Here is a 61388-nt window from a genome sequence, read left to right on the forward strand (position 1 = left end):
AACCCTGTTCCTGCAGTAGAGCCTGCAGTTTGGCGTACTAGCTTTGAAGTGAATGGTCATCCAGTTACAATTGAGGATACTGTAATGGACAATGAAGATATTGTTGTAGCCGTGGCTAGAGACATGATCCTTCCTCGTGATGAAATAATGCTAGCTGCCAGGACCGATATTGAAGCAGTGAATCAGTCACTTGCTCTCAGTATCAGGGCTACTTCATCTTTGGTGAACGTTGCAGAGCGTCTTCATGCCAGAAGACTTGAGTTGAATACTCAGGTTCCCGATCTCCAACATCAGATCGAGAATTTAAGGAATAGACTCCGTGATGAGAGACGTCACAGAAACAGCTTGGAGAGGAGAAACCAAGAGTTAAATACACGTGTTGACTTTTGGAGGGACTATGTTAACACACGACACCTCGAGTTCGAGGAAGAGATGGAGCGCATGCATAAACAATTTGAGGAATTCCGAGGCATGATTAACCATCAAGATGAAAATATCCCTGATCGTCCTCGCACTGTTTAGCATTTGTACTTGTAAACCCCTTTTCCATGAATAAAAATCCGTCTTTCTTGTCTTCATTTATGAATTTTGCTTTTGTGGAAGTGCCATATTTGATGTGATTTACAAGAACTTCAATTGATGTGAGTCTCGTTGGATCCTAGTGGGAATATTGTTTCGTGAAATATCTGCAAAACAATTATGCAATGCATGTGAAGTTAGATGATATGCAATGCATTTTACCTGTTTTTGAAATATAGGTTCCCCCCTCTTTGATGCTTCATCGTCATAGGGTGGCTTTGTTTGCATTCCAAAGCCTTCTTTGTTCTTTCGATGCATTGGCTCATTCATGTGCTAGCCATCCACTCAGCTGTAAATGCAATGTCCATCTTGGGCTGTCTGTGATGATTACTGCTCTCGCTATTTATCAAGCTTGTCAATGCCCCCAAGTGTGGTGTTGCTTGATTTATCATTAAGAAGCTTAACAAATCGTTCATCTCCTGGATTCTTTCAAGAATTGTTCTCTGATTGATTGTGCGCATCGTGCCAACACCCATCAAGATTGTCAATCAGTTATGAACTCACTTCCAGTTGAAACATAATAAGTTCTTCTCAACTGATCTAACCAGATTGTGAAAAGAAGTGTCTCAGCATCATCAATGATGTTGCTTTTATCACTCATACTCATGTGGTGCAATGCGCATTTGATCTTCAAATCAGATGGTCCCACGGTCAGTCTAGGTGGGCGCGATGCATTCTCCCAACATGCATTCAAAGGCAATCATGTGATAATATCTTTCAATAATCATAGCCATATTAGAGACGATAAACCAAGATGAAGATATGAAGATGTCCTTCAGGTACATCTTTGCTCTCAATTGTTGTCGGGGTTTACTGGATCATAAACTGTTCTTGAACATCATTGCCCTTAATTGATCTGCATGTGCTCATTCACTGATTATCTTTCTTTGAACCATATTGTCCTCAGTTCATTGATTCATCATTTGATCATCTCTACCCCCAGCTGATTTAAAAACTGTTTGTTTTCCTTCTTGAAGGTCATTGTATTGCCCCCAGCAGTGTCGAGGAGAATTGATGTCATTTCTGTCAGGAATCTAAGAACTCGGTCGATGTTTCTCCTGTTTGAAAATCTTTCTTATTTTGGAATCAAATCTCACATTTCAAAGATCATGTCAATTCAAGTCTGATTGTTGAAATGAAATCAGAGAGATGTCAATTTTTGAAAGTATTTTTGGAAATCAAGCTTTGTTGGTCAAAGATCCAACACACGCTATTCAATGCAGTCCTTTGATTGTCTTGTATTTTGAGAGAGAGCAAAAAAATTGACTCGTTGTAAGATTAAAATGGCTTTTTCCATGGTTCTTTGTATCCATTTTAAACTCTAATTTTGGGTATACCTTTTGATTATTTGTGATGAGGTGACCTTTTATGAATTTCAAGAAAAACAAGGTACCCGAGTCAAAACTTGAGGCTTTATCAAGAAAGATTGTATCTTTTCTTAGCACTAATTTTATCAGCATGCATAATAATCAGTAGCTTAATTCATGAAGTCACGACCTGTATGAAACAACTCTTCAAGTTTTGAGATCGCCATTTATCGGTTCAGATTGCTTACTTGATTAAAAAGGACTTTCTAAAGCACGTAATGTAGGCTATGGTTCTTGGCTATGAAAGAAAGGAATTTCACAAGCTCAAAAGGTGTTTGAGGGTTTCAAGAACCTAGGATCACCATCAATTACTCATCAATCTCTTTTCCTCACGTTGTCTTTGTAAAGACAGTGACATATAACCTTGTTAATAGGTCATAACGCAAATCCAACTTTTCTTTGATGAATAGCCAATCTAAACTTTTGAGGATTATATAGGCTTTACCATAGACACACCGAAAGACATAACGCTTGATTTTTCGTGTTAACTTTTGGTATTTGTCGTGTCTTTATCAATCTTTGGCTTTCTTCTTCTAGCTCTTTCTCAATCATTGAACTTTTGTTCTAAGCCTTCCATTTATCCATCGACGTTAACATTGTCTTCGTCTTTTCTAGGAAAAGATTCTCATTGCCCCCAGTGTGGGGTGTGATCCTAGTCAGGGTTTTTTATGAAAAAAAATATTCTATCAGCTCAAAATGGGACTGCAAGGGATATATATTTCAAGAATTGTGAAAGGATGAAACAAAAATGGCCTTTTCTCATTTCAAGCAAGGTCGGTTAGAACCGATAAATTTTGACCTCATCCAATGTAATGATTTAGACTTGTAAGAATCATAATTCACGAGTCCATAACTACTGAATCCACTACGTGTCATTATGCATACTGCTAAAACTTAGCTACATGGTGTATGGTTCAATTTCTTGTGTGAGCTCAAAAGTTTCTTGGTCATCTCATGTCATTTCAACAAGCATCGAGTCATTCAAGCAAAATAATTTTAATCTTCAGGATTGACTAATCTTAAACGCATGTTGGAGCTTGATGAAAATATTTTGTCAAAATAACCTTTGAAAGAAACATCTCATGCTTTCAGAACAACAAAGGGACAAAGAAAAGACATGTTTTGTTAAAAGATGAGATGTGATCCCAAAATAAAATGCAGAATGACAAAACTCATAACAAAAAGGATCGACAGTTTAACATTCTTCTTGGACCAGCTTTTCTGGCAATATCTGTGTTTTGCCAAGCATTTCGATCACTTGTCATTCTGAGGATGTTGAGGTGACAATATGGCCGATGATGTCATTTTTCACAAACTCAACTCAATTCTTTAAATTCTTGCAACTGTTCAACTGAATGACACAAAATCCCCCAATGATATTCATGTATCTTTTACTAAGGGATGAGGGCTCAAAGGCGCACTCAAAAGGAGTTGAGGGCTCACAGACGCACTCAAAAGGAGGTAGGGTTAGAAGACGCACTACCAAAGGGATGAGGGCTCAAAGGCGCACTCAAAAGGAGTTGAGGGCTCAAAGGCGCACTTAAAATGGAGGTAGGGTTAGAAAACGCACTACCAAAGGGATGAGGGCTTAAAGGCGCACCCAAAATGGAGGTGAGGGCTCAGAGGTGCACTCAAAAGGAGGTAGGGTTAGAAAACGCACTACCTAAGGGATGAGGGCTCAAAGGCGCACTCAAAAGGAGTTGAGGGCTCAAAGGCGCACTCAAAAGGAGTTGAGGGCTCACAGACGCACTCAAAAGGAGGTAAATTGGCAGAGTCAAGGCAATAAGTCCAGAGTCTAACAGATGCTGGTAGACAAACTCGAGTGGTCGAGATATGTCAATCTTAGCAAAGACATTTGAGCAATTGATGCTACTGTGAGACCTGGTTGAACCATATAATTAAGGCTTCCCATCGTCAGGGTTATCCTTTGATTCATCTCTCATTATTGTTCTAGAATTCTTGGTAGAATCTTCAATCATTCCCCTCTTCATAGCTTGTTCAATTCTTTCGACAATCCTCACAACATCATGTCAATCTTCCCATGTTATTGTGGTTATTTGTGGATTGGTAGAAACTTTCCAACAGCCAGTGATCTTAGTAACGCATAGAAACATGCAGCACCACCACTACTGACGTGTGGAATCACGCGTTGTCTCAACTAGAAGAGAAACTGATGAATCTGAAAACCCTTTTGTCTCCTCTTTGATTCCTTACTGGCAGTGCAACAAACAAACACCTATAGTGGGAATTCTGCTTTGTTAAAGTTGCAATGCCTGCTCTTGTTTTTCTCAGAGCAGCATCCGATACTGCTGGACCGGAATGGTGTTCACAATAGAGATGTCTGGAAAGAAGGCCAATGCACCAGGAACAGAAAGCTAGCAGCTATTATGTGCTCTTGGAATATGTGAAAGCTTTGCACGACTATCAGTGCAGTTGAACGAGAACAAGGGTTGTTGTCATTAATTGATGACTGAAAGCATTGTTTTCATTGTTCATGACAAAAAAGGAGAGGTGCAACTTCAATGGAACGTGGGCAAGTAGTGTTCCCAGCAAGAGACTGTGCAAACGTTCCTTTTCCATTCTTGAAGCTCAACACTTATTCACACAGATTTATGAGTTGAGCTACTTCACCTTTACTGCTCTCAACTTCCTTTTGATAACGAGCCTCTAGCTAAACCCTGTCTGGATTTTCCATCTTCATCAGTCCATTAGACCTCAGGTAGGAGAACGTATGTTTCAACCGTGTGCATGCTTGATAAATGAATGAAATGCACAAATGGATGTAAAATGCCATATGTTTTATGCATGCTTGTTATTTGTTTCAAGGTTTCCTTATGACGAGGAATAGACCAGATCAGATTCTCTTAAGAAAGTTCTCACTGAGGACTCCAAACCTACAGGAACTTGAACCGATTTGGGGGAGAAATTTGATGCCATAAATCAGAATCAAAATAAACATTTCTCATAACAAAAAGATGATGAAATTGCCTTTTATTAATTGATAATATTAAAAGTACAACAAGTCAATCTTTCCAAAGCCTTGGACCGTCATATGCTGAGATCTCATTAATTCCATCTCTGATTAACCCAAAAAACTGATGGAATTCATTTCTGGTCATTGGCTCACCATCTGCTACTTGTTGGGCTAGGCCTCGTAATCCTAAAGCATAATTCTTGGCATCATCTGCTTGTATATGATAGCGCATAACTTCAGAAGCCCAACGTTCTGCTTCTCTTTCTGCATTTTCTTTTTCTGATGATAAGGTTTGCTCAACAGAAAGCAAATGGTCGACATGCTCATCTAAATTGGCAATGACTAAATCTTGATTTTGATGTTGCTCTTGAAGTGATTCATTTTTCACTTCCAATTTTAATACCATTTTCTCAGCTTTTGATGCTCTTCTAACCCATCTCTTCATGTTGACATCTTGCTTCCTCTTATCTTCTGACAAAAGTCCATATTTTCCTTGTAATTGCTGAAACTGACGTTGTTGATGTTGTAGCTGAGCTGACAAGTCATCCTTTTCTTATTTTATGAAAGCCAAAGTTGTCTCTCGAGTGGCTAGATTAGATTCTAACTTTCTTTTTTAGCCCATAACTCTTCTACTTCAGCATTCAAACTTAGGTTATAAGATTCTTGTTGGGCGCAGACTTCTTCGTGTATGTCCTCAGCAGACTGAATCAAAGACCTGGGTGGCCCTTCAAAAGTAGGAACTTTGTACCCTTTCCCTCTCTTCTTTTGCCATATTGGATATCCTTCAGTTGTTTTTCCTTCTACTCTCTTAGCAGAAGTAACCCTACCAGGATGTTTCCATGCCTTCTTCACTGATTCCAATAATTTCTTTGAGGTCTTGAAATCTTCATAAAATGTTCCCAGTTTGGTAGTCCTTGGAATAAACTGCTCAAATCCAAACTGTCGTAAGACCATGTTGGGACAGTAACTAATACAGCAGCGGGCTCCTATCAACGGGACCCATAGGTACTCACCACAGTATGCCAGATAAGATTTGAAATAAGAGTATCGACTTCTCCAATGAAATGGAGATTTACTTAGACTCAAGAATATTGATTCCCATGTGGTTCTTCCTACTTCATGCAAGTGTTTTCAGCAAAATTCTCCAGCTGAGAATAAAGATGCCATGGGGTACCAACCAAACCTGAAATCTTCCCCTCAATCATATGACTCACAGTCCAGACAAACAACAACTGCAAGCAACATCTTAAACGACCCCTTCCGACTTTTCTACAATAATTCAAGGATGAGAAAGTTTCTGCCAATATTGCTGTAGCCGGGTTAATTTTAAGGGTCGCCACATTTTTGAATACATTAACAGCCTCAAAATCGATCATTCCTTCGGCAGATGGGAAAAGAACCAAACCATATATGCCTAAGGCCAAAATTCTCAATCGGATTTCATTGTTTTCATCATGTAATCTCCTCTTGAATATGACTTCTAGTTCATTCCAAAACCAACCCTGGCTATTTCCTCGTTTAGTTGCATGTGAATTTGCTAGTTGACAGTCTGTCTGGGTAATCCAAGCAAAGTTAGAAAGTGCATGCTCTATAGGTGTGTAAAAGTACACCTTTTCTGACTTGGGACAATTTAGCAGGGATTCATACTCCTCGATAGTAGGAGTCATATCCACAGTATCAAATGTGAAGCACCGATATTCTGGATCCCAAAATCCTATCATGGCCTCAAAACAAGCATGTTGGACCCTAATTTTCAGTAATTGTGACAGATCCCCATATTGTTTCTGGAAAGTGATTTGATCATGAGAGGATAACTTTTCCCAGCAGTCTAGCAGCTGTCCTGTACCAAGTGGTTTGTCATCTAATTTAACATGTGCTGGTAATTGAGACTCAAATTCTGATGGCAAACAATCCCCTTCATCATGTTGGCTCAATTCTGATCTGGTCAAAAATTCCTCAATAGTAAAGGGTTTTTCCATCTCACACTTCCTGTAAGGATCGGTGGAGACTTAATGAGCATATGAAATGTATATGAACATGTATGTTCATGCATTGACATTTGTTCGTGTCCTAATGGGTATATCCTACTTGATAGGATCTAGCTCATAAGGTTTGGCTCAGTTTAGTCTATCCTTAAAGATATTTTTTGGTTCTTAGATTGCCCGAATTACTCGTGAAGTAATCGGCCTCTTAACCTTATACAACATGAGTAGGGGAGAAATACTCCACAATACTAGTTACATAGGGTGAGTTACAATCCAAGCGAAAGTCCAAATGAGCATCAGTGGACATAAGTCACACTTGCCACTTGAATCTCTCTTTTCTAACCTTAAACAGGACGAGCTCGGGTCCAGAGCTTTTATGACTTCACCGTGAAGTGTGTGAATACACAAATAAATAACATGTATGCATGTGACAATATGGAAAACTAAAAAGAATCACAGTAGATATTGCATAAAATAAATAATGCAAATAAAATAAATGCCCAAAAATAAATAGCAATAAGAAAAAAGCAAATGAAAAGCAAACACAAGCAGTTGGCTCAACTCTAGGTCCCCAGTGGAGTCGCCATTCTGTCGATACACGACGTCGGGCGACGGCTCCCGCTTTTTTTGTTTATTTTAACAAAAAGGGTTTTTTTTCTCGATTGGGGGAAACAAAGATTTTATTGGAGTCGCCATCTAGTAATTTGAGGGAACTAGAAATCCCAAATTAGACACTGGTCCCAGAGATTCGGGTACGGGGTTAGTTATGATTAAGGGAAGGTAGACACCACCCTTAAAACATCCTTTCAATAGAAAGGTTACCCTTACTTGTGTGTTTTCTATTTGATTCAAATGCGATTATATTTTGGGCTTATTGGTAATTATTTTAAAATGATTAATGTCGGTCCCTAAAAATAGGAGACACATTAAAAATGACATCAGTCCCTAAAAATTAGGAGACTCGTCTAAAATATTGACGCTTGTCCCTAAAAAGGAGAATTACGTCTGGATTACCAAAAGAAATAATGGATATAATCCATTATATTTTGGGTTTATTGGTAACTTGTTTTTTTTTAAATGGTTAACGTCGGTCCCTAAAAATAGGAGACGCGTTAAAAATGACATCAGTCCCTAAAAATTAGGAGACTTGTCAACTTTGGTTTTTGTATTTTTTTACAACATGCAAGAAAATTTACAAGCATTTATATATCAAAAATATCAAAAATACCAGTTGAAACCCACAAAATTACCTGAGTGTCAATGTATAGGTAAAAGACTGAAATACCCTCGGATTTCTCGAAAAATTACGAAAATGCCACTGGCGGCGCGTGTGGCACACGCGCGGTTACTGTGGGCGGCGGCGAGATTTCCCGGCGAGATTTCTGTCCAACCGACGGTCGATCCTGGTAGATATGAGAACGAGGATTCTGATGGAGGTGGTATCGTCCGCCGTTGATGGCTGACGAAGGAGAATCAACGACTTGAAGCTTCGGTGGCCGCCGACAATCGCGGCCCTTTTACGGCCAAATGAGGCGGCTAAATCAATGAAAACCACCGGGGTTTTTCTTTACATCAGGGGAGAAACCTTTCTGTGGTGTTGCGGAGGCTGGAGACGGCCGGAGATGGGAGATCGGGGGAGAGAGAGAAAGTCGCCGGCGAGAGGAGAGAGAGACTCTGAGCTGTGCTATGGTGTGAACGCGCGCATGGTTCACCGGTGCATCTGAAGGCTGCGAACCGTTGGATCGTCGTTGAACTGATCCTGCGGCTGCGATTGGATGGATCTACAAGTTGATCGGACGGTCCGGATGAGAGGAGCCTTGATCTGGTGTGGCGCGGTGCACCGAAAGCTCGGTACACCGTGTGACGTGGCGCCACCGGATCTAAAGGAGAATTGTTTTAAGGGCTGAGATTGATTTGGGTTTTAATTTGGTGTGGTAAGCTCTATTGTACCCTATTAAATCAACGGTTCAGATCTAAACACTATAGATCTAACGGTTAGGATATATTTGGTATTTTCAAATTGTTTTTTTTTAAAATCAATATCCTACTCGCATGAAGAAATAGTAAAAAAAACGTGAATAGTAAAGATTTTTTCTTTGTTCTTTTTCCTCTTTTTCTTTTTTTTTTCCTCTTCCTCTCTTCCCCTCTGCTGGCGAACTCTCACTGGCTATTTATAGCCAATGACAGGGGACAAGAAGCATCTGCTTTAAATAAAAATTGTATTCATCCAACTGCTCCGCCTACAATAAATATAACTGCCCCGCCTAATATAACAATTCTGAATTATTAATTTTGTTTTATTATATATAATAATATATATATTTATATAGGTAAAATTAAAACTCAAATCAGTATTAGAAAAAGCTGATTCAACCGCTAAAAATCCATTTTAATGATCGAAAATTATGTTGAAACACTGGGAAAAAAAAACTTTTGATGGGTATCAACCCAGTGAACCGGGTTTTTGGTCGAAAATGATAGTTTTGACCCGAAACAGCTCGAAACTCATTTTTTACCCTGGTCGACATGGTTTGACCCGTATTGACCAGGTGGACTCGGTTTTGGTCAAAAATGACGGTTTTGACCCGAAACAGCCCGAAACTCATTTTTTACCCTGGTCGACATGGTTTGACCCGTATTAACCCCGTGGACTCGGTTTTGACCAAAAATGACGGTTTTGACCCGAAACGGCCCGAAACTCATTTTTTACCTTGGTCGACATGGTTTGACCCGTATTGACCCGGTGGACTCGGTTTTGATGGAAAGATGCGGTTAACTCGAGAAAAGTATATTTTTGAATTTTTAAACTTTTTTCTTAATTTTTTTGGATTTTTATAAATAATAATAGAAATAAAATAACATTCGAGAAAATCTTGGTGGATCCAAAATTGGGTTACAACAAGTGCAGTTTGATTCTAGCTAGAAAATATTGCTAAAAACATCAAAATCATATTTAACATAAAACATTAAAAAAAAAAACAAATGTAAAAAAAACCTTCTTTCACAAGATTTTTTTTCTAGTGAGAACAAAATGAAATATAATTAATTATAAGGTTAGTTTTGATTATATGTAATTATTAAAGCAAAGGATAATAATACAACTATTTAACGTGAATCCCATGTTCATAATCTATACAGACAAGAAGAAAAGTAATATGAAATTAGCGGTGGGGGAAAATAATTTATGAAATGGTGGTGGAAAATAGTAATTTAAAAATCAACGTACCACCTATTCTATAAAATATTAAAAGTATTCAATAAACTATATTTGTGTTTCTTTATTTCTCCTTCAAACTCTTTGTAATTGAAGCCGTTTAATAATTTAAACAAAAGATCCATTGTTATTATTGGTTAATTCTTTTTTATCAATTAGATTATAATGTGTATTAGGTTATAATAGTCATCTCTAATTCCCTAGTCACTCCTTTCATAATTTAAACTAAAAAACTTATTATAAGAAAGCTTATATGTTTACTATGGAGGTATCTATTTAAATATAATAAATTTCATAATTTTGATGTGTGGTGTAACGCTTTCTCATCATATGGTTCAATTCAATTTTTGAATCACTTTTTTTTTTATTATGTATAGCTCAAGAGAGTAGTTTCTAGCTAGTATCAACCATTTAATTTGAATTGGTTGTTTAAAATCAGTTTTTTTTTATTGTTTGTTATGTTGTGTTTTCTAGAAATATAAAATGAAAGTAAGATTTCCAAAAACATGTTTGATAAATGAATATTATAATTTTCAAAATTATATTTTTGCTTAAAAATTACGCATCCCACAATCAACTACTTTGCTTATAGTTCAAAGTATGAGGTAAGCTTTTATCAATAGCAACATCTACTTATTATACTTAAGGAAAATATCCATCCTTCTTTGCATTATATATGAACCATGTCAATACTCCAGTATGACTTGCACAAAGATAGATTTTGTGGTACTTAAAGAATAACTAGTGTTATTCTATTAATTATTTTTTTTATTTTACTTTAAAAAAAAGATAAACATAAATGAGAGAGAGAGAGAGAATATCATAAAATTACTCTAACCTGCATGTAAATTAAAGTCAGTAACATGATTGCTTATAAATTTTTGCACATCATAATACTAAATTTGTTAATTAATTAAGATATTATTTAATCAATAAATTATTAATTTATACATTAATTAATAAAAAGTTAATTTATTATTTATTTATTTTTTCCAAAACATTAAAGTTAACTCATATATCATGTATTGTTATATATGAACATATATCATGAATTGTTATATATGAACACTATCTAATTTCAAACTTACAAGTTATTTATTGTACCGAAGGTAAGTGATTAGTCCTTGTCTGTATTAATATTGTGTCATATCAATACTCCTAGCTATTAATATTTTGTCATATCTATACTCCTAGCATGGCTATCATGCAAATTAAAGTGAGTGACTTGATTGCTTATATAGTCTTCCATATCATAATTTCTTATAATATGTGGTGCAGATAACATGTTCGTTACTTTCCATGTAAATGTTAGTACTATACAACAAGTCTTGAAAGCTACTTCAAGAATTTCAACTTAGAATTTAATTTAATTATCTTACATAAAAATAGACAGATGTTATTTGATGATGTTCAATTGTCCCATCATGTGGTCCATTAGATTTTAAAAGATAAGATTACATGACTTAGCTACATTATGTGAAATATCAGCATCATTCATTCTTATATGCAATGTTTTTGTGGTAATTTGTTCATAAAAATATATAAAACACTCCATTTAGATCCTTCATAATCTTTCTAGAATTGATTTGAATCAATTAATTACCATCAATCTCAAACTAATTGGTGCAAATTTCATATATTTTATTCTTCTTTTTCAATGGACTTTGTATCGTATTTTACAATAGCCTCTTCAAAACCAAAAAATAAAACTATGTTGTTTTAGAAGCAACTAAAACTAATCAAATCTTTTATTTTTGAATCAATTTTTCCTTACAATGTATACATAAGGAGGAGGGGGTAGTTTATAGTAACAACCAGTTGATATGAACATGGTTGTTTGAAATGGTTTTTTTCTCATTGTATCTCATGTTGTGTTGGGTCTGATATGCTATATTGTGTTGACTTGAAATATAAAATGAAAGCACAACTAAACTTCTATAAATTAATATTTTTAGGACCATGAAAATTTGTTAGTTAATTAAGATATTATCTAATCGATAAATTAATAATTTATTAATTTATACATTAATTAATAAAAATTTGATTTATTAAGGTTTTATTTTTTTAATTGTTTTCTAAAACATTGAAGTTAATGCATATATCATGTATTGTTATGCATGAACACTATTTAATTTTCAAATTACAACCTTATATGTAATAATATTGTATCATATCAATACTACTAGCATAGCAAGCATGAAAATTAAAGTTAGTGACTTAATTACTTATATAGTCTTGCATATCATAAATTTAATATATGGTGTAAATAACATTTTTGGTACTTGTCATATAAATGTTATTGCTATATATACAAGAAGTCTTTAAAGAATTTTGAACCTGTATGCGAAGACCTTTCGTTACACTTTTACATAAATAAGAAGTTTAATTGGTTTTGAGTTTACGAATAAGACCTTTCAATGAAAATTGTTTTCCTTAGAAATTCTAATGATCAGTTTAATTGCATCCCTCACATAAATGATGCGAGAAAAAAATAGTACCAAGAAAACAAATTACAGTACTAATAATATATCAAGCAATTTAATTAACAGTCTAAATTTTAAAGCAAGAAATAAGCTTGCATTGATTAAGTGTACCTCGTACTGAAGTAACACTTACAATGATTCATTTATATATAAAATCATAACACAAGAGGGAAGAAAACGAAAAAAAAAAAAACAGAATAAATAAAACCACAAACTAACACTATAAACAAGGCAAAGAAAACATGCACATGGCAATGTTTCCATTCCTTCGCATCTATGTGGGGGAGGTCTTTTAGATTCAGCCAGGTTAAGTGATTAAATATGAGTTCTTTAATAACATCATCATTAATGTTGATTAGTTTACAAGCATTATAGTGGTAATTAGGGCCACGGAGGAGGTAATGGATGATCCCGCATGTTTATACAGCAAATGATTGTTTTTAAAAAAGTTTTTTTATTTAAAAATATATTAAAATATTATTTTTTTATTTTTAAAAAAATATTTTTGTAACCGGGGTTAGTAATTTGCTTCCAAGCTTTCCTTTCTTTGCAGATTAAGAAAAGCTCACATTTCAATAAATAAACAACATGGTCCACGCCCAGGGTGGTCTCGTGCTATTGCTAATTGTTAGGTTTGGTTTTTCCTTTTTCACTACAAGATTTCACAGTTTTACCGATGGAAAAATTCCGTCGGTGTGTGATTAGAAGTTCGTCGGTGATTTTTTTACTGACGTACTCACCGACAGATTACTTCCGTCGGCTTTCCCTTCATCGGTGATTCCCCATTCCGTCGCTATATCGGTCGGAAAAACAAAAAAAACATTTGCCGATGGTTTTACAGACGGAATTTGCGCGCCAAAAAAAAAAGATTCCCGCTTGAAATATACCAACGGATTTTTAGTCCGTCGGTATATTGTGATTAACCAACGAAAACTATCCGTCGGTAAATCTGTCGGTGAATGTATGAAATACCGACAAAATATGTCCATCTGTAACTTCGTCGGTGATTGTGGAAGCTACTGTTAAATGCCGACGGTTTAATTCCGTCGGTAATTCTGTCGGTGAGTGTTTAAAATACCAACCGAATTAATCCGTCGGTAAAATCCTTGGTAATAGTTTTTTTCTTAATTTGTTTTTAAAAAATTATTTAGGATATATAATATAAAACTATATAAATTAATTGTAATACAAACCAATTATGCAAATAAAATTTATATTAAACATAAAAAAAAAACGAAGTTAAATAATATTCATTACAAACTGAATATGTTTCAAGAAAAATAATAAATGAAGTTTTAAAGGTAAATAATGTTGATTACAAATTAATATAAAGATGATGGAGCTTGAGGAGGAGGAGGAGATCCTGGCGGAGGCTGATGGTTATACGGCCAAAAAGGATTAGGCGCACATGTTCCGCTATTTGATAATTTCATAATCATTTCGTAAAGCTGGTCATAAGCCGCTTTTTGCTGTTCATGAGCCGCTTCATACTCCGCTTTTTGTTGTGCTTGAGACGCTTTGAAGTGCTCAGACTCCGCTCTTTGTTCCGCTCTTTGTTGTGCATGAGACGCTTTGAGTTGTGCGTACTCTGCTTGTAGGTTATCGTATTTCTCGGTGAGTTACTGCAAAGCCACGAACTCCTTAGATTGGGAGCTCGATATTGATTGGGAGCTCCCAACGGTTGAAACACTACGGGTCGACTGCAAGTTGTCGGCCGTAGTGTTGGAGAGCCCGTAAACCCGATTTTTATCGGGTCCACCTGACGAGCCAACCTCCATCCACAAATCCGGATCGAATTCCGGATGGGTCAAAGTATCGTCCCCGTATCTCTCCCTCAACCGATTATTATAGGTCTCCTGAAAATAAAAATAAAAAAAGTAATCATCATATTCAATACAATAAACATAATAACTTACAAAATAAAATGGTTGAACAAACATACCATGAAATGCTGAGCACGGTTATCAACGAACTGTTGCGCCCCCTTCTGGCGGTCTTGACTCCGCACGTGCGTCTCCACAAACAGCTCCATCGGGCTCGGCTCACGTCCAAGAGACGCAGCCTATAATGAAAAAAGATATATTAACAACAACTGAATTTAACGATATATTTCATTTAAATTAATTTTACCATCCATTTCGCATGTGCAGCAAACGGAACGGAGCCGCCAGTGTGAGTTTTCACCCCGCCATGAATTGGCCGATTCCGGTTGCCAGCACCGAACTGTGAGCGTCGTGTGAACTGCTCAGACGTCACGTGCTCAAGATAGTGCGGCCATATATCTTCCGGGATGTATATCGGTTTGAAATCCCTCCAAACCGCAACATCGTTCCAGCCTTGGAAACCCCTATCCCTCGCGATTTTTTTTTCCTTTTTCTGTGCTTCATACCAAAAATCACGCAACCTGCTTCACGCAACCAAAAATTACATTTCGAAACATAAATTTTTGTCTAAAAAAAATCTTGTATTGTTTTCGATCTTACCTAGTTGCCGCGTGATTTTCCCACACCCTCCTCACAACAGTGTTATGCTCAATGTCCCAGCAGAATTTGTGCTTTGTATAAATAAACAAGTTTAAATAAAAATAATAATTTATTTACAATTATATTAATAAGCTGAAAATTATAAATTAATATCAACCTCAAACCTGTTAAATCATGCATTGATTTGAGGCATCCATTCAGGATGCTTGGATATCTGACTCCATTGAAACAATGGAATCTCCATCGACGATTTAAACGCCGATGATATTACTCGGGCGGCTTCAATGTTTGTGAACCTGAAAATAAATGAAATAAATTCAATAGTGATTACTTCATACATTATGTTGTAATTTTAAAAAAAAAAAAACTAAAACCTTAACAAACTTACATTGAAAGGTCGTCCTTCCACTGTGTCTCGTACTTGCGGGTAAATTGATTCCGCTGTGAAGGCACGCCGCCTCTGCGCTGTGAAGTACCGCTGGAAGAGGCGGCATCGATTGACGGCGCAGGTGGTGTAGGTGCCTCTTCTTGAGAGGCACCTAAGGAAATATCATCATCGCTGCTAGACGAACTAGCTGCGACCGTACGTGAGCGACCAGCTCTGCTTTTCATTCTACGCATCTACACAATTTTATACAAATAATTATATAATTAAATTCAAATGTTAAAAAAAATTCGACAGCACCTCCCCTATACCGGATACTACCCAAATCCACAAACCTGCACATATTAACAATAGCCACAACTAATTTACCCAATCTATACTAATTATTCCAACATATTCAATTACTAATCCTAAGGTAAATTCAACATTAAGAATTACAATTCAAGTAATTATTCAATAAATATGCCAATACAACAAAACAATAAATTAAAAAAAAAACTCTAGAATAACAATCAAAATAAATGGAAAAAATTAAACACAAATCATGCAATAATAAAGTAAAATTAATAATTATTCCAACATATTCAATTACTAATTCTATGGTAAATTCAACATTAACAATAAATATTCAACAAATTAACTAATAATAATTATGCCAAAAAAACAATAAAAAATATTCAATAAATTCAAAAAAAAAACTATAGACTTTAGCAATGAATTATGCAAAAAAAAACTATAGACTTTATCTACATTACAAAAAAATACACCAAAACAAAAAAAAAACCAAAAAAATAGCAAAAAAAAACCATGAAAGTAAAATGAAATAGAGGAAACACTAACCTTTTAATCTGATGGAGATTCACGATAAAAAAAGCTTGAGATCGGAGTGAAGAACGGAGTGAAGAACGGAGAGGAAAAAAATGGTGAAAAACTAAGGAGAAGAGAAAATGAACTGAAGAGGCGGTCGGGGTAGGTTAGAAGCCAGTTTTACCGATGGATTCACCGACGGATATAAAATTAATTATTATTTTAATTTATTCCGTCGGTGATGTGTTATAACTCCATCGGTACATTTTGAATTTCGCACCAAAATTTTTAATGCCCCTCCGTGGTCCGTCGGTAATTCCGTCGGCAAGATTACGCAGTCAGAGGCGCATTTAATGCGCACCCTTTGAAATTCGTGCGGTCCGTCGGTAATTTTGTCGGTAAAATTGACCCGCTGACAACGTACCGACGGATTTAAATACGTCGGTATTTACGCCGACGGACTTAAGGCCGTCGGTGTGGCCGTCGGTGATTGGGTGGCATTTCAAGTAATTATTTCCGAACTCTCTGTGAAAGGCCGACGGACTTAAGGCCGTCGGTGTCGCCGTCGATGATCTGGTGGCATTTCAAGTAATTATTTCCAAACTCTCTGTGAAATGCCGACGGACTTAAGGCCGTCGGTATCGCCGTCGGTGATCTGGTGGCATTTCAAGTAATTATTTCCGAACTCTCTGTGAAAGGCCGACGGACTTAAGGCCGTCGGTGTCGCCGTCGGTGATCTGGTGGCATTTCAAGTAATTATTTCCAAACTCTCTGTGAAAGGCCGACGGACTTAAGGCCGTCGGTGTCGCCGTCGGTGATCTGGTGGCATTTCAAGTAATTATTTCCGAACTCTCTGTGAAAGGCCGTCGGTGTCGCCGTCGGTGATCTGGTGGCATTTCAAGTAATTATTTCATGTCACAAAATATATCATCCATGATCAATAATTATTTCAAGTAATTATCTCATAATTGTGGCATTTGAACTAATTATTTCAAGTAATAAATATTTTGTGTTTCAAAATATATATATCATTCATAATCTAAATTACATGAACAAAAGGGTTTTACATAGGGCTTCATTTTGGTAGTTAGTCAGAATTTTCTTCTTCTTCGTCATCAATTGAATTGTCATCACCTTCATCGCAATCTTCAATATGAATATCATCTTCTTCATCGATATTTGGTTGTCCGCTAGAGCTCAAAATAAAATTTAACTCCTCTACGTCAACATCAACAAGACTATCATCGAAAACATGAAAATTTGAATTTTCTTCGAATTCAATCGAAGGAGCAACTCGATATGGTTCAACCACCTCACTAACTTGAAAGACTTCATCTCGCACACTTGTGTCTTCGTTCTCATCCTGAACAACCTCGACACGACCCCGGGGTTTCGTTTTTAAAACGGACAACCAATCCACTCTTGATCGATCCTTTCTAAATGAAGGGGTGTATGTGTAATAAACTTGTTGACATTGCTTTGCGAAAACAAAGACATCGTTTATGTTGCGGAGTCTAGCTTTTGAGTTGATTTCGACCAGACCATAGTGCGGATCAACTCTGATTCCTCTGTCAGTCGTGTCATACCAATAGCATTTGAATAAAAACACTATATTCTGCTCGTTATGATATTGCAGTTTGACGACCTCTTCTAATCTACCATAGTAGTCAACTTCTAACTCACTACTAGTGGATCCCTTAACACAAACACCGCTGTTTATGTCTTTCTTCCTTGCCCGTATTCTTCAGTATGGAAAACATATCCATTGACAAAATACCCGTTGTAGCACTTACATTTTCTTTCAGGCCCCAGGCTTAGTGAAGACAATGACTTAGGTGCACTCCTTCCCATTTGATAAACCTTGTATGTAATGTACATCAATAAACAGTAAATAAACGAGAATCTCGTAATGACATGCATACGTACAGTAATTTTGCAAGTTAGAATGAGTTTGTGATAGTGCTTACATGTGTTCTGAACCACGTGGCAAACTGCTCATCTTGTAATTGAAAGATCTGGGATTCGGTCAGCTGTGAGTTATTGGAGAGCAAATATTGACGATGTTGCCTGCAAGTGATAATGAGTGTATGATATTACAATATATAATTAACAGTATATTACTAACAAAGTTTAATTAGTATAAACTTACTGAATAAAAGGTCTCAGCTCATCACAGTTAAATAGAACATAGTTGTGTGCTTGTTTGAACTCTATTTCCGACAAATATCTTCCTCTTACGGCATTTTTAGGTGTGGGTCGTCCAGTATTGGAGAATATTGACAAGTTCCCACTGGAAGGCACTTCACCGCCATCATCATGTCGTGGAACGCGATTGATTCTCGTTCTCAGATGAGGTTCGAAATAGTACGAGACAAATGTTGAGATCTCCTCAACAATATAGGCCTCACATATCGAAGCCTCAACATGCGCCTTGTTCTTAACCTTTTTCTTGAGATTAAACAAGTACCTGCATTGAAATATTAATCAAGTATTTTCAATTAAGAAAAACATATAAAATACTTTTATATATAAATTACATTGCAACTGTAATATCTAACCGTTCGAATGGGTACATCCATTTATATTGGACCGGTCCTCCAGCTTTTGCCTCGAACAGTAGATGTATAGGGAGATGCTCCATTGAGTCAAAAAATGATGGAGGGAATATCATCTCAAGTTTGCATAGTGTCTCGACGATATTCGTTTGAAGCCTCTCAATGTGATCAACATTCAACTTGCTGGAGCATATATCTCTGAAGAAATGACTGATCTCCGTGAGTGCATCCCATATTTCCTTTGGCAACAAATCACGAAAAGCTAATGGGATGAGTGTTTGCATAAACACGTGGCAGTCATGACTCTTCATTCCATACAATCTGCAGTCCTCTATATTAACCAGCCTTGATATGTTCGATGCATGTCCATCCGGAAAACGCAGACTCTTAAGCCATTTGTAGACTAGCAGTTGTGCGTTTTTCTCTAACACGAAACTTGCTCTTGGTTTTGCGACCCGTGACTCATCATAAACCAACTCCATATTTTTACGGTTACAGTATAAAGCTATATCCAATCTAGCCTTGATGTTGTCCTTTGTCTTCCCCTTCACATCCATGACGGTGTTGAAAATGTTCTCAAACATGTTCTTTTCGATGTGCATGACATCAAGGTTATGGCAGAGCAGATTGGTCTTCCAATAAGGAAGCTCAAAAAAGATACTTCGCTTTACCCAATTATGGGTCAAACCAAAACCAGGAAACTTTTGCTTACCTGATTGAAGGCCAAACACAATGTCACCGTACTCTGAGACAACATCATGCAATTCTTCACCAGAAAGACGCGGGGATGCAACATCTTTTTCAACTCTGCCAACAAAGAAATCTTTTCTGTTCTTTCTGTACCTGTGATGAAGTGGCAAGAAGCGACGGTGACAGTCAAAAAAAGAAGCTTTACCTCCATTTGCTAGCGTGAATGCCTTGTTGTTTTCCATGCAGTATGGACATGCGAGTTTCCCATGCGTGCTCCAACCAGAAAGCATTCCATAAGCTGGAAAATCATTGATAGTCCACATCAATGCTGCCCTCATAAGGAAATTTTGTTTCCTCGATATATCATAAGTCAGAGCTCCGGAGGACCACAACTGCGCCAACTCATCAATCAACGGTCGAAGACAAACATCTATTCCGCCCCGGGCTTCTTGGACCGGGTATGACAGTAGATAAAAACATGAACTCCGGCCTCATACACATTCCCGGTGGCAAGTTATAAACTGTGAGTATGACCGGCTAACAAGAATAAGGAGCAGCAAATGACCCAAATGGGTTGAATCCGTTTGTACACAACCCAAGACGCACATTCCTTGATTCAGTTGAAAAGTGAGGATGAACACTGTTAAAGCGTTTCCACGCTTCGCCATCAGAAGGATGAACCATCACTCCATCAACCGCATTGTGTGCTTGGTGCCATATCATGTGCTCAGCAGTCCTTGGTGACATGAATAACCTCTACAGTCTAGGTGTGATCGGGAAATATCTAAGTTTTTTATATGCCACTAGAGTCTTTCCCCTGCCAGTTCTAGGTTTGTAACGGGAATGCCCGCATGTCATGCACTCGGTCATCTCAGCATTTTCAAGGTAGTATAACATGCAGAAGTTAGGGCACATGTCAATTTTCTGGTATCCTAAACCGAGGGGTTTCATCATGGACTTCGCAGCATAGAAGTTCTCTTTCAGCCTGTTCCCTTCAGGTAAAATGCTTCTTGCCCTTTCAATAATCTTGTCATACCCGGCCTCACTCAACCCGTGATCTGACTTGATGGTGAACACCTGTGCTATGACCGATAATTTACTGTGGTTCATGCATCCATCCCATAATGGTTCGTCAGAATCTTTCAACAAATCAAAAAACCTAGCTGCATCTACATTAGGTTCTTCTTCTACGATTGGACATTGACTGCCATTACCTTGATTCATTCTCATTGCATCCATAACCATATTTCTGTAAGGATTAGTGTTGTCATTTGTCATTTCATGCACGTTGCTAGCACTAGAAGTAGACCCAACCACCGTTTCTTCCATTCTCCTTTCACTCTCGCTAACAAATACTTCTCCATGTGCATACCAACACTGGTAATTCTCCATAAACCCTTTGTGTAGAAGATGCATCATTACAACATCTGGATGCAGATACTTTTTATTTTCACACTTCCTGCATGGACACCTAATACCGCCTCCGGTAAAATTTCTGGGAATAGATGTTGTGAAATTAATAAAATCCTGAACCCCATTACAATAATCCATCCTCCGCAATCCTTGGGGTGAATCTCGATACATCCATGAACGATCATCCATGACTTATATCGAACCTCTATAAAATTATGATGACATCATGTATTAATTAACTAAGTTAGGTAAATAAACTTGTAAAAATATTACTTTACCTCGAGATTATCCAACAAACCATTCACAACTTCTCATAAATATTAAATATTCATTATCATTTATCAACGTCCATATGAATTAAAATATATAAATTTACAGAAATTACCACTCCGCAATACCATTGATAAAACTTTAAACGGACCCATTAAGCAAGCTATTAATTATTTCAAAATAGCACATGTAATTCGGTAATTCCATAAAGAAATAACAAATTACAAACAAATACAATCTTACAAAATCTAAAACAAACCATAACAGGTACAAAATTATACATTCATATACTACAAGTTTGTTTGAGAAATAACAATAAAACATGTACATCTACTAACAAAATGCATATACTAAAAAAACAATAAAATTGACATTTAATTAAATCTTAAAATTTAAAAAGATATAATTACTTACAAAAATTGATAAAATCCGTCGGTAAATCAGAACATGGATGTTGTGACCACAAAACTTCAAGAAATATAACTTGTTGTGCTGATATGAGGAAGATTTTTTTTTAAAGGGGGAGGGGGGCTGGTTGTTTGCAGATGGGGAGAGTTGGGATGAGGAAGAAGAAAGAGAAATAGGGGATGAGAGGGTCGGCAGAGCTGTCATATATTAACTTTTTCTGACGGTTTCACCGACGGAGATTACGTCGGTGATTCTGACAGAAACATAGACACGTCACCGTACGGATCTGTCATTTCAAATCCCTCGGTAAGTCCGTCGGAAATTTAAACGACGAACCGGTCGCATCACTGTACGGGCTGTCGTTTTGAATCCGTCGGCAACAAATAACCCGCCAAAACCTCCACGTTAGCGACCCGCCTTTTTTTTAAATTCGGAAACTTTTCCGTCCGTAATTTAGTCGGTAACTACCGACGGAAATTTTCCGTCGGTAGTTACCGACTGAATTACGGACGGAAAAGTTTCCGTCGGTAATTACAGACTGAATTACAGACGGAAAGTTTCCGTCGGTAAGTTCGACCTCAAAATACCGACAGAAATATTCCGTCGGTAAATCCGTTGGTATTTAGCGAATTTCTGGTAGTGTTTCCCTTGAATTGTATATACTACTTTAATTAACTGTTAAATCCCAATAATCAATTTTTTTTTCTATTTCTTTAAAGCAAACTCCAAAAAATAATTAATAAAATATCACTAATTATTCTATAAATATCATAAAATTACTCTTAGCTACATGCAAATTAAAGTAGTCAAGTGACATAATTGCTTATAAATTCTTGCACTTTAGATGTAAATGTCATCTTCTATCTTTACTCGCTATGTGAATGTTGACACATTACTAATAGTCTTGGAAGCAGTTTCAAGACTTTTGTTAAAAAAATTATTTGAATTATCTCACATTTAAGTTGATAGATGTTTCTTAATATATTTAATTGTAAGATCACATGGACCATGGTTCACGTGTCATGCAAAATAATAATAATAAATTCAAAAACCTTCTATAGAAAGACTTTTTTTTATGAATCTTTGTATATTATAAAAAAAAATTAATAAATAGAAATAGAAATATCAATAAAAATTTTATGTTATTATATTGTGATGATATTTTTATCGTTAAATCTAACAATAAACATTGATAGAATATTTTTATAGTGTATACTCAGAGAATCGCTATTAGAATATAAAAATAAAAAAAAATCAAATGATACGATGATGTATAGGTTTTACAAATGAAGTAGCAAAACACCACCTTTGATGGTTGAAAAAGGCCACATGTGCCCCACCACGTGGCGAACCTCCTCGCCTTGGACGCGCCAATTATTCCTTCACTACATATTCATTCCCATCCATATTTTTGTTTCGGCTTCAAATGCGGTTCCTCAAGCTCTAATTATTATAGATTAGTGAAATTGGTTTTTAATTTGTAAAATTGAGCATCAACAACTCACTTAAATTTTTTCTTGAGATTCCCATATATGTTTTTAAATAAATAAAAAGACATAAAAAAATCATAATTCAATTTTAAAAATAATTAGAACATATAATATTAGCCTCTTAAGAATTCTATGATATGGGGTTAGTTATAACAAATTAAGATACGATAAAAATTACTCTAAGATAGCCTACAAAAAATAAGTTACTATACTTAAAATATCATTTAACAAGTCACCTAAGTTATCTAAACTATCATGTGTGTTTATTATTAAATCAAAAACTTGTCATTCTTATAAATAAATTAGTTTTTATTTATTTATTAGGTCTTAGAAAAAGGCTCAAACTTCACTTATAAACAACATTGAGTTTTGAACCCTTTAGATGGATGATAGATTTGGAATTGAGTTTTGTTTATTTTATTAAACTTAATGGGTTTAATATCCTTAACTTACACTCAAACGGTGAAAGGTGGAATTGTCATGACCCAAATTCATTCTCTTAGAAAGATGGAAAGAAAGGAAAATGTGTTTTTAAAAGAAAATTTAATAAACATGCTTAAGCAAGCTCAAAAGCATAAAAACAAAACTTAAATAAATAAAATAAAACCCCACTCAATATTAAAATATCTTAAATAAAAAGAAATAAAAAATAATAATATTTACAAGCATCTCAAAAATTTATCTCAAAATATAAATATAGCCACACTAACAAGTGATCTAAGATAATTATTGTGATGTCCATGACATCGAACAACAAGTTTGTCTCCTGAAAGTGTTGAAAAAAAAATTTTGGTTTAATTATAAAATTATAATTATAAGTTTAGGAGTCACTACCTAATATTATGGTTACTAGAAAATATATTGTCTGCGAGAGTTTAGGTAAAGAACTAGTTGTATAAGGAAAAACGCATCACCCCTAGTGCATCCTACTTAAGGTGAGTTGCATTGTTGTTTGATTGTTTTTCTAAATCACGTTTCTATCAATTGATCTTATCTAAGGTTTAAGGCAAATCTTTCTTCGTAAGGAAGTCTTAACCTTATTAGGTTAAATCCTAATCATTCTAAGTGTCGAACTTACTTATTTATTGGATATAACAAAGTCCTAGCATTTCGAATGAAAAATTAATTATAATGAGATTTTTTGTATTTTGGTCAAACTCTCATGGATAATCATAAACCAGTTATGATATTTATTTTTCATTTTTTAAGCATGATAAAAATGGTTTTATCTCTTTTAGGATTTAGTTGTATTCATTAAGACAAAAACATATTTTTTTAAAAAGAAGAAATAAACTTAAATATTTTTTTTGAAATTTTTCTTCTTTTTTTTTGAAAATTTTTAAATATTTTTAAGTTTTAAAAAAAATCATATATTTTTAATATTATGTTCATATCTTACAGTGTAAGTCTACAACCCAATATTATATAAAATTTGTATTTTTTACATATTTAAATATTAATATTATTTTATTATTATATAAATTGGACTGGGCTGAAACGACTTCAGCCTGACTCAGTCGAGTGGGCCGACCAACGGCCCAACAAGCTTTCTCTTTTATGTTTTTGGGTTAGGCCTCGTACCCAAGCCCAATTGGGTTGGGTTGGGTTGGGTTAGGTCGGCAGAAGGTCCAACCCCCCCCCTCTCTCTCTCTCTCTCTCTCTCTCTCTCTCTCTCTCTCTCTCTCTCTCTCTCTCTCTCTCTCTCTCTCTCTCTCTCTCTCTCTCTCTCTCTCTCTCTCTCTCTCTCTGTTGGGGGGGGGGGCTGGAATTGGCCTAGAGGGACACTTTGTCTTTTTTTGAGACCAATATTGGTCCTTGATTCGAATTGAAAGAATCTCAACCATTGGTTCAAAGTTATTATCATGATCTGAAAGGGTTGGCAGTTAAAGATTCTTTGAGTTGGTCACTTTGAAGCGGCGTCTAGTAGCTATAAGGGCAATTGACCAATGAGACCTACTTTGAGATGTAGTACAATGTTAAACCATCATTATGGTGTATGGTTTGCCTGGTTTAGTTGGGAAAAGAAACATTAAATGACCTTGAAAAACAAAAAGAAGAAGATGATGAACAGTTTGGGGTGTATTACAATGTCAGGCCATCTATTTTTTTGTTTTTGTTATTGTTTGGAAAAACAACACTGTTTTGGTTAAAACTTATCATTTCACTTCAATGAACGACATCGTTTTGACTTTTAGGGTTTTAATTTAGGTATTTGATTAGAATTTAATTTAGTCTCTTGACTTTTGATTTTTTTCAATTGCATCCCTAATTGACCCCAAAACTTTTGATTTTATGCAATTTTGCCCCTGCCAATTTTCAACATCAACTTTGAATTTTAGTGACTTTTTCATTGTAGTCCTTGGTTTTGGATTTATGCAATTTGACCCTCAATTAACCATTAAACTTTCAATTCTTTTTAATTTTATCCCTTATTTAAGCCAATTAAATCTCCAGAGTTCAGAGTTTTTTTCAAAAAGATACTTAGCTGTGAATTTCTTCAATTTAGCCCCTAATTGAACCCAAAACTTTAATTTTCTTGCGATTTTATCCCTGATGTGAACCAATTGACTATGTAAAAATCAAGTTTGATCCTCTAAAATTCAAATCTTCTTAATTAAGCTCAAATTGGGGCCCCAAACTTAATTTTTCACTAATTAAATCCCCAATAAAATTAATTTGACCCATTAAAAGCATAATCAAGTCATTGCACCTAATTAAATCTTTTAATTGGACTTAAATTAATTCTTGAACATAATTGAACTTTAATTTGGGCCAAAATTAAATCAAATTGGCCTATTAAAAATCTAATTATATTCATGGACTTAATTTTTATGCAGATTCGTTCAATAATCTCTCCAGTCATGGATATAACGGGGTATAATTATGCTCTATATTTATCCAAAATTTCAGCTTGATTTTCTGTATGTTCCTAGGATCTTCTTCACTAAGCTTTTGCCACATTGTCCGTCTTCTTCTTATTATAGTTTTCTTTATTTTTTAAAATTTATTTTTTAAATTTTTTAAGGAATAACTCATAAATAGGTTGTTACAGTATTGTTTGTTACTGTGGTAGTGATTATTTTTTATAATGTTTTTTGTTTAGAAATATATTAAAATAATATTATTTTTTAAATTTAAAAATTTTATTTTTAACATTAAAAAATCAAAAATACTAAAAAATTAATCTGAAAAAAATATTTTTTTAAGAAAAAACTTAACAAAAAACGCGGTTGCACCGGCTAAGCAACAGCTACATGAAAAATCGAAGAAACAGCTCAGTAGTGTTATCGAAACACCTTCGAACACGTAGATCTAAACAAACAAATCAAAACAAACCACGTGTTTGGCTACAAGGAGCTAGCAGCGGCAATATATATATGTGTGGAAGCAATGGCATGTTATGGAAAAGGCCTGCAATGTTTCTTTCTCCTGCTCTCTATCTTCTTTCATGACCTTAAGACCTGATCCAAGGTTTATTTCTCCTCTCTATCTTCTTCACCTTCAAAGATGTATTCATTCAATATGTTGCAATCTATTTCATGTCAATTCAACTTTTAATTCTTTTAACTGAATCACCCATTTATGACTCAATATCCCTTTTCTTCCATTGTTTATATACCGTATGTATAAGCTCATACCTACGCTGATAAAAATGACTTGGCCGGTTTGGAATTCAGTATAATGAACTCATAACCATACAAATAAAATTAAACCATATTCAAATCACTGCGTTTGACTGGAAAACCATGGATTCTTCATCCACTAATGAGTTTTTCCCCTCTATTTTCTGTTCGATATAATTTCCTCTTGTTTTCTACGTGGATTTTCCTTGATTGAGCCATATACGCACAGGTTCCAGTGGAGAGATAGCTCTGACAGACAGCTTGCTCTTTTGCTATTCGCCTGGGAAAATAACGACCTTCCTTTCTGCTGTTGGGGATCAGAAGAAGAGTCCGGATAATAGCTCTACCTCTATTTTCGGCTGCGCCGCGCCCTCAAAGGTTCGGGTCCTGTCACTAAAATCATTCAATGTGTTAGTCTTCCTGATTTGTGTTACAGCAACCCCTCAAATTTTGTCTTATTAAAATTATGTTTACTCCAAGTCTATCTACTACAGAGATACTTTTGATTTATTGCAAAGGAAAATATAGATATAAAAAAAACTCTAATCACAGATGTGTGTATTATTTTGATCCGTTATGAATTTTTTATTTGTATCTGTCTCTATTTTTAAAATGAATCCTATAAAATAAATATTATATTATCATTTAAAAATTTATTTTAAAAATATAGTTTTTTTTATAAAAAAAAAATTGATTCCCTTGGGTAATGACAGACATTTATTGTCATTTGAGCAGTGAAATTAGGCTGATGGATTTTGACTATGATCCAGCAATTGGTCTCCTTGATAATCAACATGCTGACGATCAAGATGGCATTACCGTGCAGGCAGAGATTGATATCAAAGGAACAGAGGCATCCGGGTAAATGAACATCAAACAAAATTAGGAGTAATTCCTAGCAATAGTTATCATTTACTCATTAGGTACTTCTTGGATATTCATAACAAATCGGGTAAAAATCTGCCCCTATTAGGGCTACTTCTGGCGGGTATCTCTATAAAAGTATCTCCATTGAGAAGTTATAAAAAAAAAAAATTCAAACCCTTGGAATTTTTTTAGATTAATATCGGTGTCCGGCCAGCTTGCATGCACCTCGATTTATCCTATGGGTCATGAAATTAACAACCATGTAAACTTTTAATGATCATGAGATTTGTGGAACTCGAACTAGTGATCTTTGTAGAATAAACTTAGGGTCTGACCAGTTGAGTTACACCTCTTAAATTCAAATCCATGGATTTTTAGTATGTATAAGATTGTATTCAGTGTGTAAATTGAAATGGATGGGGATCAGATTGTATTGTTTTAAGAGTAGATGTCCCATTCATTCAGTTAAGTAAAATCTTCTTAATTTGTTAGCCAACTCTCCAATCTGTTATTAACGGAGAGTCAACTACAAATTGAAAGTGTAAGAGTTGGATTGAAAAAAATTCATTACAAGGACATAATTGATCGAATTAAACCGAAAACTTGGGAGACTATGCTTTTTAACTATCCAGTATCGAGGGAATCATCTCCATAGCTACTATGCTCTAACAATCCTATTGAAGATTTTCAGTATCTAGCTAAATGGGAAAAAATTCTAACATATTTCATAAATAAAAATTACAACATTTTGTGAATGCCTGGAATTCTGATTGAGTACAAATTTTAATTTTGTTGCTATTTCTATTGTGGAGTTCAAATACTTGAAAATAGATTACAGGTTTTTTTTTTTTTTAACGGAGAAATCGATTCCCTTGTGTAATAATGACAGACTTTTATTGTCATTTGAGCACTACAACTAGACAGAACGGTGACCGTGTTTCAGCAAGCACTTCCATTGATACCGTGCAAACTACCAGCTGTCAGGAAGAGATATGTATCTACCATGTTCCGGAAAAAATTAGGCGAGTAAATAGTAATGCCTATGACCCTCAGGTAATCTGTATAGGCCCAATTCACCGAAAGAACGAAAAAGAATTTATGAAAAAACTGAAGGGAGCGTATTTCGACCAATTCCTTGACAGACTCCCTGAGGAAAAAAGGGCAGTTTTTCAGCAGGGACTTGAGAGCACCATTAAAGATTGTGTAGATGAAATCCGCAATTGCTATGATGATTGTTCATTAGATGAAGAAGGATTTTTGAAGATGATTAAATGTGATGCTGTATTCATCCTTGAGCTCTTCTTGAAGACCGGAGAATATGAGAGAGATGGAAACAAATCTCAAGACGGAAATAAGTACGATTATATAATAGGTAATCCCTGGCGGAAAACTGCTGTTCAACTGGACCTGATATTGCTCGAAAACCAGCTGCCGTTCTTCATTCTTGATAAATTATATAAAATTGCCACCATACACATTAAACCGGCCGGTTGCTGTTGTTTCCTGGAACTTACTTGCCAGTACTTTAAGAAGTACAAGAAGAAAGAAGCCAATCCTCAGAAAATATTACATTTCACTGATTTGGTAAGGTTTTTTCTGTCCTCCGGACACCCATCTGCAGATTATAGTACGCCAATTATCTATTTTAATAGAGCAACTAGGCTGGAAGAAGCAGGAATGAAGTTCAAGCCAATGCCAGATGCATGCTTACTTGACGTAAGGCTAGGGAGTGGAGGCCAGGAAAGAGAAGGTATCAAGAAAGGTGAGTTGCATATTCCAATCCTTGAGATTGACGAATATGCTGAATGTCTCTTACGAAACCTTATGGCGCTGGAGCAATGTCATTTTCCTAATGAAGCGTACATCTGCCAGTATGTTAAATTCTTGGATTTGCTTGTGGATAATAATAAAGATGCAGACTTGCTCATTGAAAGTAAAGTTATTATTAATAGGCTTGGAGAAAGTGCTGCTGTGGCTAAGCTGATTAACAACCTTTGCCGAAATATCATAGAAGTTTCTTCATGTTATAACAGTCTCGCCAAAGAGTTAAATGATTACTCTAATAGCTGGTATAACCAGATTAAGGCCTACCTCAGAAGACATTTTTTCAGGAATGTTGTGACAGGCACTGCAACTGTTGTAGGATTGACCGTCCTGATTTTAAAAATCGTCAAGTTTACTCGATCCTTTTAATAATACTCAAGGTTCGAATGCTTCAGTGTCTGTAGAATTCCTTTTCCCCTTCTGTAAATAAATCTTAGTTCACTTGTTTTATTGTAAAAATAAGAGAATAATCATTAGTATTGTACCTTGTTGAAATCAACTTTAAGGAACATTATATAGTGTTTTTTTTTATATATAGTAAACGAGTGAATTATATATTAAACAGCCCCATCAAGTAGGTGGAACTGAATGAAACATAAATACAATGGAAATATAAAAGAGAAGAGAAGACCAAAGCGACGAGGGACCTAATTAATTAGTCCAGTTCATAATACATTCTGGATTTCTAAAAAGATCTGAGTCTGTGTAGCTGAAATTTCTAACTGAAGACTTCAACCAGAAAGCCAAATGGTGAAAGGTGAGATCAAAAATCATATCCCAATCCGGAGCCTTGGATTCGAAGATTAGGCGATTGCGCGCTATCCAAATTGACCAGTACAGACCTTTGCAGAGGAGGTTAATAGCACGTCGCTGAAAATTTCCATTAATCAAACCGGACCATTCCTGTAGATTTTGATATGGGTCTTTGTGTAGACAACCTGAACACCCAAACCAGTTCAAGAAACGACCCCAAAGAGACCATGTTATAGGACACCAATGGAAGAGATGATTAATTGTCTCAATTTCCTTGCAGCAGAATGGGCAGTGAGATTCCTCATATTTAATGATTCTCCTCTCAGCTAAAAAACCCCGTGTACTCAAACTGCCATGAACAAGAAGCCATATGAACACATCTACTTTTGGAGGGGCATAACTATTCCATAACAGAACAGGGGAGTGATTATTTTCAGTTGCCGATAGACTATCAAAAAGAGCGCAACCTGATTTAGCTGAGTACATACCAGAGCTGTGGAATTTCCATAACTTGCGGTCTGCACCATCTGAGAAAATGAGACCACGCTGCACCTCTGCAATCAAGCTCTCCCTTATGCAGTTTTCACGAGGCCGGAGTGGTCTTCTCCAGGATAGGTTGAAAGATGTATCTGTCAAATCACATATATCTGCAAGGCTGAATTTTTGCTGTAGGGAGAGGTTATACAGTCTGGGGAATAAGACTTGGAGAGTGGTTATAGAGCCAAGCCAAGAGTCAGTCCAAAACCGGATGTTCCTCCCATCACCCACCTTAAACCCGACATTTGCATGTAAAAGATTGGCTCTGTTTTGTGTTGAGAAGATCGCCGAAACAATGCCATGCCAAGTTGGAGATAAAGAACCTGTAAACTCAGGGATACCGTTAATAAAGTGAGGTCGGTATTTTAGAAGAATGTGTTCTTGCCAGCCTCCTACCACTCCATTATCCAAATTCCAAAGCCATTTAAATAGCAGAGCCAAATTTTTGTTGTGGATGGATCCTAGCCCGAGACCACCAGAAGATTTACTCTTTATTACCTTGTGCCAGGCCACCTTAAAAATGCCATGAGATGATGAGGTTCCTTTCCAGAGAAAAGACCGGGTTAGAGAAGAGATGACTTTAATAATACCCTTTGGCATAGCAAAAACTGACATGTAGAACAAAGGAAGAGAGCTTAAGACTGATTTAATTAGACATAACCTTCCCGCCATGCTCAAAAAATTCCCTTTCCATGTGCTTAGCTTTGCTCTGATAGTGGACAGCACTGGTTTCCAAGTAGAGAGTCTGCTGGGATTGGCTCCAAGAGGTAGTCCAAGGTACCTGACCGGGAAAGTATCACTACGACAGAAAACTGACTTCGCCAAGCTAGAGGTGTAGTCGTTGTCCAAGTTGATTCCTATTAGAGAGCTTTTATAGAAATTAACTTTCAATCCGGAAATGATCTCAAACCAACGAAGTATCCTCTTAGCATGTAGAAGAGAGGGAAAATCATTTGGCAAGAAAATCAAAGAGTCATCGGCATATTGCAAATGAGTTATGTAATGTCCTGGAGCAGTCTCTAAGCCTTTGAAATAACCTGAAGCTGATGCCCTATTGAATAAAACTGTCAATCCCTAAACTGCGATGTCAAATAGGAAAGGAGAGAGAGGGTCCCCTTGCCTGAGACCCCTCTCCAGACTAAATTCTCTACTGGGTGAACCATTTATCAAGATGGCTAATTTAGAAGTGGATAAGCATTCAAAGATCAACTTCCTCCAGTGTGGGCCAAAACCCATGTATCCCATGCTTGTGTCAATATGTTCCCACAAAATTGAGTCAAAGGCTTTATGGAAATCTACCTTCAGTAAGAGGCCATGCTCCTTCTTGCTCCGCACACCATGGACAACCTCATTTGCTATCATGAAACCATCTAAAATCTATGAACATTATATAGTGTATCTATGTATTTTTGTATCTATGATCTATCCATCAACTATTAAGTGCTTATGTTTTTCTGATGGTGGATTCCTACATGGCGTTTGAGATCATCCACCTACATGGACAGACAAACAGGGACGATCACCAGACGAACAACTGATAACACTGTCCAAAGCGTGCGAATCCCTGCGCCATCGGATATGAGGATCCTTGTAGGTGGATTCTCAAGAAGTAACAATTTTCCGTTGGCGGACTAGACCTTGCCAACACCAAACAACAATGAAACAAATAATACCAACATTAATGATTAAACGTTAATACATATGCACAAAGATTTGATATAAAGCCATCATATCACTATGGGATTGCGTTCTGAATTATAGCACGTCATATCCATGTTAAATTATTACTAGAATTTTTTTTTTTTCAGGTACGAGACTAATATAGAGATTGCGTTCTGAATGATCAAGAAGCTAGTAAAACTGAGTAGACTATCCATCTTTTAAGTCATGAACTAGATGAAAATTTGCACAGATTCAATGCTAGTAGACATTGGCTCGTAGGATGTGTTCAACACTTCACTCAATAAAAAAAGAATGTTAACTTGTCAAAAGCTTCCTAACCTTCGATCGAGCTGAGATTTTGTTGGGAATACTATTATTATCTGAATCGAACATGAAATGATCATTAAATCAGGAAAAAAAACAATACGTCGAGACTAAATTGAAACAAATAACAGATAGCAGGGGGTGCGCTTGCAACGAGTTGAATGATTTTTCTTTTTTATTGGGAAAAATTTAGGTGATTATAGATGACATGGAGCTTTTTTCTTTCTTCCGGGGTATGACCAGCTGGCCGGAAGATAATTTTTATGGAGGATACGTTTACAGTAGGGGAAATCTTGGCTATCCTTGTTGTTTCCGGAGATCGAGGGATATGGATTAAGATATCAGAGTTTGAATTTGAGTGGGATTGTTATGGCTAATAGTGACTCAGTTGATTATAAATTTACATACAAAATCCAAATAGAGCTTCAAATATAAAGTGCACCTAAACTGTATGTTGCAATTCAAAGGAATAAGAAGACAAAAGATTCACTGAAAGGGCCAAAAAGTTACCTTACCTATATTGTCAAAAATCTAAAAATAGTGTAAAAAATCTAAAACTTATTTTTTTTTCCCCAACTTGATTAAGAGAAAAGATTATAAATGCTTAAATAGGTCAAAAACATATCTTTATAAGAAAGAAAAATTATAATCCTTATCAACTGCTTTGTTTTTAGATAGAAGCATGTTGCAATAACATCTAATTATTGTAATGTAGGCAAATAATTAGTCCTTATCTGTATTAATATTGTGTCATATCAATACTCTAAACATGTCATGTATGCAAATTAAAGTTAGTGATTTGATTGCTTATATAGACTTACATATCTCGATTTTTTATAACATGTAGTGCAAATAACATATTTGTTACTTGTCATGTAAATATTAGTACTGTATAACAAGTCTTGAAAGCTGCTTCAAGAATTTTAATTTAAAATTTAATTAAATTATCTTATCTCAAAATTGACATATGCTTATTAATCATGTTCAATCATCTCATCACGTGGTCCATGACTTTAAAAGATAAGATTATGTAATATTTAGAAATCAGAGATCAGCACTCAATGGTGTTAGTTATAGTCTTATGGGGGTTTAGATGTCAGGGATTTGAATGGGTTTTTGGTTCTACCATGTTAAGTTCTTAACCTCCTCCTGAAATCAATCGATAACAAGATTTAAGAGTTTACTTTTCTCTTTTTTTTCTCTACAGTTTGTTAATTTACAAGCTGATTTAGGAGAGGTCTCCTTCATTGATGGGATGACTAGATTTTCCGGTTTTTTTTGCTATAAAACCGAATTTAACCGAACCGAACCGGTTCGGTTTGAACCGGAATTTGGTTCGATTCGGTTTGTATTTTCAAAAATTTAAGGTACTCGGTTCGATTGGTTTTTGTGGTTCGAACCGAACCGTGAACAGGCCTACAAAAAACTAAAATTAATCAAATATTTTATTTTTTAATTATTTTTTTCTTAAAATAGATACATAAGGAGGGGGAAGTTTATTATAACAATCGATTGATTTGCTGAACGTGCTTATTTGAAATATTTGTTTTCTGATTAAATCTCATGTGTTGTGTTTGGATTAATATGTTATATATATTGTGTTGAATTGGAATATAAAATAAAAACACAACTAAACCTTTATAAATTAATATTTTTATGACTATGAAAATTTGTTAGTTAATCGAGATATTATTTAATCAATAAATTAATAATTTATTAATTTATACATTAATTAATAAAAAGTTAATTTATTAAGGTATTATTTATTTATTTATTTATTTATTTTCAAAAAATTGAAATTAATGCATATATCATGTATTGGTATGTATGAACACTATCTAATTTTCAAATTACGAGTTATTTATTGTATTAAAGGCAAATGATTAGTCATTGTCTGTATTAATATTATGTCATATCAATTCTCCTAACATGGCCAGTATGTAAATTAAAGTTCTTGACTTAATTGCTAATATAGTTTTGCATATCATAAATTTTTATCAAGATACTTCTTTTTCCAAAACTTTGAAATCAATGCATATATCATGTATTATTATATGTGACCACTGTTTAATTTTCAAGTCAACAGTTATTTATTGTATCAAAGGCAGATAATTAGTCATTATCTTTATTAATATTGCATCATATCAATCCTCCTATCATGTCTTATATGCAAATCAAAGTTAATGACTTGATTGCTTATAAGCCACAAACCCTTTCCATAGGATAAAAATCCATCCAAGTCTGGTGCTCTTGAAAAAAGCTTCAAATGGCCATTGTAATTTGTAGAAGGTGACAAGAATTGGGCTGGGAGGAATAGTGGATGCTCTTCAATAAATATATACCACATAAAATTATATACATCGTAGACCGGTATGCTTTTAAGCTTGCTTTGATTAGACAAAGAACCATACTAACCTCTTTAGCACCTCCATGCAGTGATGCAGATGAGGAATTCAAGAGTTGAATTCAAAGAAAAATACTACCATTTTTCTAATCAAAACTGGAAATGCATTAACAAAAATTTCTAGTCAACTCGGCAAGGTTAAATCAAAAAAATAATTAAGTCAAAAGATCTTTTATTGTGTTTGGTTTGCTATTTTATTTTATTTTTTTGTTAAAGGTATTTTGGATTTAAGTATGTATTTGGCAAACACCCCTTTAACTTATTTTGGGTAGTTTTATTTTAGAGAAATTTTTTTCTTACCAAACAAAGCCCTAAAAAATTATCCATCTACAAGTATTGAACTTAAGTTCTAGATTATGAGAAATTTGAGAGAGGAAAAATATTTAAAACCAAAACACAATACTGGAAAATAAAGTGAAGAAGAGTGTTAAATTATATCAAAACAATACAGAATTAATCAACCCCAAACACCATGCTTCAACCTTTTATATAGTGAATTTTAGGAATTAAATGATGATAGAATTCCTATTAATAGCTTTTATTACCCTTCATAAGTCAAAAACATGAATTTTTTTTATTTAAATCATGTGATTTTTGAGCTGAAAAATCTATTTATGCTGAAAGAGTTTTGAAAAAAACTTATCAGATTCTTCTTTTTATGAGTTGGATAAAACAATGGGCTAGCTGAAAAAAATAATTCTTCATAGAATATATCCAAGTTCAAATTTAAATTGACAAAAAATTATCTTTTGTGACTTAAAAAATTATTTTACAATGAACCCAAATCCATAATCAGGCCTGAGCCTGAAGTCGGGTCTAGCCGACATGCACATACTTGTGGATTTAAGCTCAAAACCTATTTTTCCCAGGACTTCTCTCCTCTAAAAACTTGGATGCTCTTTGAATCTAATTTTAACTTTTTTACTATTCATTTTATAAACACAAATAAAGTTTTTTTTTTCTATGACAGATAGAGTGCTTTTAAAAGGTTTTAGATTTCATCAAAACATGTTAACTAAGAGTCATTTGAGATCAATTTTTTATTTATCTATAATTTATTTAAATCATGTTAATGTTTTATATTAAAAGGTTAAATTTAATAAAATTTTAACCAAAAAGTAAGTGGATTTTATTTTTAATTTGACTTTAAATGTACATTAATCATGTTTTTAATTAAATTTTCAACAGTTAAAACATGTCATATCATTAATAATTAAAAACAATGTCACCTCCTTAAAAAAAAATCTCTCTCTCTCTCTCTCTCTCTCTCTCTCTCTCTCTCTCTCTCTCTCTCTCTCTCTCTCTCTCTCTCTCTCTCTCTCTCTCTCTCTCTCTCTCTCTCTCTCTCTCTCTCTCTCTCTCTCTCTCTCTCTCTCTCTCTCTCTCTCTCTCTCTCTCTCTCTCTCTCTCTCTCTCTCTCTCTCTCTCTCTCTCTCTCTCTCTCTCTCTCTCTCTCTCTCTCTCTCTCTCTCTCTCTCTCTCTCTAGCTTGGTTCCTTCCTCTTCACCTTTCTTGTTTCAACGAACTCTCTCTATTTATGTAAAAATGGTATAGGTGTTTTTATTTGATTTACAAACAATAGAAACAAGAAATAGTTATCAATGAATTAGAATTAGGTACAATACTTTGACCAAGAAAAATGAGTTTTTATTAGTTTATAATTTTGTTTCGGTATAAAGAATGAAAACAAAGATTTGAAATTAAAGTTGTAAACTTTTAATGGATTTTCTTGTTGATTAATAAAAGGAGTAAATTAGGAATTAGATCTGCTTTGGTTTTTTTGTTATGTTTTTAAATATTTTAATTAAACACAATTAAATAGCATGATAATTTGTTTTGGTGAGATTCAAAGTCCAATTGACATAAAGGAAGTTTGTGTTGTTTTTCCTCTGTTTTTTCAATCTTGTTTCTTTTTTGAAAGAGATGGAGAGAAGAGTAGGTTGAAAAGGAGTACGATTTTTTATTAATAACATGACATTGTTTTTAATTATTTAACAATATTGCTCTACCTTTTTTATTCAGACGAAACTGTAATTTTAGAATTTGACTAGTTACAACATAAATACATAAAATTTCTCTATTTCATAAACCCTAATCTTAAAGATATTATAATTTGAATGAGATATATGGTGCTTTCAGACATGGATATAAAAAAATTATGAAACATTTTTCAGGTAGGTGAAAGGTCAATTGCCACTGCACCTATTTATTTTTTTTATAACTGTGGGTGTCTAGGTCAGCTTACGCGCATCTTGATTAATCCCCCAAGACCTTGAAATTAACGACCATACAAGTCTCCAGTGACTCTGAGATTTGTGACACTCGAAATGGTAACCTCTAGAGAACAAATCTAAAATCTGACCAATTGAGTTACACCCCTCAGAATTAATACACTTATTTTCTTAATTAATAAATAAAGAGTGAATTAAACTTGAATATTGCCTATAAATAAAGGGGATATAACGAGAGTGGAGAGACAGGAGAACTCATACCTACTTGTACTGAGGAATACAAGAGAGACAAAGGTCGAGGGTGAATTAGTATAGCATCCAGGAAATCCAGTGCCTCCGCTTTTCAGACCAAGGTAACTAAGGTTCTTTGCGTACTAGCTAGTTTTGTCTCGTTACTGTTCATGTTCCTTAATTTGTTCAATTAATTTTGCTTCCAAAGACAAAGAATAATTTCATGTATGATTAAATAAGTTGCCATGAGATTTTTTTAAATCGAACCCCAAGTACGGCAATACTGATTATTAACTTGCTTATAATTTATTTTAGTACCTTTTCCGTCTGCTGCTTAATTTGAAGTTAATTTCATTACTAGTTAATTACAGTTGTTTATTTGTCACATGATCAGAAAACTTCAACAAATGGGAGAAAACGATCGATTAAAAAGCCCTTCAATTCCAATTGAAAAGCTGCGCCAAGATATTTTAATTATTATTCGAGATGACTTGGAGACTGGCTTTCGGTCTGAGAAGTGTATCTATGAAGTTCCTTCAGCACTCCGTGATCGAAAGGTAGATGCCTACACTCCTAGAGTAATCTCTATAGGCCCTATTCATCATAATAGCGAAAAATTGGTGGCTATGGAAATTCAGAAATGGAGATATCTGAAAGAATTTTGTAGACTGAGAGTGGAAAAGGAGCAAGAAGAACTTTTGGAAACACTTTTGAGATCCATTTCAGGTCAAGTAGATCACATACGCCGTTGCTATGTAGCTGATTCCTCGAAGCTTAGCGGTGATGATCAGTTTGTGATGATGGTTCTGTTAGATGCTGTATTCATCTTCGAGCTCTTCTTGAGGAATGAAGAATACCTGGGTGATAACAGCAAATATCAAGACGATTTTATAATAGGTCAACCCTGGTTGAGAGCTGAGATTCGACGAGACTTGATATTGCTTGAAAATCAGCTGCCATTCTCTACTCTCAATGAATTATATGATTGTGCAATGAGCAAGACCGATTGCAAATCTTTCATAGACCTTTCCTGCCGGTACTTTGATAAGTACAAAAAGAATTCTGAGCCCAGCAAAAAAATACTACATTTCACAGATTTGGTGAGATGTTTTCTATCATTCAAGCACCCGGATTTAAAAATTGACAAGGCAGAACCGATAAAAACTCTTTACAGCGCAACAATGCTGCATCAGGCAGGAATTAAGTTCAAGCCATTGCCGAAGGTATCCCTGCTTGACATTAGAGCCTGGAAACCTCTCTCGAAAGTTCAGACACCGCTTTCAGATAAGAAAGGTAAGTTACTTATGCCTTCCCTTGAAATCGACAACAATACCGAATGTCTCCTCCGAAACCTCATTGCGTTGGAGCAGTTACATTATCCAGGAGAAGAGTACATTTGCCGTTATGTTAAGCTACTAGATTTTCTAGTGGATCTTGAAAACGATGTGGATTTGCTCATCGAAAATAAAGTTATTGTTAGCAAGCTAGGTGACAGTAAAGCCGTGGCGGAGCTTATTAACGGACTTTGTCGGGAAATGGTAGAAGTTTCTTCCACTTTTGACCCTCTGTCCAAACTGCTGAATGATTACTATGACAGCTCCTGGAATAAAAACAAGGCGTACTTGGTTAGTGTGTACTTCAAAAATATTTGGACAGGAACTGGAACTGTTGTTGGATCTCTCATCCTGCTCGTCACCTTGACACGGTTTATCCTATACCTTCTACGTTATTAGGTCACTACGTTCTCTGGAAAAAGAGTGGTTTAAAGTCTGTAACATATGTAGTTTATCACTTCTGTTAATCGTGACGTGTGTTGCGCCAGTGCTTTTAGATTTTGTTTTTCGTTTGATGTTATGAAGTTTCGTCATTCGTGCTGTAATTCTTGTAATTCTTGGTTAATCAATAATTATGGTTTGCATCAAAAGTATACAGCTTGACTTGTTAAGAATTTTACCCTCTTTTTCTCTTTCTGTTGTCAACGGCACAAAAAACAAATGGTGAGCGGCCCATGAAAACGAGCAAAACCAAGAAGGAGCTCAAGTTGGACGATTGGACAGCTTCTCTTTAATTTTAACAGAGGTTGTAATTTAGTTGATCAATCAATGGCATTGGTTAATTTTAAAAAATATATACAACTTCTATATTCATTTAATTATATCAATTAGTGTGGGACAATATAATTTTTAAAAAATAAAAAATAAATAAGAGTATAACAAATATTTAATCCCTTTAAGATTAGTGGTCATATAAAATTTAAGAGTTTTGGATCCATCAATTATAACAAGTCTAAACAACTTGAATCCGGTAACTATATCAAATCTAAAAGATTTAAGATTGGGGTTAGGCTAAAGAGACTTGAGTTCGGTGTTCATACCGAACATAAACCATGCAGGTCTAGTATGTTTGTTATGCTTTTAGGTGTGTTAATTAATAAAGAAAAGAAAATATTTATTTGAATGGTACATGTTTGTTTTTATATTTTAAAAGTATTTTAAAATTTCAAAAAAAATTGTGATATATTTTAAAATATATATTATTTTAATATATTTTTAAATAAAAAAATAATTTTAAAAAAATCACTCCAACAATACCTAACAAGCTACAAAACAGTTAGGAATTTTTTATTTTATATATTCTTTTTAAAAAAAGAGCAAGTTGGTCTTACAAGCCCAGTATAGTTGGGCTTGGTGTGGTTGTTTAGTCCAGTATCCCTACATCCTTTTGCATTTAATATATTTTTTTTATGATTCATTGATTTTTTTTTCTTTTTTATTGGAAAAAAAAAAAATAGGTGACAGATAGATGATGTGGAGTATGAACAGGCAGGCAGGAAGATAATTTTTCCGGAGGATTACGACTACACGATGGGAAATCTTGGCATGTCCTTGTTGTTTCCGGAGATAGAGGGATATGGATTAAGAAATCACAGTTCGAATTTGGAATGGGATTGTTGTGCTTAGAAGTGATCCAGTTGATGAATCTTTGCCTAGTCAGAACTAGGTGATGGGCCTTCACGTAATCTGACACTATTTGGGCTCTGTCAGCTGAAAAGGCTCGGCTCTTACCCTTCAAGGCCAGACTTGCTTTTAGGGTATCTAAAAAAGGAAGCTCACGCCGAGGAAAAAAAGTTATGTGGGAGTGTAAGAAGAAAAACATCTAATCAACATTATTATTAAAAAAAACAATCGATTCGAATCATGAGTTAATTTAATTTTTTTATAAAATAAACTTAAGTTTTTTTTTCAGTCTAAATTTATTTATATCCGAATCAATCAATCCCAAGTTAGTTTATAAAATTAATCCAAGTTTAATGAGTATAAAAAAGACTTTTCACCAATAAAAAAAAAATATTGTAGATAGTGCTAATAACTTTATTTTTAGAATATGTTAATTCATAAAGTTATAGTAATATTTTTCAGTATGATTCTGTGGTCACCATACAAAATTAAATTGAAGGTTTACTCCTTAAACTATGATTTGATTATGAAAAGACTTACTGATGTTATAGCATTATGCTAATTACTTTTGGGTTGAATTGGTGGTGATGTGATATGTGTCATGCTTTCAACCTCTAATAACTAAATTATCCTATGGCAGAAATAGGATCATTCCCGACAAATTAAGATTTTGGGGGAAACATAAAAATTATTTTATAAGTTTAATAGTTTTGACATGTCTTCCACTTTATTGTCCTTATTGTGGAAGCATGAAAATTAAAGGTGAGTTAAAAAATAAAAAAATTGATTAAACCGAGAAAAAAAATAACTGAAAAAACCGAATCGTAAAAAAAAACTGATTAAACTAATTAGAAAAATTAAAAAACAAGCCAGTTCGGTTCGGTTCGATTTTGATTTTAAAAAGATAAAACCGAACCGATTCAAATAAAAAAAATCAATAGTATTATAAATACTTACTTTTCAGCTTTCCCCTTCTCCTTTCTAAACCCTAGCCGCCACCCATGTTTCACAATCTTCATCTCTCAACGCAGCCCCCACCCCCATCTTCACTCTCAACCTTTCTCGCCCATGTTTCTCGATCTTCATCTCTCAGCACAACCCCCCCTCCTATCTGTAAGAAATGTAAGATGAACACAGAAGGAAGAATACACAATATGTCTTTGTAATGGCTTACACACTTAAACCAGCCATACAGTTTCTATTATATTTATAGTTGTACAATGAAACTGTAATACGTATAACAATGAAACTAATCTGAGCATCATAAGGAAGTAAACAGAGCAGGATTATTTTGAATTGATAACAGAATGGATAGGATCAAGAACTGGTGCAGATGCTCCTGGATTTACTGCTGAGTATTCTGATAGTCTAACACCCCCCCTCAAATTAATGAGGTTTTGACAAACCATTAATTTGTTTGTGAGATATTGAAACCGTTGTTTAGTTTGGCCTTTGGTGAAGACATCTGCTATTTGATCAACAGTGGAGACATGGTGGACTTTAACATCATTGTTGCAAACTTTCTCGCGAATAAAATGGTAGTCAATTTCCACATGTTTTGTCCTTGCATGGAACACCGGATTGGAAGCAAGGGTAATAGCTCCAATGTTATCGCACCATATAGTCGGTGTGTGGAGGAGACCAATTACCAATTCTTTGAAGAGCATTCTAAACCAGGAGACTTCAGCCGTAACGAGTGCCATTGAACGATATTCCGCTTCTGTACTCGAACGAGAGACCACATTCTGTTTCTTGGAGCTCCAAGAAATGAGGTTGCGGCCAAGAAAAACACCATAGCCACTAGTAGACCTTCTGTCGTCTAGGTTGCCAGCCCAATCTGAGTCACAGTAGGCATGGAATTGTAGAGGAGATGGTGTGTAGAACAAGCCATGGTTCACAGTACCCTTTAAGTAGCGAAGGACTCGCTTCATGGCCTGCAAGTGTGGAGTTCTGGGCTGATGCATATACTGGCATAGCTGGTTGACAGCATAAGAAATATCAGGACGTGTGATAATGCAGTATTGAAGTGCCCCAATGATTTGGCAATAAGTAGAAGGATCAGAGATGAGTTCTCCTTCGGTGCTGGACAATTTGGTAGTGGCTACAATAGGTGATGCAAGTGGTTTAGCTCCAGCCATATGAGACCTGTCTAAGAGATCACAAATGTATTTGGTTTGACGGAGATGTAGTCCTTTTGAACTTCTATCAGCCTCCACACCTAAAAAATAAGACAAAGAACCAAGATCCTTGACATGAAAAATGCTTTGCAGATGATGGATGAGTGTAAAAATAGCTGAAGCATCAGAGCCGATCACTAAGAGAGAGTAGTCATTAATGGATTCCTAGAAACCAAGCTCAAGAAGCTGTTGTGACAACCTGCGAAACCAGGCTCTTGGGGCCTGTTTAAGACCATAAAGAGACTTGTGCAGTCTGCAAACATGATCTGGTTTGGTGTCATCAACAAACCCTTTCGGTTGTTCCATGAAAACTTCTTCTTCTAGAAACCCATGGAGAAATGCATTTGACACATCTAACTGTCGGATGGGCCAATGAAAATGAACTGCAATTGCCAAAATAAGACGAATAGTAGTTGGCTTAATCACTGGGGAAAAGGTTTCATGGTAGTCCACCCCACTCCTTTGATCATAGCCTTTGGCCATAAGTCTAGCCTTAAAGCGTTCAATACTGCCATCTGGTCGTCTTTTAACTTTGTATACCCATTTATTCCTGACAATGTGTTTATCAAGCGGGCGAGGACAGAGGGACCAAGTGCCATTTATCATCAAAGCATCAAATTCCCTTCCCATGGCATCACGCCATTGTGGATCCGAAACTGCTTGAGTGTAGGATGTTGGTTCAGTAGTATTGAAGACTGCAGAAAAGGCTTTTAAAGGATGTCGAGTATAGTAGAATAATTTGTAATCAGGAAAAGATTTGGGGCGAGAGTGACCTGTTTTTGAACGGGTTTGAATGTGAGTGAATGTTGGCTGGACAATGGGATTGAGGGAGGTATTATCGGGGTCTGGAGAAGGAGATATTGATGAAGTGTCAATATCTACATCAGTGGGGGAGGTATTATTAGGGTCTGGAGAAGGAGATATTGATGAAGTGTCAATATCTATGTCAGTGGGATTTTGAGAATGTAAAATGGGAGAAGAAGGAGAACTATAATTGGATGTAGTAGCTGAGGAGGAATGGGCAGAATTTTGTGCCGCAAGATTTGAAATTTCAGTTGAGGGAAAAGAATGATTATCTTGAGAAGCCAGAGCTATAGAAATGTTAGATAATAAAGGACTAGATACAACTGAACTGGGAATTATCAAAGGGGTACCTGCAGCAGGAGTCATACTTCGAGATGTGGTTTGATTGGCGAGTTCCTGAGCTAGAAAAGACTTCTCATCAAAAATGACATGTCGGGAAATGTATACTCGTTTAGTTCTTAAGTCAAGACACCGATATCCTTTTTGACAGTTAGAATAACCTAAGAAAAGACACTTTTTACTTCGAAAGGCCAGCTTATGTTCAGTATAAGGCCGGAGAAGTGGATAGCAAACACATCCAAAAACACGTAAGTCCTTATAAAGTGGCTCAGTTTTATGAAGTAAAAAATAAGGCGTTTTATTATCTAAGACTTTGGAAGGTAACCTATTTATTAAGAATACTGAAGTGAGAAACGCATCAACCCAATATTGGGGAGATAGACTTGACTGGGCTAGAAGAGTGAGTCCCATTTCCTGGATGTGCCGATATTTCCTTTCAGCAATTCCATTTTGTTGAGAAGTGTGTGGGCAAGTCAATCTATGGTATATCCCTTGTGTAGTCAGAAAATTTTTAAACTGGTTGGAAGTAAATTCGCCACCATTATCAGTTTGGATTTGTTTGATTGAGGTGGATAAAAAATTTTCAGCAATGGTTTTAAACTTAACAAAAGTGGCGAACACATCAGATTTTCTTTGCAAAGGATATAACCAGGAATATCTTGAATAATCATCAACAAATAAAACATAGAAGGAACAACCACTTGTGGACTGTAAAGGGGAAACCCATACATCAGAGTGGATTAAAGCAAGAGGAACAAAAGATTGACGACTAGATGCTGGGAAAGGTTGTTTCTTAGCTTTGCCAAGTTGACAAGCAGAGCAAAAGTCTACTTTATTTAAAGGACCGCTGACATAGAGTTTATTAGAATGAAATAAATTATCAAAAACAAAAGTAGCAGGATGTCCTAGTCGGGAGTGCCAAGTGTTTGCAGTAGCTTTAACTCCAATTGTTGCCGAAAGACATGTGAGATTTTGAAGAGAATTTTGGCACCCAGCTAATGGATACAGCCCATTGTCAACCACACCTTGAAGTAGGATTTTTCCTGTCAGGTTCTCCTTCACGATAAAATCAGTAGCAGTTAATATAAAGTAACAATTATTATCTAAACAAAAACGATTGATAGAGATAAGATTGGTGGCTGCTTGTGGGCAATGAAGAATGTTGTTTAGATGAAAATTGGATTTGCCAAGGTGAAAGGTGGTAGAACCAGTTTGTAGAATTTGCAGACCTGAACAATTTCCTACAGTTACAATGCCGGAGTCATGACAGGCATTCTGATGAGTGAGATTTGTTGCACTGGATGTAATATGGGCATTGGCACCACTATCCATATACCAAACTTGATGATCAAGTGTGGCATTATCTTCAGCCACCATAGCTGCGAGATCTTGAGGAGGGAACCGACCCTGATAGCAAAGCAAAAGTCTACTTTATTTGAAGGACCGCTGACATAGTTTATTAGAATGAAATAAATTATCAAAAACAAAAGTAGCAGGATGTCCTAGTCAGGAGTGCCAAGTGTTTGCAGTAGCTTTAACTCCAACTGTTGCCGAAAGACATATGAGATTTTGAAGAGAATTTTGGCACCCAGCTAATGGATACAGCCCATTGTCAACCACACCTTGAAGTAGGATTTTTCCTGTCAGGTTCTCCTTCACGATAAAATCAGTAGCAGTTAATATCAAGTAACAATTATTATCTAAACAAAAACGATTGATAGAGATAAGATTGGTGGCTGCTTGTGGGCAATGAAGAATGTTGTTTAGATGAAAATTGGATTTGCCAAGGTGAAAGGTGGTAGAACCAGTTTGTAGAATTTGCAGACCTGAACAATTTCCTACAGTTACAATGCCGGAGTCATGACAGGCGTTCTGATGAGTGAGATTTGTTGCACTGGATGTAATATGGGCATTGGCACCACTATCCATATACCAAACTTGATGATCAAGTGTGGCATTATCTTCAGCCACCATAGCTGCGAAATCTTGAGGAGGGAACCGACCCTGATATGAATAATCAAAACGGTGAAAACAATCAATAGCAGTATGGCCAATTTTACCACAAATTTGACAAACCGGGCGGTTGGATGAAAGTTGAGGAGTAGGTGATCTGTTCTGCTGGTGTGGTCGAGAAGTAGATGAAACTGCAGACTGCAGTTTTGTGGAATGTAGAGGAGGGCCTTTCTTTCTGCCATAGATAGGAGCTTTAGATTTGTGAGCAGCAAAGGCAAAATGATTATGATCCGTGTCACGAGAAGAGTGATTGAAATCCAAAAGGTTTTCATAGCCCAATAACTCAGCTTGAAAGTCTTCAAAAGTGAAATCAATGTCACGGGATGCAAAATTAAAGGAAGTGACAAATGGTGTGTAAGTAGATGGCAGGCCACTTAGAAGAAAAGAGATCAAGTCTTGATCGTCCACAGGCTTACCAGCCGCTGCTAATTGATCTGCAAGATGTTTGGCATTTTCAAGATACTCAGAACAAGATTTGGTACCTTGAGTCAATGCCTGGAGTTGACGTTTAAGATGAGAAATGCGAGAGCGAGATTGAGAAGAAAAACGAGTCTGCAGGGCAATCCAGACCTGCTGAGATGTTTCCATTCCATAAACAGTGGAAACAAGTTTTTCAGAAAGAGATGCAAGGATCCATCCAAGGAGACAAACATCTTTCTTCTGCCAAACAACATACGCAGAATTTAATAAACCAGAGTCAAGGTTTTTTGGAGGACAGGTTTCAGTGCCATCAATGAAGCCAACTAAATCGTGTCCTCGGAGGAGATTAAGGAATTGCATTTTCCAAGCCAAATAATTGTGAGAGCCATCTAGCTTAACGAAAACAGTGGTTGTAGATGGTGGAAGAATAGGGGCAGGGGTGGGGAGGGATTGGTGCTGGCCATATGGATGATGTGGAAGCAAAAGGAAGGATCGGGTAGAAAAGCGTAAGCTTGTAGTCAGTCTGATACCATGTAAGAAATGTAAGATGAACACAGAAGGAAGAATACACAATATGTCTTTGTAATGGCTTACACACTTAAACCAGCCATACAGTTTCTATTATATTTATAGTTGTACAATGAAACTGTAATACGTATAACAATGAAACTAATCTGAGCATCATAAGGAAGTAAACAGAGCAGGACTATTTTGAATTGATAACAGAATGGATAGGATCAAGAACTGGTACAGATGCTCATGGATTTACTGCTGAGTATTCTGATAATCTAACATTATCTTCATCTCTCATCTCTTAACCTTTCTCACAGCCCCGCCCCCTCAACATCTTCATCTCTCATCTCTCTCAACCTTTCTTTAAAGCTTTAAGCATAACCTCCCCTCCTCTTCCAAAATAGATCTGGTGAACAAACCATCATTATCTTTCATCTCTCAATCTTTTTGTTGTTTTCTTTAAACATAGTCGACTAAGCTCATGGATTAACAACCAAACAACAGCTCCGGAGCCCCCCTCTCTTTAATCTTTATCTCTGTTTACTTTTTTTTCTGATTTCTGTAGATCTATTATGTATTCATTTTCTATATTTATTTACAAGGTTGTTGATTTGTCATAGTATGCTCATGTTGTGATTACTGTAATGGATGTTGTGAGAATTATTATTTTTTAATTTTCGTTTGACTCTTGTTCTTTCTGGCTTCCTGATTTTCAATTTCAGAAAACCTGCTCGATATGCTTGGCCAAGATGAAATCAGTTTTTTTCGATTTTTCCTTTTAATTAACCGAAACTAGTCGGTTTGAACCAATTTTGGTTCGGTTTTGGTTTTGATTTAAAAATGAATAAATAAATTGATTTGGTTAGTTTTTTAATAAAAATTGAACCGAACCAGAAATGCTCACCTCTAATAAAAATTGAGCACTGTATGATTATAATTGCAGCTGCTTCATAATTCAAGATGTGATTAATTAATCTTCTGGCGTCATTGAAGTTCATAACCAGGCCAAAGCACCTCGAATATGTAATCCAATTGAGTCGTAGATAGTGATTAAAATTTAAATTAATTTGCTGTAAATTAGAGCCAATATTAAATTTTATGAATACAAGTAAAAATACTAATAAAAATATTTTATTAATAGATTATGGTAAATTTTATTGGCAGATTTTTTTATCAGTACATATAAAAAAAATATAATAAAAAAATAAAAAATAAAAAAACTCGAAAAAATACGACAATGTATAATTTTTATTAATAACTTTATTAATGGAATTACTCTGATAATAAAGTTCATTCATAAATAAACCGATTGAAATAATTTCTTGGTATAAACTGCAAGAAAATTACGAATGATATTACAATAGAATTTAAAAAAGTAAATGATATTGTGATTAAAATTTAAATTAGTTGTAAATTAAAGACAATATTGAAATGTTTAATGATAAACAAATTGATTAAGCATGAGAAATAAAAATAATAATAATAATGGGAATTTAATAACTGCAATTGAACACGAATGGTAGATTCAGAGTCAAAGATTCTATCTCGCAAATTGGATTATAGAAAAAGCCAAACACACCAATTAATTTTGACTTTAATCTAATAATATTGTTCTATCCAAGTTGTCATACGTTATTCGTTCTAATTTTGGGGGCTCGTTCAAGAATTGCAAGCATTTCATTTTGAATAGATTAGCTATTTGAGAAATTATATTTGTGTCTGCCACCAAACAGAAAAATAAGTAATCAATCGTCATGATGATTATGAAAATCAATTATACTCAGCATTTATTAAACATGGTGTTTGTTCTAATTTTTTATTTTTTTTAATATATCGAGTCCAATTACATATTACGAGATAGATAACTAGAGGGATTTAGAAAGAAGTTTTTTTTTTTTTGGTTGCAGAGTCCAAACTCCTGAAATCTTGGCAAAAAGTATAGTACTGTTGCCAATTTAAGAAATAATTAAAAAACTAGATAGAAATATTTAATTGAGATACTCTTGTGTGTTTGTAGATTCTACTTAGATGAGTAGCTATGTCTATCGATCCTATATGAAACAAGTTTAGATCAGATCCCTAATTCCAACATGTTTAGGTAAATCTCTATACCATATTAAGAAATTGAAGAGTTCAGCCAAATTAATTAAATTACTAAAAATTCAACTAAGTTAATTGAATTTGATAATAATTAATCAATAATATCAATGAAATTGGTGGGGATTAGATTTCAAATCTTAAATTTATCGGATCAGCCCGTCAAACTATACCCTAATCTCTTGACTGTAGCAGTAATTACCTCCCCTTCCAATCAAATTTCCTTTTCTTAGAAGAACTTGCAAGAAATAGGACCGAATATCGTTTTTGTTGTGTCTTCTCTGCCACTTTAGTCTACGTTCTTGTTCCTTTTAAAAAAAATTTAGTAGAAATAATATTTTGGACTAGATTTCAGAAGATAATATCTTTCTCCAATAATGTTAATTAGGCAATTTACATTCATTCATTCATAATAATTTATTTCCTTGCAATCTACTTTTCTAATTTGGTTAAGAACAGGCTAATATTTATTTTAGATTATGGGGATTCATAAAAAATTATGTTCTCACAATTCAAGTTGATCGACATATTAACTATAAAAATATTTGAAAGCGCGGTTGAAATTGTATTTTTTAAATTTTTTTGTTTAAAATTAATATTTATTTATTTTTAGATTATTTTGATATTTTGATGGTAAAAATAATTTTTAAAAAATAAAAAATATATATTATTTTAATATATTTTTAAAAAAAACATTTTAAATTGTATGCGTGATAAAGACAAATTTGTGTCATGTCTTAGAACGTGTATAGTGTTCTATGAGAGTCTTTCTGACGAGACCTTGAAAGCTGCTAATGCAAGATAGTGCATGCAACTTTATACCCATCCGAAGCTCTTCATTCTTCATCATTCGTGCCTTGAAAATTGGAATTTCTTCGTCACGGCACAAGGTTTTGAAGCCTGGGGCCTCTGGTGGCATTCTAAAAATGCGATTACAAGAATGCACAGACCACTTGGGCACTGTATGGAAACACGTGGCTAAGCATATATCTTATTCTATTCACATGCACGGCATCAACACATTAGAGAATCAAATTATGTAGAATAAAGAAGAAGTTCGAATTTTATTTATTCCTTGTGGGAAGATATGATTCGGTTGTCGAATAATCTATTCGAACCAAGAGTGGAAATTAAAGAGAAGAATGAAAAACAAATTCTTTGTTATGGCAGAAAACTAAAGAAAAGTAAAAGAACCTTTTTCGTGTTCTTCTATTCCTTTCAAATCATGACGGTCCACAAGTTTTTCTTGCTTATGGTCGTATAAATATAGTTATTAAACTTTGAATGGGAGTCAACTTGTTGATTCAAGCATTTTTAGATTTGAGTTTCATTTTAAATTATTTAATATGGATTCAGTTAAATATAATTAATTTTAATTAACCCGGTCATTTAATAATTTCAAACTCTAAACTAAACCAGACCTCAAATAAGTCTGAAAATTATAATTATATATCCCTGCAACTGTTTGAATTAAATAATATACACAAGGATCAATAATAATTAATAGAATTTTTTTTGTTGGTTTTCAAGGACCCCAAAACATTAAGAATCCCTATCTGGATTGAATTAAAATTTGGAATTGAAACTAATATCTTGATAATAAAGAAACAAAGAAAGGATAAAAATGGTTAAGTTTAGATCCATCAGATTAAGATTTGTTTTCAATGAAATGATAAAATATTTTGACATATTTGTGTGTGTGCTGGATGTTAATTTTAAATTGGGAATCATCGAATAGAAAGCCCTTTCACAAAAATTATGTTTGCATTATTATGTTCATTATACAAAATTCCATACTTAAACGAGTATTTTTTTTTTTTAGAATAAGTCGATATATTAAAAGGGCTAACCAGAAGATAGCCAAAACAAGATACACAAAAGAAAAACAAAAAAGAAAAGAAAAGAAAGTCACAAAAACAAAAAGCAAATACAAAAGGAAAGGAAAAGAGAGTCAACAAATACATAACCTAAAAAGAACATCAAGATTGGAGAAGCTGATACACCATGCTTAAAGCCTTGATTTGGTGTTTGACCAATCTATAATACCTTCAGGCCCCATAATTAAAGTAGTGCCAGTAGCCACGAAGAACTTATCAATAGACTTGAGCCAATTTGAGAGGCGATAAAGAATTAAGGAGAAACTGTCTTCGAAGGTTGCAGCTCCATCATTGAAGATTACTTTGTTCCTCATAAGCCATATACTCCAGCTAACACAACAAGAGAGCATAGACCAAGCCTTACGCTGGAATTTTCCAAATACTAGGTTGGGCCACTGATGTAAAAGATCATCCACACAACAGGGAAGGCAACCACTAATACCCCACCAATCCAAGAATTTCATCCATAATTTCCACACTAGTCTACAATGAAGGAGAAGATGATTTGAAGTTTCAATCTCATTTTCACAAAAGATACAAAAGGCTTAATCAACTGGGATTATATTGCGGCAAAGTAAGAAATCCTTAGTGCATAATCTATTCTGAACAGCTAGCCAAAGAAAAGATTGAACCTTAGGAGAGATCCTTTTTTACCATATCGAAGCCTTAAAAGTTCTAAGCCCTGGATTCACAATTCTGTCAACAAATAAAGAACAACTTTTAACTATATAACCCCCATCTGTTGAAAAGGACCAAACTTTCTTATCTGAAGTTGTTGCCTTTAGCCGAAGCTTTCTAGAGATGAGAGAAGGTAGACAACCTGCTCAGTTTTAAAGAGAAACAATTGTCTCCTCCAAGATAACTCCCACTTCCATTCCCCTTGCTCCCAATTTCCCATATCAGCAGTATTAGTTAGGTCTAATTCAAGAGATTGATCAAGAAGTACACTTGAACACCATAAAATTAGGGGCATTAAAAAAAATTTGTTCCTTTATAATATTTATATTATCTGAACTATTAACCTGTTAAAGCTAGTATGGTACTTTCAGTCATGGATATAAAGGGATTGTGAAACATTTTTCAGGTAGGTGAAAAGCCAACTGCCGTTACACTCCTTTTTTTATTTTTTACTGTAAAAATTCAGATCAGTTTACGCGCACCTCAATTAATCCCTCAAAATCTTGAAATTAATAACAATATAAGTCTTTAGTAATCCTAAAATTTATAATATTGAAACTGATAATCTTTAAAAAATAAATTCAATATCTGAGTAATTAAACTATATCCACTAGAGCTATTATACCCATCTTCTTAATTAATAAATAAAGAGTGAATTAAACTTGAATATTGCATATAAATAAAGGGGATACAACGAGAGTGAAGTCATACCTGCCTGTTCTGAGGAGTACAAGAGAGACAAAGGTCGAGGGTGAATTAGTATAGCATCCAGGAAATCAAGTGCCTTTCAGACCAAGGTACTAAGGTTCTTTGCGTACTAGCTAGTTTTGTCTTGTTAGTGTTCAAGTTCCTTAATTTGTTCCATTGATTTTGCTTCCAAACACAAGGAATAATTTCATGTATGATTAAATAAGTTGCCATGAGATTTTTTTAAATCGAACCCCAAGTACGGCAATACTGATTATTAACTTGCTTGTAATTTATTTTAGTACCTTTTCCTTCTGCTGCTTAATTTGAACTTTGAAGTTAATTTCATTACTAGTTAATTACACTTGTTTATTTGTCACATGATCAGAAAACTTCAACAAATGGGAGAAAACGATCGATTAAAAAGCCCTTCAATTCCAATTGAAAAGCTGCGCCAAGATATTTTAATTATTATTCGTGATGACTTGGAGACTAGCTTTCGGTCTCAGCAGTGTATCTATGAAGTTCCTTCAGCACTTCGTGATCGAAAGGTAGATGCCTACACTCCTCGAGTAATCTCTATAGGCCCTATTCATCATTATAGCGAAAAATTGGTGGCTATGGAAATTCAGAAACGGAGACATCTGAAAGAATTTTGTAGACGGAGAGTGGAAAGGGAGCAAGATGAACTTTTGGAAACACTTCTGAGAACCATTTCAGGTCAAGAAGATCTCATACGCCGTTGCTATGCAGCTGATTCCTCGAAGCTTAGCGGCGATCAGTTTGTGATGATGGTTCTGTTAGATGCTGTATTCATCCTCGAGCTCTTCTTGAGGAATGAAGAATACCTGGGTGATAACAGCAAATATCAACACGATTTTATAATAGGCCAACCCTGGTTGAGAGCTGCGATTCGACGAGACTTGATATTGCTTGAAAATCAGCTGCCATTCTCTACTCTCAATGATTTATATGATTGTGCAATGAGCAAGACCGATTGCAAATCTTTCGTAGACCTTTCCTGCCGGTACTTTGATAAGTACAAAAAGAATTCCGAGCCCGGCAAAAAAATTCTACATTTCACAGATTTGGTGAGATGTTTTCTATCATTCAAGCACCCGGATTTAAAAATTGACAGGGCAGAACCGGTAAAAACTCTTTACAGCGCAACAATGCTGCAGCATGCAGGAATTAAGTTCAAGCCATTGCCGAATGTATCCCTGCTTGACATTAGAGCCTGGAAACCTCTCTCAATAGATCAGACACCGCTTTCAGATAAGGAAGGTAAGTTACTTATGCCTTCCCTTGAAATCGACAACAATACCGAATGTCTCCTCCGAAACCTCATTGCGTTGGAGCAGTTACATTATCCAGGAGAAGAGTACATTTGCCGTTATCTTAAGCTACTAGATTTTCTAGTGGATCTTGAAAACGATGTGGATTTGCTCATCGAAAATAAAGTTATTGTTAGCAAGCTAGGTGACAGTAAAGCCGTGGCGGAGCTTATTAACGGACTTTGTCGGGAAATGGTAGAAGTTTCTTCCACTTTTGACCCTCTGTCCAAACTGCTGAATGATTACTATGACAGCTCCTGGAATAAAAACAAGGCGTACTTGGTAAGTGTATACTTCAAAAATATTTGGACAGGAACTGGAACTGTTGTTGGATCTCTCATCCTGCTCGTCACCGTGACACGGTTTATCCTATACCTTCTGCGTTATTAGGTCACTACGGTTTCTGGAAAAAGAGTGGTTTGAAGTCTGTAACATATATAGTTTATCACTTCTGTTAATCGTGACGTGTGTTGCGCCAGTGCTTGTAGATTTTGTTTTTCGTTTGATGTTATGAAGTTTCGTCATTCGTGCTGTAATTCTTTTACTTCATGGTTAATAAATAATTATGGTTCGCATCGAAAGTCTACAGCTTGACTTGTTAAGAATTTTACCCTCTGTTCAACGGCACAAAAAACAAATGGTGAGCGGCCCGTGAAAACGAGCAAAACCAAGAAGGAGCTCAAGTTGGACGATTGGACATCTTCTCTTTAATTTTAATAGAGATTGTAATTTTTCTAGTTTAACGTGAGTGTTCGGCCAGCTTGCATGTATCTTGATTAATCTTACAGGTCCTGAAATTAACGACCATGTAAGCCTTCAGTGGCCATCATATGAGCAACCATAGAGCTCGAACCTGAGACCACAGAGGGAGCAAACCTCTTGGTCCCAAACTCTTACCACTGGGTCATCACCTAGTTGATCATTCAATGGCATTGGTTAATTTTTTAAAAAAAAAATACAACTTTTATATTCATTTAATTATATCAATTATACAATTCACCACATATATATACTAGTATATTGATACATGCTCAGCATAAAATCAATATTAATTTTTTAAAAAATATATAAAAATATATTGAAAATATAGAAAATATTTTAGTCTCTTGAGTCTGATGGTTATACAATACTCAAAAATCTTAGATCTGATGACATGTCAAGCCCAAACAACTTGGGACTAGGAGCTAAGTCAAACCTAAACTGACTTAGATCCGGCGGCCATGCCAAACACAAGCTACTTGAATCTTGCGTGTTTTTTAAGTTTTTATGTGTGATAACTAGTAAAGGAAGGGAAGTATTTATTTAAGTGCTTCATAAATACATATTTATTTTTGCGTTTCAAAATCACTTTAAAATTAAAAAAAAATTGGTGATTTGTTTTTTAAAATTAAAAAAAATTACTTCAAAGCTTCAAAATAGTTCTGAATTTTTCATTTTATATATATATATATATATAAGCCAAGCTGGACTTACAAGCTCAGTACAGTTGGGCTTGGTGTGGTTGTTTAGTCCAGTCCCTCACATTTTTTTGCGTTTAATATATATATTTGCGATTCATTGATTTTTTTTTATTGGAAAAAAAACTAGGTGGCAGATAGATGATGTGGAGTGTGACCAGGCAGGCAGGAAGAGAATTTTTCTGGAGGATTAAGAAATCACAGTTCGAATTTGAATAGGATTGCTGTGGTTAGAAGTGATCCAGTTGATGAATCTTTGCCTAGTCGAGGTGGTTATTGTCAACCTGCAGATTGAATTAGGTGATGGGCCTTACGTGTTCTGAACACCATTTGGGCTGTCTAATCAGAATGTAGGAGATGTGGGCCGTTCAATTCAATTTGTGATAACGTTACATCTAGACGAACAAGGGAAGGAAAGCTGCAGTGTGCAAGCCCAGCATGTTATGTTACGCGTAGGAAGAGAGCAGAAGGTTAAAGTCCTGGATAATCAAGGAGAAAGAGGAGTGACTGATGGGGAAATTAGTGAGGATTCTATGGACAGTGGTGCTATTGTGATGGCAAACAACAGAATTTCGTGGCTGTTTCTCTTTGCGAACTGATCTAAAAGCAAGGACAAGGTAGAAGCTGAGGCGCATAAATCTTTGGCTGCAGGAGTGGAAATTGGTGTTCATAATAGGGGTAGAGATTCTTTGGTGGCAAGGGACTGGGACCGAACTCACTAGGTTCTTGATCAGTAAGGATTTCTAAGCCAAACGAACCTTTCGGTTGCCATCAAATCAAGATTTGTTTTCTGTTGCAGCAGATAGAATCAAGATTTTTTCTCTTGTTTTTTCTTGACGAGGTATTCTGTTTGGATTATTATCATAACATAAGCTGTAGGTTTTCCAGCTTTGTTGCTCTTTAATTCTTCTGGAAATGCTAACACTTTCTTCTTATAAGTTTTCACACACACACACACACACACATATATGAAGAGCAACTGTTTCCTGATCATTTCAACTTGAAATCAATTGCTCCCAATGATTTTTTTTCATTTAGAATGATAACCTTTTTATTTTTATTTCTTTTATTAAATCGTGTTGAGACAAGAGAACTAAGAAAAAGCCAAGAACCCTTTTTCGTAGGATAAGAATCCATCCCAGTATGGTGCTCTTAAAGAAGCTTCAAAATGGCCATTGCAATTTGTAGAAGGTGAAAAGAATTGGGCTGGGAGGAATAGTGGATGCTCTTCAATAAATACCACATAAATTATATAAAATCCTAGACCTAGTAAAGAGTAAAGACTGAAAAGTAGCCAATATCCTTTTAGCATGCCTTGATTAGACGAGGGCCATTCTAACTTTAGTTCTTTGCTCCTCCATGCAGTGATGCAGATAACGAATTCAAGAGTTGAATTCACAGAAAATACGAGCTTTTTCTAGTCAAAACAGGAAATGCTTTAACAGCTGAAATGGGCCAAATTTATTAAAAGCCCTACTCCTTTTAGGCCTGGCAAACGTCTCAGATGGGAAAGAAGAAGGGACTGTCATTTTGCTTCTACCTCGTAAGAGGTAAAAACTGATAAAGACAGCTTTCCACATCCATGTTTTGGCCACAACCTCATAGTGACCTGAGATGATATAATCTTTGTACCTAAACCATGTGTGAGATCTGCATCGAACAACCTGAGTAGTGAGTGGTAGTTATCTACCACTGAAAAGAATGTGTCTTCATAACTACCAAAACTTTCTGTCGAAGTAGACAAAGCTTTCATCAATAGTAGCATCTATTTATTGTACCAAAGACAAAATGATCAATCCTTGTCTGCATTAAATATGGAAAATGCCAATACCTCTAGCATGGCCTGCATGCAAATTGAAGTCAAGGGACATGATTGCTGATACAGTCTTGCAAATCCTGATTTTTTAAAAAACTTGTGGTGCAAATTTCATCTTCTCGTATACAGTTGCTCGTCATGTGAATGTTAGTGCTAGACTACTTAGTTTTGGAAGCAACTTCAAGACTCTCTGGGCTTAAAAATAATTGAATTTTCTGACCCCAAAGTTGGTAGATGCTTCTTGATGATGTTGAATTGTCCTAGCATATGGGCCATGAAACATTGAAAAGAGAAGCTAGCTACCCTAACACTCATAAAGGACTTCACCAAGATGATGTGAAATGTTAGCATCATTCATTCTCATACACAGCATTCTTGTGATAATTTGTTCATTAAAGTGCACAAAATTCTCCATTTAGATCCTCTAGAATCTCTCTACAATTGATTTCAACCAACTAATTATCATTAATCTTAAACTAATTGGAGCACGTTAGGTAAAACAAATCCTGCAATAGCCTGTACGAAACCTAAAACTATAATTTGTAGGTTCACCAGCAACTAAAACTTGTCAAATCTTTCATGCCAAATTCAAATATTATATCATAAAATTCACAACTCCATGTGAGATAAGTGCAATTTGATGCTAGGAAATACAGCTATAAGCAGCACAATAATATATATAGTGCATGCATCGAGCCAAAAAAAAGCCTCCTTTAGCAAAAAAAAACAAATTTTGCTGTGGAAACAAAATGAATTATGATTAATTATAAGGTTGGCTATGATCATATGCAATTATTAAAGGAAAGGATGATGCAGCCGTATAAAGTGAATCTTCGTGTTCATCGTTTACATTTGCAAGAGGAAAAGTAAAAGGACAGTGGGGTTGGTGTGAAATAGTTTACAGCATGATATTCAAATAGTTTCGAACCCGCTTCCTTCAGCATTCCCAACTACCTACTCCTAGTGCAGGTTCATGACCAGCCAATAACTTAGAAACCAACCTACCACCCATTCTATAAGACGTAGCGGATAAAATTTTATTTATATATATATATATATATTGGGTTATAATGAGAATAATCATTCTTAATCTCTAATTAAATATCCCCTAGCCACTCCTTTCATGAATTGAACCTGGAGAGCTTATAAAAAAATAAAATTAAAAATCTAATTTTAACTATGGATGTGTTCATTTAAACACAATAAATTGTTGGTGTGACACCTAGTTCAATTCTATTTCTTAATCAGTAATCAGTTATTGTCTTGCTATATATAGATAAAAGGGAATTGTTTCTACTGCCAACCCATTAATTTTGAAGGAATTGTTTGGAATTAATTTTTTTCTTGTTATGTTGTGTTTTAAATTAATTTCTAGTCTCATATTTTTCTCCTTATTCTCATGGCATACCTAGAATGTTTTTCATTTTTTTAATTACTAGGAGTCCTCCAACATTTTATCACTATTTTTATGCTATTTTTAATTATTCATGATAACACGGTCTGTATTTTGTTCAAATTAAATATTTAATTAAAATATTATGATTTATAATTTTATAAAATAACATTGGTCAAGAAAAATCTATGATTTATAATTTTTTTAAAATTTATTTTTTATTCTGGCAACCATAAAACATATCTATATACCAATCTCGCGCTTATAATTTTATACCAAAGCCAACCTTAATGGCTCATACCAAAATATACAAACACATGCAGTCAAAGGGCAAAGTATCTCTGTCAAGAAAATTATCATAGCTTTAAACAACTTCTGCCTGCTATACCCCACTGACGGGTCCATGCCCTACACAAGACCCCAACATGTGCAATGCAATCCAGCAACACCCCAAGCAGCAAATAAAATATGCTTCATGGCTAATTGGCTCCTTTGCCTGTGCTCTGACCCCTGGAATCTGTGAAGGAGTACAAAACTGAGGACTCCTCACCTAATGAAACGGCCGGTCAATATGATTTTCTTTAAGATAAGCTTCATCAATGGCTTTCAGGGGACCATTTTCTTTTGCAATCGAAGGAATTTATATAACAAGATCAGGCCAAAAGGGTTCATCAATCAGATCCATTGACCATGCATGTTGTAAGATCTGAGCTTTCAATCTTGCCGTCCCAGCTAATAGTTACAGGATCATGACCACTAACCTCATAACACGATCCATTTTCAGCTAATTATCGTGTCTCTTTCTTGCATGGATCTCCTTCTCTCTATAAAATAATAGGAGAGTTGGTACTGATCTGCTCCGAGAAGCCGCGTTTGGTTAGTCTAATTATTGCTTTCAATAATCCTAATAGCAAAGACCATGGCTTGGTTATGTGGATATAACTAATAGGAATCAATTGGTTGATTGAATTGCAAAATATTAGATATTATAAGAAATGGAATATGTACAATGGAGGCAATCCTTGTTTGCTTCTACAAGTGCAAGTGACAAATTAGTGAGGCATGAAAAATTGAATATTAGACTAATATTATATCACCAAGTAAATGCAACCTCCCAGGATGTTCTAGATATTTATCTTCAATATTACATTGCAATGAGTGAATGCACTTGAAGTGTGTGATTGATATTGTGGTAGCTTTTATGGTTATAATTTGAAAAAAATTATTTTACAAAAAGTATTTTTATTTGAAATTGGTTTGGTATTTATATATGTTTGGTTAAAATTATTGTTGAAATTAAGATTGAACAAAAAATAGTTTAATGTGTTTAATTAAAAGAATTTTTTTTAAATTGTTACATAAATAAATTTTGTATGGGTTCCACGTGAACAGTAAAATGTGTTTTAGCATTATCAATCATTCAACATATACGATTTATTATTTTAAAAGCAAAAGCTATAATGCAAACAAACGGGCATGAAATAGAAAATGAGATATAAAATAAGTCTAAAATAATTTTGAAGTAGTACATAGGTAGATTCTCTCTGTTTTTTAAACTATTTATGTTTTTATTTATTTCAAAACAGGGATCAAACAGTGTCTAAAAAATCACCATGCCATGTAAATTGTTTTCATATGAAACTCACTTTTTCAAATGGGAAGTGAAAGCTCTCATATATGTAGGCAGGGGAGGTGGGCAGGGACCAGGCTCCTATAAAATATTTTAAATTTTTGTATTTTTAATGTTTAAATATAGAATAATATAATATATTTTTATTTTAAATAAATAAGTTTTCTAATAATAAATTATATCTTAAATTTTAGCCCTTTTTATTATATAATTCCAGCTCCGTCACTGTATGTAGGTAGGCATTGACATTAATTTAGTTTGGTGAGAAATTAAGTTTTATTTTGTCACTCTTGATGAGGAAAAAACAAATAAAAACACCGCAAGAAGCTCACCCAGAGTTGCATTCAGTTTGTCTACAATTAGAATCACGCACATTTATGTTTTTCTCACTTTAGGAAAATTTATTTTATTTTTTATGATTAAATTACACAAAAAAGAAACATTTTAATTATTTCTTTGCAAGAAAAATTGAAGCTACTCGTAATTTAAAATTATTATAACAATCGTGCTCTTTTTTGTGTCCATTGTTTAGCACTGCAAGCCCATTGTTACCCTCTTTTTGTCCAATTATATATATATATATATATATATATATATATATATATATATATATATATATATAAACAGGAAGTTAATGAAAGCACCAAGAGGCAAAGGTGAGCTCTTTGTTAAGTGTAAAACCAATTAGTTTAGTGTGCATGACAGGGTAGATTTAATGGGTTTTACATTAATTTATAGTAAAGGTGCCAGAGGTTATAATCTTCTAATAATTTTTATTAGTTCTAATCACAGAAGCTGAGGAAATTAAGCAACTTGTATTGGCCTTGATCAATGAATAATAATATATAAAAAAACAACACAAGCAACGGTTTTACGTGGTGAAATTGTTTTGAATGGAAGGCAGTGGTGAAATTGTTTTGAATGGAAGGCAGTGGTGAAGTCAAAGTTTTTTAAATTAGGGAGCAAATTATTAATAAATATTATGTTATATAAATATGTATTAGAAATCAATTCAAAACATATATAATAATTTATATCAAGTAAAATTAATCTAAAAATATTTTAAAATGAAAAAACTTGTATTATAATTGTTCTTTTTGAATTTTTATATTTTGAAACCACTTCATAAAACTTACATATTTATATGCATATAATAAGTATGTTGATTAAATTATACTTAATTATTTCTAAATATTTAATTGAGAAATAATATCTAGTGTCTGTATAAGAGAAACAATGCTTAAAAAACATGTTTTCTACTTAATATTTTACTTACAAACAAATCATGTAAAAATATTAAATTTTAATAAACTACTCTATCAATGTAAGAAATGCTAAAAATAGTGGTTTTGCATGAATATTAATTTATTCCTTTATAATAAAAAAATAAATATTTAATTGATTAAATTAGCAAGATTTAAATATTTATTTTGAACATATTCATATCAAAACCCTTAAATTATCATAAATCTTAATATTTTTAATAACTAATTATAAAAAAATAAAATTAAAGTTAAAAAATTAAACAAATAAAAAAGATCAAAGAAATTTATCTAAAGTATAAAATAAAATAAAAAAAATAATTACTTAACTATACTCCAAGAAAAATTTACACATCGGAGAGAGCCAAGGAACGA

At 34.7% G+C, this 61388-nt stretch overlaps 3 protein-coding genes across 3 annotated transcripts; all 3 read left to right on the forward strand.

The window, feature by feature from the left end:
- The first annotated feature begins 26505 nt into the window (after window positions 1-26505).
- On the forward strand, window positions 26506-29926 carry LOC133678467 (UPF0481 protein At3g47200-like). The gene is made up of 4 exons (XM_062100763.1): window positions 26506-26574; window positions 26956-27104; window positions 27462-27587; window positions 28483-29926. Exons 3-4 carry the CDS (start codon window positions 27488-27490, stop codon window positions 29784-29786), a joined length of 1404 nt encoding a protein of 467 aa, XP_061956747.1. The 5' UTR covers window positions 26506-26574; window positions 26956-27104; window positions 27462-27487; the 3' UTR covers window positions 29787-29926.
- Window positions 29927-37575: 7649 nt separating this feature from the next.
- Window positions 37576-39438, forward strand: LOC133678446 (UPF0481 protein At3g47200-like). Its single transcript, XM_062100738.1, has 2 exons — window positions 37576-37681; window positions 37954-39438. The coding sequence occupies exon 2, from the start codon at window positions 37967-37969 to the stop codon at window positions 39290-39292; it is 1326 nt and encodes a 441-aa protein (XP_061956722.1). The 5' UTR covers window positions 37576-37681; window positions 37954-37966; the 3' UTR covers window positions 39293-39438.
- Window positions 39439-52127: 12689 nt separating this feature from the next.
- LOC133678325 (UPF0481 protein At3g47200-like) lies at window positions 52128-54036 on the forward strand. Its single transcript, XM_062100616.1, has 2 exons — window positions 52128-52231; window positions 52510-54036. Exon 2 carries the CDS (start codon window positions 52523-52525, stop codon window positions 53843-53845), a length of 1323 nt encoding a protein of 440 aa, XP_061956600.1. The 5' UTR covers window positions 52128-52231; window positions 52510-52522; the 3' UTR covers window positions 53846-54036.
- Window positions 54037-61388: the final 7352 nt, after the last annotated feature.

This window comes from Populus nigra, chromosome 18, assembly GCF_951802175.1.
Source record: "Populus nigra chromosome 18, ddPopNigr1.1, whole genome shotgun sequence".
In the NCBI taxonomy this organism is placed as follows: domain Eukaryota; kingdom Viridiplantae; phylum Streptophyta; class Magnoliopsida; order Malpighiales; family Salicaceae; genus Populus; species Populus nigra.

Excerpts from the sequence above, each read along its gene's own strand:
- LOC133678467 (XM_062100763.1), top strand. The coding sequence starts at position 27,488 with ATGATCCAGCAATTGGTCTCCTTGATAATCAACATGCTGACGATCAAG. Across the intron at positions 27,588-28,482 it reads AAAGGAACAGAGGCATCCGG|ACTTTTATTGTCATTTGAGC; the intron begins GTAAATGAACAT and ends TAATAATGACAG.
- LOC133678446 (XM_062100738.1), top strand. The coding sequence starts at position 37,967 with ATGGGAGAAAACGATCGATTAAAAAGCCCTTCAATTCCAATTGAAAAG.
- LOC133678325 (XM_062100616.1), top strand. The coding sequence starts at position 52,523 with ATGGGAGAAAACGATCGATTAAAAAGCCCTTCAATTCCAATTGAAAAG.